This window comes from Xenopus laevis, chromosome 2L (genome assembly GCF_017654675.1).
Source record: "Xenopus laevis strain J_2021 chromosome 2L, Xenopus_laevis_v10.1, whole genome shotgun sequence".
Taxonomy (NCBI): Eukaryota; Metazoa; Chordata; class Amphibia; order Anura; family Pipidae; genus Xenopus; species Xenopus laevis.
In genome coordinates, this window is record NC_054373.1 from 36,671,736 (window position 1) to 36,743,824 (window position 72,089).

At 37.2% G+C, this 72,089-nt stretch overlaps 1 protein-coding gene across 3 annotated transcripts; it reads left to right on the top strand.

Moving 5' to 3' along the window:
• The first annotated feature begins 22,514 nt into the window (after positions 1 to 22,514).
• Positions 22,515 to 34,498, top strand: pnpla4.L (patatin like phospholipase domain containing 4 L homeolog). Of its 3 annotated transcripts, none has more exons than XM_018245283.2 (7): positions 22,515 to 22,671; positions 25,492 to 25,640; positions 28,095 to 28,189; positions 29,559 to 29,694; positions 31,756 to 31,821; positions 31,922 to 32,074; positions 34,057 to 34,498. In XM_018245283.2, the coding sequence occupies exons 2-7, from the start codon at positions 25,554 to 25,556 to the stop codon at positions 34,192 to 34,194; spliced, it is 675 nt and encodes a 224-aa protein (XP_018100772.1). In that variant the 5' UTR covers positions 22,515 to 22,671; positions 25,492 to 25,553; the 3' UTR covers positions 34,195 to 34,498.
• The last annotated feature ends 37,591 nt before the right edge of the window (positions 34,499 to 72,089 follow it).

The window sequence follows — 72,089 nt, forward strand, 5'->3', positions numbered from 1 at the left end:
CATCATTGATGTACTAGAGCTTGCATCACTGCTACTATCAAAACGCTGTTTGTTTATTTTTGTACTGTACACTAGGGGGCCGATTCACTAACTTCGAGTGAAGGATTCAAAGGTAAAAAACTTCGAATTTCTAAGTTTTTTTTGGGCTACATCGACCATCGAATGGGCTACCTTCGACTACGTCTTCGAATTGAAGGATTCGTAGTAAAAATCGTTCGACTATTCGACCATTCGATAGTCGAAGTACTGTCTCTTTAAAAAAAACTTCGACCCCCTAGTTCGCCATCTAAAAGCTACCGAAGTCAATGTTAGCCTATGGGGAAGGTCCCCATAGGCTTGGCTAACTTTTTTTGATCGAAGGATATTCCTTCGATCGTTGGATTAAAATCCTTTGAATCGTTCGATCAAAGTAATTATCCCACGATCGTTCGATCGAACTATCTGCACTAAATCCTTCGACATCGATATACGAAGTCGAAGGATTTTAATTCCTAGTCGAATATCTCGATACCTCGATATTCAACCCTTAGTGAATCGGCCCCTAGATCTCAATAAAGACTATATATATATATATATATATATATATATATATATATATATATATATATATATATATATATATATATATATATATATATATATATATATATATATATATATATATATATATATATATATATATAATCTGTATACATGAATATGATACTAATTGAATCAAAGATAGCTGCTCCTGATTCTCCCAAACAAAAGGGACAATTAATCCAAATTCTGCAATAACTACAACAAAAATATATAAAATATCCATATTATACTATACACAAGCTATGCATGCAGCCCCAAAGAACCAATACATTGCTTTTCTACATGAAGATGCACATTGGATTAAATTTTTGGGTTTCAAGATTGCATTATTGCCTCTACAGTCTGGAGGACTGGAGACCACTACTAGCAAGTCTAGGAACCCATAGGGTTAACAGTCCCTATAGTTTTATATCCTGCACAAGTGCTAATCCCCTAGTTACTAGGGATAAGCCTGTGTATCTAAATTAATTTGTTTACATCTATATATTGTTGGCTCGTAGAGATAGTGACTTTAATATACATCCTCTTTTCACATGGATGTGCATGGGGAGTCTGGTGTCAAGAAGGCCTAGTAAAGAGTTCTTCCCTAGAGAGTCAACCCTTTTTAGCAAAAGCTGGGAAACAGGGACCCTGTGAATCAGGTAAAATCAGTTATAGGTTTAGCTTTTTTCTAGGAACACAAGTTAAGGCAAGCTAATAAGCTTGTGCTCCAACAAGGATTAATAGCTGGAGGTAGCTCTCCCTTAGACATTACTGGCCTAAAGTGAAGGGACTGCAGTACTGAAGAGTAATTCAGGCTATATTCTACAACCTGAACCATCTGTGCTGTAGGGGATACAGACAACTATTGCTGGTATCTTAAAGGTGCTTCTTAAAACGCCAATCACCACAGTGCTGTCACAAGTCTTTTGGTCTGCATAATCGACCTCAATTGGATTTGTTAGTGTTAACTCTGTGGAGCATCTGTAACAATAAAGCTAGTTCTGTTTTGTTTGCAAGAACCTCTGGTATCCTATTTTCATTTCTACGCAGCAGTTGATGGTGTAATGACAAAATATCCTCAGCCTTCCTCCTCCACTAACGAGGTTTCTGCTGGGTAAGACAGTCCAGTTTCGCCTGTGCTTTACTTCCACTCATTGGAAAGGCACTTATTAGTCAAGATAGAGTTACACAACCCCCACACACACAACTTACCTACAGACTTCGTTTCGACTCCACATGCCAGCAAATCCATTGGCTCCCGACTGCAGCTGCTATATTCAGATCTATTAAAATATTATCATGGGATCAAAAGCTTTTCTATGGACTTGAACTACAAAACATCAGCATAGCTTTAACATTCAGAAATCATGAATCTTCTCTACATTTCAAGGGATCTTCACAACTGTAACTCAAAGGATTTTTTCCCTTCTCCCATGTCTGATGTCTAGTGCAGCTTTAATCCAACTCTGCTTGATTTACTAACCTTGGCTTTTCAAATGTTAATTTAAAAGAAAGGAAAATGTTTATTGTCACTCAGACCAGCCAGTGCTGAAATTAATATTGAACCATCAATAATTCCAATCCTAAAACCCCTGGAGGATTTTAAAAAGACTCAAAGGGGATGCAGAGGAGGACATAAGAACACAGACATTCAAGTACGCCAGACTCAACACACACTCCACCTGGGCCTCTTTTGAATGAACTAGAGAACTCCATTACAGCCAACTCTGGTTCAAAGGACAAAAAAGGAACAACAAAACAGAAAAAATCCCCAGCCAATGTACATTGCAACAAAAGAAACAAGCAACAGAACTCTCTCAGAATGGTCCTCTGTAATGTAACAGAATATTATGTTCTTCATTACAGAAACTTGGCTTGATGAAAATGCAGTCCGCATTCCTGAAACAGCAGTGCCCAATAACTTCCCAATAAGAGAGTATGTGTAGCAATATCTTTTAAATTCCAAATGAACACCAGTCACCAATCCATTAGCTACTCCTACACAACTGAATATGTAGATATGGAAATCTAGAGAAACCAGTTTTAAGATACTTCTCTTCTATAGACCACCTGACAATGGAAAATAATTTATCTAAGAAATAACTGGCATTGTGATTCTAGACCACCTAGATGACTTATCTTTGGAGACTTCAGGGGTTCAGAAGGAAACATAGTATGAAACATACTAAATGACTTGTTGATGACTAGAGACAAGGGAGAGTCCTCCATCCATCTAATCCTTCTTGACCTCTCTTCTGCATCTGATACTGTAGAATATAACATGTTAATAGAAGGTTTAAATGTTCTGTGGTGTAGAAGGTACAGTATCCATAATTAATAGGTGCTTAGTTGATCTGCACAGCAAGTGGATTTAAAATATGGGGGGTGTATGGGGGGGTCTAGATTTGTCAGACCAGGTGCATAGCCTGGGCTTGATTCAAGATAATGATCTCTCCCTCAAATATCAGATGTCAATTACCATCAGATCATCTCAGAAACACTGCAGGATCAAAACATCTGAATTCATGTTTTTGTATTCTCAAGAATAGATTACTACAATGACTTGTATTATGGTCTCCCAGAAAAAGAACTACATCATTTGCAGCTGGTACAAAATACAACAGCGAAGCTACTCACCTATGAACCGTCAATGCCACATACCAATTCTAAGTCCGCATTTTTGGCTTCCAATTAAATGGAGGATTTTGAAAAACAGTTTTTGCCTTTAAATCTGTAAATATTCAATGACCTGTTTATGTGGAAGAACTTCTGATTCTTCATAGTTACTTCCACCCCCTCTTTAGTCTCAGGAAAACACACGGTACCCAGAGTTGCACTAAAGTCCTTTGGATCTGGTGCTTTCTATAACACTGCACCCATAATATGAAATGCCATACACAGTTCAAGAGGCTTCCTCCCTGGGTGTTTTTAAAAGTAGACTTAAGATATATCTGTGTACCCAGGTTTTCTGAGCACAATAAGAAGCATGTGTTCAATTAATGTATTAAATGCTTTGACATCACATGCTTCTGACGTCACGTGCATGCACATAATGAGCAATTCATGGCATTCATTCATTATGCACATGTGTGTCCCCAACATGGCCGCTACTAGCGGGAACTGCCTCCTGATGTGGGTTGTCTAGTTCTGTAACCCCTAACTACTGTTACCCCTAATGGGTTGGGGATAACATTTTTGCCCAACAGGTGTCCTTTAAAACAGTACCCTTTTAGTCTTACACGGGAACTACACATAAGGATAAGGGGGTATCAGTGAATAGAAAATATATCAAATAATTGCATTTTTGTCCCTTGTTTGGTACCTAATATGGGCAACCAATAGGCTTAAAAATCTTGTAAAACACAATAGTAGTAAATGTGCAGGGTTACTCTGAATTGGCAGTACAGGTATGGGACCTAGGATTTTCTGGATAAGGGGTCTTTCTGTAATTTGGATCTCCAAACCTTAAGTCTACTAAAAAAAAATCTTAGTTGGGATCCAGTTCAAGGTACTGTATTATTTTTACAGAGAAAACTGAAATAATGTTTAAATATTTGAATTATTTCATTAAAATGGAGTCTATGGGAGATGTCTTCCCATAGTTTGGAGTTTTTCTAGATAACAGGTTTCCATATAACGGATTAAATACCAATACAAGGATTGATAGAGAAATGTAGGTATTAACATAAACTTCTTGAGGGTTTATAAAACAAAATATACAGTTCTAACACTGATGAAAGAGGATTGTTGAATAACCATCCTGCGTGGAATGTCTGCTTCTTTAATGGTATTGATGTTCATGGCAGAGAAGTAAGCTTTGAATCCCAAGATAAATAAAAATGCTGATCACAAGTGAAAAGAAGCCTTTAGTTATATATCACATATAAATATTAATAGGAATAAAACTCACTACCCTGCCATCTTCAATACTTGGATGATGTTATCCAAAGAGCAAATTAATGCTTTTGATCACAGAGCTTGCAACAGCCACGAGTCTATTTTCTTGCACATGCATCCGATTTCATTCTAAATGTGTGTTTCTGTGTTGCTTGCACTTGTGAACTTTACCAACTGGATCTGGGAATAATACTCGCTTTAAAGTAAAATAGCTGTCAATGGGGCCTTGAATCAGCCATGGAGCTGAAGAGATCCTTAACAAATGAAGATTGATGTGTTTGATGTTTTGCACATTATTGCACCAGCACCGAGTCAATGAATCAATTCACTATCATTAACTACTCTGAGAGAGACAGCTTTTATCCTGGAATTGACAATAAAAATTATCCTGAGGAAAACATTCAACAAGAGAATGAATAGTCGGCAACAGAATGTGTTCATCATGTATCAAGAAGAAAACTGGAAGTTTCAGCATTAAAAACTGTGTGTGTGTTGTGGGGAATATGCTAGCTCATCTAATGGAAGAAATGGAAGTCATCTTTGGAAGAAAGTGCCATGTAAATATTGCTGTTTAGTGTAATAGGGTATACATAGTAACATAGTAAGTTAGGTTGGAAAAAGACACATGTCCATCAAGTTCAACCTTTTAACTTTTTTAACCTGCCTAACTGCCAGATGACCCATAGGAAGGCAAAATACCCCATCTGAACCTCTCCAAATGGTACTAGTCCCTGGATCAACTTGTACTATGAGCTATCCATAACCCTGTATTCCCTCACTTGCTTAAAAGCCATCAAACCCCTTCTTAAAGCTATCTAATGTATCAGCCAGTACAACTGATTCAGGAAGAGAATTCCACATCTTCACAACTCTCACTGTAAAAAAAAACCTTCCGAATATTTAGGCGGAACCTCTTTTCCTCTAATCGGAATGGGTGACTTGGGGGCAATGACACCTAAGCTTAGCTTCTCAGCAGCTGACAAGCAAACTGCACATGTGTCAACGACTCTCCAAATAAAATCCAAGATGGTGATCTCCCCCGGCACACTTTGAAAGATCTGAATCATTACTGTCATAGATATTCTGAAAATGTAGGCTGGTGCAGTAAGTTTAATACCTGTTATTCAGAGTGCTCAGGACCTGGGGTTTTCCGGATATTGTATCTTTCTGTAATTTGGATCTTTGTTCCTTAAGAACTAATAGAAAATCATTTAAACATTAAATAAACCCAATAGGATTGTTTTGCCTCCAATAAGTATTAATTATATATTAGCTGGGATCAAGTACAATACATTGTATTATTATAACAGAGGACAATATTTGGATAAAATGAAATCTATGGGAGATGGCCTGTAATTAAGAACTTTCTGGATATATATATATATATATATATATATATATATATATATATATATAAGGGTAAGAAATAAATGTTGAACACACAGTATAAAACATAATTGTTTTGGTTCTAAGACTTTATTATTGTCCTGATTTGTGTAATTTGCTATGTTGATTGTATATTGGTTGTGTAACATTTGCAGCAAAGTGTCTTTTTTATTTGACACCAATGGTCATGTGTTTGTAAGTGGATATAATTGTATTTTTTGCCACACAAGCCACAACAAAATACATCCTGTTGTAAGGATTTTTTTATTTTTATTAATAAAAATGGTGGCAAAGATTTGTTGTTTTTTTATAGATCAATTAAGGGCCAACATTTATTAGATGAAAGTTTCATCTAATACAGAAGGGCAAAAGCTACAGTCTCACTGGTACTCCAAACTTTGCAGGGGCATAATTATAGAGGAAGCAGACCCTGCGGCTGCAGGGGGGCCCAGGAGGTACAGGGGCCCCATGAGGCTCTAATTCATATACAGTTTCAATAAATATTTTTTAAACAAGTCAACCTCTAAATATTTTGGGTGCCTGGAAATTAGCTGTGGGGCCCAGTAATATCTAGTTACGCTATTGAAACCTAGCTTTAGGGGCAGATTTAACAAGGGTCGAAGTGAATTCGAGGGCATTTTCGAAGTAAAAAGTAAAAAAGTAATTTTTTGGATACTTCAACCATCGAATAGGATACTACAACTTTAAGTTCGAATATTCGACCATTCTATAATCGAAGTACTGTCTCTTTAAAAAAACTTTGACTTCAATACTTCGCCAAATTCAACCTGCCAAATTGCTGTTTAGCCTATGGGGGACCTCCTGTGTGTTTTGTTAAGTTGTTTTAATTCAAAGGATTTTTTGGGAAAATCGTATGATCATACGATTAAATCGTACAAATCGTTCTATACGAAGTGCGATCGGAGTATTGGAATACGATCATATGATGTATAAAATCCTCCGACTTCGAATGCTGGAGGATTCTATTCGATGGTCGAATTTTGACGTTTTTTCTACTTCGAAATTTGACCCTTGATATAACTGCCCCTTAATGTTAAAAATAATGTTTACTTACATGTAGTCAGCAAGGTTTACTTCCAATTCTATAGAAATGTATAGACTGAGGGAAAATGTCATTCACACACAGACACACACACATGTAGAAAATATTGGTTTATAACTGAACATAAAACATATAGCTTTGGTTGTAACACCTACACTATTTATATCTTACTGAATGTCTGGTTGCTAGAGTACATTTTAGTATAGCAACCAGCCTGTTTAAATGGAGAGAGTGTAATGTGAATTGTAGAGGGTGTTATAGAAGGAAGATATCGATAATGTTTCAGTAAACAGCAAAGAGTACCCTCACATAAAAAGCTATTTTGTGCGGTGAGGAAATGTTTAGAAGCAAGGAATGTGCAAATTACACTTATATAGACAGGGCCAAACAACCACATTACAATGATCCTGCTTGAAAAAAGGAAGAGTGTACAGTGTGATATAAACTATATCAAATGAAAATTTTATTTGCATTCATAAATGAGGTAGCAGACACATGGCATTTCTAAACTAAGCAATCACAATTAGTGATGGGCGAATCTCTCCAGTTTCACTTCTCCAAAAAAATGTGTGGGAAATTCAATTTTGACACCATCGTGAAAGTCAATAGTCGTCCGAATAGTGTTGCGCTACGGCTTTGACACAAGCGACTTTTCCGATGCGGCCTGTGAAAATTCGCGCCTGGTGAATTTATTCACTAATCACAATATCATGTGATAGCAAATGAATTTACAAGTGGACACAAATGATTTGCTACTGGACCTGGTTCCCAGCATGGCCTGCATCTGTGGGATGAACAAGAGGATTTGATCACTTTCAATATCTTCAATTAATTGAAGATCCCCCAATAGATGATTTTCCACTGCAATATTATGTAAAATCCAGGCTGATAAAATGATATTGCACACTTTACTAGGGGAATACTGCAGAACATCCCCTGAATGGTCCAAACGAAAGTAAAGCATGCTAGATGCCTTGTCTGGCCCTTTGTTTTGCTGCGTTGTACCGGTGTTCACCAGGTGTTAGTGATTGGAGTAAGCTGCCAGGGTCGACAACCATAACCAACATCTCCTGAAAAAGATTTTATATATGCTTCATTCAATATAGTGAGTTTTATCATTCTACATAGATTAACCTTTATACAAATGCAACACTTTTGACATCTTTAATTCTGTCTAAAATTGCATTTTAGTTTTTGCTTGTGGGGGTCAAGTAGAGTGAAAAGAAAAAGCCTTTACTTTACTTTAACAAACAAAGGTTAGCGTGTCAACAAATTTTTAATGATCCTTTAGGGTAGAACTACACAGACGTTTTCGACATGATCCGAAAAGCTGCGACAAAACGCCGGCGTCAAATTGCATGTGACGGAAATAAGGTAAGTGAATGCATTGTCGGATGGTGTTGCAGCGTTGATCCAATGCAACATGACTGTCGGATGCAGATGCAGCACCTGCATCCCACAGTCGTGTTGAATCAACTCTGCAACATCATACGACAATGCATTCACTTACCTTATTTCTGTTGCATGCAATTTGACGCCGGCGTTTTGTCGCGTCGGATCGTGCCTGAAAACGTCCTTGTAGTTCTACCCTTTGAAAGATAAATCTTTCATACAATTTGCAATCAGGGCTGGTATGAGTGTTAAGTAGTAACACATCTCACACATACCTCCCAATATTTTGTAAATAGAAAGAAGGACAAATGGATTTGCCACGCTCTGCTAATTACCATGTTCTTTTACAAAATTTGGCAGGTTATGACAAATCTTTAATAGTTAGAACTTTTGAAGGCAATCCTGCTTTAAAATAGGAAAAAAACGCCAGCGTTCTTTAGAACTTTTATGACTTTTCACCATACAGTATATAATGTCACTGACATAAGAGTGTGGAGGATGTAGCTTCATCTTATCAGTTCGCCAGGTCTAAGCTGGTAAGGAAACTTTGGCGAAAGATAACCTTCTGTAAAATTCGCACTTAAGTGAATTTGCGGAGTAGCGATCGTTCGCCTGAGTGAAAATGTGTCTGGTGATAGGACTCGAAACTACAGTAGCGATGGTTTATTTTGCTAGTGAATTGTCCTCTTCGGCTGTTAGTTAATTGGCGATGTGCCTGCAGATGGGATTTCTGCCGAATTTTCACTAACGACTGGAACTTCACCCTTTAGTAAATCTGCCTCTTAGTTTCTGGGGGAAAACCGTGAAAATCTTTGGAGGGTAAATACCAAGTGAAGATGAATTTGTATTTCTCTATTATGTGCTTTGCACTAAAATCCGTTTGTTTTTAATTACCATGTTCAATTCACATCAGCCCAGGAGAATAGATTCTGTTTTTTGTTATTCTTTTTATTTTCTTTTACAAAATTGTAAAAACTGTTAAGGAGCACTAGAGAGTATGTAATATAAATTTAAATTGTATCTTATGAGATTGATGCACTCTGCTAGTGGCCTCATGCTTTGATATCATAATTTATTCTATCATTGCAGCAAACAGCATGGATTACCAAGTTCTCTTCCGCACTGAGAACCCCATTTAGCTTGTTATATGTTTCTGTACACATTTAATGCCAAATGCAAAGAGTTTTAAGAGAAATTTTTCTAAAGAGCAATGCTTTATTTCCTCCAGGTATTTAAGGAACAGCATGTAAGACATTCAGATAATTTAAAAGATAGATGGGGTTATGTAATTATAGGCACTAAGTTTGCCTAGGAGCAATAAACCATAGCAACTAATCAGCAGAAAGAATTTAATGGCTACCTGATTAAAAGCAGACATCTCATTGGTTGCTATGGGTTACTCCTACTGGGCAAACTTAGTGACTTTTATTAAATATGGGGGATAATGCCTTATGCTTAAAATAGAGTAAGTATATTTTAAAAGTATAGAGTAAACCTGATTCCCCTTAAAAAATTGTCAAATAGGAAACACATACTTCAAAAATGTGATCACTTGTAAATTATAAAACTGGACCTTACAGCAAATAGAAATATAAGAAAAGTAAAATGGCCTTAATGCAAATGTTAATTTTTTATTTGCAGTTTAAAAGTGCAATGAGGATTATTGCAGGCCTTTTTACCTGAATGTTCTGTACTTCTCTCAGTATTATGTGACCTGAAAAAATGATTTGCTTAAATAATGTGACCTGCTAATACTGATAATAATACCTATTTACTAACATCCAGATTCCCTTTTTTTTTTCAACTAATCATATTTTCACCTAAAAAAAAGAGGTTTTAGAGGTATTCATTTTTTTTATTTCGGATCTTTTAGCAAGTTCATGGCATTTGTGGATTTAGAGAAATAAAGTTTAATTAAGATTTCAAAAAAAGAAAACAGCAAGACCCAGCTGTAGTTAGTTGCCATCAATTATTAAAATGTATTTGTAGTGTGGCCAAATTCTGTCCATAATACAAAACGTTCCCCCATGCAGGAGGGCAGTGCACAGGCCCAAAGCTGTTTGCCTGTATACACCATGAAAGGCTTCATATAATACTCCAACTAAGCCCCAGCAGTATATACCTGTATGTTATGTATTCAAAATAGTAAAATGTTCATTTTATTATTTGAAACATTTCATTCACTTTTTCAGTAACCTAGTGGTATGGTATGTTCTAGTACTATCATTGTAACTGTTACTTAAAGGCCTATTTATCACTGGTCTCATTTTAGTGGTTTAGAGGTTTGTGAAACTATGAATAAACACACTTTCAAACACTAATTCCATGGAATTTATTGAAAGATCCGAATATAAAATGTATGAATGACAAAAAAAGCTGAACGATGTGCTAAAATTACGTATACCTTGAACAACTTTAAAACTGTGAGTTTTTTGTGAAAAGTTAGAATTGATTAAAAATGGTCAATAGGATTAGCGCAGCTACCATTGACTTCTATGTGACCTTGACAGCTTTTACCTGGTGCATTTTGGTATTAGAGTTTTTCATGGTTTTTACACTTAGAGGCAGATTCATCAAAGGTCGAATTTTGAGCTATTTTTTTGTGTACTTCAAATACGGAATCGTCCAATTTCGATTTGAATTTGAAAAAAATTAGAAAATTCAAAATGTATCATCTACTGTCTCTTTAAAAATTTGACTTCAACTATTCGACCATGTAAAACCTGCCGAATTGATGTTTTAGCCTATGAGGGACCTCCTAGAACCTATTTGGAGTCAATTGGCGGACTTTGAAAAATCCAAGTTTTTTTGGGAAAAACTTTGAATCTAATTCGATCGAATGCGCTATTCCTTCGATTGTATGATTCGAATTCGGTCGATTACGGACTTATTTTATCGAAAACTGACCTATTCAACCAAAAAAACGTAATTTTGGTTGGTCTTTTTGAATTCGAATTTCGAAGTTTTAGAAATTAGACTCTTGATAAATATGCCCCCTAATAAATCTTGCATTTTTTGAGTTTTAACGAAATTTAGAAAAACCACAGTAGCGAATATACAGAAAAAAAAATTAAATAGGATCTGCATGAACAAATTGCATTTAAAATGGTGCTTTACCCGTTTATCTGCCCACAAAGTGTGAACTTTGTGGGCAGACAAAATGGTATTTTCTGTTTTAATACCAAACTAACAAAAAAACATTTTTAATTTTTTTTGGTCAAAACTCACAAATTTGATTTTCAAATTACAATCTCTAATTTGAATTTGAATGTGAGATTTATCACCCCTCGACTCTGGAAACAGTTCTAATTTGAATGTTCCCCTAAAAACCTGCTGATTCCATTTACAGTCAATAGCAGAGGTCAGTTGAACCATTTGAAGATGCTAATTGCCTTCTTGACATTCAAGTTTTTTTTCAGAGGAAAACTCAATTTGATTTTGATTCGAATTTTTGGATTGTTCGTATTTGATCGAATATTAAACGTTCGAGTTATTTTCATAAATAACCTCCCATTCCAGTTGTGAGTAAATTCAAATTTATTAGAGTTAAAGAAACTTGATATAACTTCGAAATTCAACCTTTAATAAATCTGCCCCTTTGTAACTGCAATCAACAAAACTGATGGCACATAATGTACAAATAAACAGAAAATGTTACTTATATTTTAAACAAGAATTAATGCAATTTTGCAGTGTATTATTATAATTTAAAATACATTTGGGATATAAATCCTGAGAATGCTTGGAGAGAAACATTGGGCATTTAGGCATGCAATGTATATCAAAGCAATTTGCAAATCATACTAAAGCCCATGGAAATAGAAGAGGTTATAAATCAAACTGACTGGTGTATATTGTTGTGTATTATCTACTGTTCAAAGCACATTTTCAAGATATCAGTTTTTGAAAAGTAAATATAAATAATGTTTTACAGTTATAACAGTGAGTAATTTATTATAAGGCATGTAATTAATTTTCCTCTCAGTTACTCCACTTTATCTGATGGTTAATACTGTTGTTTATGCAACATCTATCTTCGTTTAAAGAATTTGAAAGCAAACATCAAAGCAAGGTTACCTTCTCTTTTGCTTTCCAGTATTCTGAAATAAAGGGGCACATTTACTAAAGAGCGAATTGTTGTGAAGAATTTTCGCTAAAAAGACAATTTCACCCATAACCAAAAGACGAGCAACACACTACGCTAGCAAATTATTTTGTTGCTGGAGAACTTTCGCTGCGTTTCACCAGGCAGACTTTTTCTCAGACGAACAATCGTAAATCCGCTAATTTATCAAAATGTGAAAATCTTAATTCTCTTTTCACCAAAATCTATTTTGCCAGGTTCTGACTGGTGAATTAATACAATGAAGCTACATCCTCAACATAATTATGTCAGTGACATCATCTCCTGCATTCCAAAAAAAATCAAAAGACAGAATGCAGAAAGTGGGATTATATTTACAATTTGTAACTGTTAAAAATATTTTATTTAAAAAAAATAGAGGATCTCTTGTCTTAATTTTGCTTCCTTAGACATTTTTAATAAAAAGTGGCCACTTCAAGCAATTTCACCAACACCACTAATAAATACATACATGTATGTATATACAAAAATCTAGGGGGGTGGTGGAAGCACTCTTAAGGCTAATACAAAATATATTTAAGTATAAGGGAAGTGCTACTTACAATGCACTTCCCTGGGCCCCTGTCTCATAAGTAATTCAATATAAATGCAAATGCATATGTTTACAAAACAGGGGTTTTTAGTTACAAAGTTATGATCATAAAGTTGAAAAGCCACCATACCACGTCAAGGTAAACCCCATATGGCGGTCCCTAACTTACTTAACTCAGGTCACAATATAAAAAGATACTTCTCTGCATAATAGCATTACCTGTACACAATGTGTGTTGTGCATTGGTTTCAATCTGAAAGCTAAATCCTCCCCCGCCAGCAAGGGCTTTTAAGAGAGAGAGATTGCTTAAACCAACGCCCATAGGGGGGCGTGGCCTGGACATGCTGGGGTGAAGATGTGTGTTCCTGAGCTCCGTTCCGTAAGCCATTTAAAAGCAGCAATTTTAGCTCGACTACCTAATATTTCGCTATGGGGAAACAAAAGAAAGGCAAGAAAAGCCCGGAGAAACCTGATCAACAGCAGAAGACGCAGCTCGCAAAATATTTTCAGCGCCGTTCGGTTTCCTGCTCAGATGTGCCACGAGACGCGCAGCATCAGGCGCCATCTTGCAGCCACCCTCCTCCTACGCACCTTGCCAAAAGCCACTCTCCTGATGGTCGCGGGACGCCTATAGATGTGTCGCAGCAGCAACAACATGCTTCGAGAGTGCGTAAGCATCTATTCTCGCAACCAGAGCCCTTACCTCACGAATCCTCACCGAGCTGGGACAGTGGTGACGACTGGCAATCGATGGCTCCGTCACTCCAACTGCCAGTTAGGCCCGAAGATGACGGTGGTGCAGAGACCCTCCATCCAATCGCAAGTATACCTTCACTTACTGTCTCTCCCTTAGATGGTATTGTGAGTGGCCCTGTTCTTGACTTGCCTGGAGTACAAAGCACTCTGTCCCCTGAACATACTGCCCAGTCTCAGGCCGGGGGGCCGCACCCTTTAGTGGATATGGAATTGAGATCCCATATACTTTCATTACCTTCTAGGCAGGACATTGTGGCTCTCATCTCCCATACGGAATTGACTCTGAAATCTGAAATTTCGGCTGTTCATGAAGAATTACTCCAACTGGGCGAAAGATATGGAGCGTTGGAGAAATCGGTCTCAGCCAATACAATTGGCATTAAACATGTGGCAAAAGATGTTCCTTATTTTGAAACACGGCTTACTTATTTACAAAACATGCTGGACGATCAAGAAAATCGTTCCAGGAGGAATAATGTCAGGATCAAGGGTTTGCCTGAAACGGTCTTGCCCCAAGACCTGTCCAGATCTGCTACTGTTTTGTTTAACTCATTGTTGGGTGTGCCACATGACACTCCTATTGAAATTGACAGGATACATAGGGAACTGAGACCCAGAGATGCAACTTCTGAATCTCCCAGAGATGTAATTTGCAGAATTCATTTTTACAAGGTGAAGGAGACGATTATGATCAAAGCCAGGGATCATGGGGATATGGAGTACGAAGGTTCCATGGTCAGATTTTATCAGGATCTCTCCAGAAATACCCTCCGTCAACGTCGACTTTTGAAACCTATTCTGGATTTACTCAAAGAACGCTCTATACGCTATAAATGGGGGTATCCTTTTGCTCTGATCGTTGTTAGTAATGGTAAATCTTTCTCAGTGAGATCCCCTAAAGATATCCCTCAATTTCTGAAGGGATTGGGTTTACCCCACATCGATGTTGCGGACTGTGATTCTTGGGACTGGTTTCCATCTGCAAGGGCCCCTCAACAAAATCAGAATTCTTCGCAAAGGTCCACGAAAAGCAATATCCCGAGAAGTGGTCAGTCCACCCCAACGAAAAAGCGTATCCTGAATACCTGACCAGCTCCTGGACATTAAGCCATAACATTTAGTTGGTTTGCTCTATTTTTGGTATCGTGTGTCATTTGTTCTACTTTTTTGTAGTCGAACTTCAAAGTTATGTTTCCCATACTTATACGGCTTAGTTTAAGGTTACGGAGTAACGGAAACTCCATTTTTTCTTTTTTCTTCTCCCCCCTTTTTATCTTTTTTCTCTTCGTATTTTTTTTCTATTGCATCTGATTTTCACAAAATGCACCCCATATTGAACCAGCTACGACCCCCCCATAGGCCACAGAATCTGACTCAGGAATGCTTAGACCATTGTTGTTCTATTGTGTGTTTCTGCGCAGATTTCTCGACTGCTTGCAGTTGTACTCTCAACCAGTTTTGTTCTATTTTAGAAACATTGTTGTTAATGTTTTTTGCTCTTTTCTCTTTCTTTCTGCTCAGTCGTTCCCATTTGATTATGCTGATACTAGGAGACAATCATGGCTGAAATGAAGTTATGCTCCTACAACGTCCGTGGTTTCAACTCTCCGATGAAAAGGTCACAAATCCTTACAGGTTTACATAAACAACATGCTATGGTGGTATTTTTGCAGGAAACACATTTTAAGCTTGGTCACAGACCTAATTTTAGACATAGATATTATCACGATTGGTATTTTGGCGACAATCCTGAAGCTAAATGTAAGGGTGTTGCGATAGCCTTTCATAAAAACTTTCAATATACTTTAATTGATTCTTTTATTGATCCCCATGGCCGATATCTACTGTTAAAGATTAACACTGGAGGGCATGTGTTTACGTTGGCTAATTGCTATGCGCCAAATCAAAATCAATGTACTTTTCTTGAAAAGGTTGTGTCCAAGCTTGAAAATTTCTCCCAGGGAATACTTATTTTAGGGGGTGATCTGAACCTTGCTTTGGATCCGAAACTGGATTCATCCTCGGGTAAAACTAATCTATCTTATAAGGTTTTAAAGCGTATTAAACTGTTGTTTCACAATAATCAATTAATGGACAGCTGGAGAGTTTGCCACCCTTCTGATAGGGATTATTCATATTTTTCCCAAGTACACCAGTCCTACAGCCGTATTGATTATTTATTTCTTTCTCATTTTGCTTTGCCATGGATGACGGCCTGCTCTATTGGTTTGCAAATTCTATCTGACCATGCCCCTTTATTCTTAACGTTAGCTATTCCATCTGCTGAACGTAAATCATGGACTTGGCGACTTAATGAATCACTTTTGAGGGATAGTGAGTGTCTGACGGAAATTATACGGGAAACGCAATTTTTTGTCAAAACCCACCAATTGGATCCATCTCACCCGGTCATAAAATGGGAGGCCCTCAAATCGGTTCTTAGGGGTGTTTTTATTAAACATGGGTCTAGACTTAAAAAAGCCTTCTCTCAGCGCCTCACAGACCTTTTCAATAAGGCATCTTTCTTAGAACAAAAGCATAAAAATACGTTGGATGGTGAGACGCTGACGGAACTCACAGCTACGCGGGAATTGATAAAAGGAGAGCTAAATAAAAAATCTATTTCAGCTTTACAGAACTGTAAGTGCCTATATTATGAACATAGCAATAAGGCTGGTAAACTCTTGGCCAAAACAATTAAACAAAAACAAGGGCTCTCGTTTATCTCTGCTATAAAAACTCAAAAAGATTTTGTAGTCCATAAAACCCAAGAAATTGCTAAGGCAATGCATGCCTATTATACCGGTCTATACAATATTAATTCCCATACATCTAATTCAGATGGGGCTTTTGTAGAAAAGCTTAGGGACTACATATCTCGGACAGCCCTGCCTGGTCTTTTCCCAGACGATATAGATTTTTTAGAGACTCCACTGACTAAGGAGGAATTGAGTTTTTCCATTGGAACTACTCCTCCAGGGAAAGCACCCGGCCCTGATGGGTTTCCGGCATCCTTTTACAAAGCCTTACACTTGGAATTATCAGATACACTTCTGCTAGCATTTAACAATTTGGATACAAATCCTTGCTCCCCTTCGGCAATGTTAGAAGCACATATTTCTTTGATCCCTAAACAGGGTAAAGACCCTTTATCTTGTGCCAGCTACAGACCCATATCTTTGCTAAATGTTGATATTAAATTGTATGCAAAAATCTTAGCGGAAAGACTCAAAAAATTTTTACCACACTTAATTGATGCTGATCAGGTAGGCTTTGTTCCATTTAGGGAGGCGAAAGATAATACCCTTAAGGCTATTTCGATTCTTGATTATGCTGGACGCTCTCATCTTCCCATGTTGGCCCTGTCGACGGATGCTGAAAAAGCGTTCGTCAGGGTCAACTGGACCTTTCTCAGGGAGTCTCTACTTCAAATAGGAATGGGCCCTAAGGCTATTCTCCGTATTATGGCTCTTTATAACAAACCTCAGGCTCGGATTAGAGTTAATGGGCAACTTTCGGACCCCTTCTCTATAAGTAATGGGACTAGGCAGGGCTGCCCTCTTTCCCCTCTCTTATATGCTATAGTGATGGAACATCTAGCTATTGCTATTCGTAATGACCCAAATATTACAGGTGTATGCATTAAGGGAATTGATCATAAACTTGCATTGTATGCGGATGATCTCTTAGTATTTGTCACTCAACCTATCACCTCTCTTCCCTCTTTGATGCAAAAATTTCAAGAATATGGGCGATTCAGTAACTATAAAATCAATTTTGATAAATCTGAGGCTCTTAATGTCTCCCTTCCTGTTCACTTGCAACAGGTTTTGCAAACTACTTACCCTTTTAAGTGGAATCGCACTTCCTTGCGTTACCTGGGTATTCATATTCCGTCAGACCTCACTGTTCTTTCATCTATAAATTATTCGCCTTTATTGTCTCAAATTTTGATGGATTTGAAGCGTTGGCGATCTCTCCCACTGTCCTGGTTTGGCCGCATTAACTTACTTAAAATGAATGTTTTGCCCAGAATTTTGTATTATTTTCAAACTATACCTGAAGCACCCCCCAAACGTTTTCTAGACACTCTCCAGGCCGCATTTGGTTCTTTTATTTGGAAAGATACTAAACCTAGGATCCCTAGATCTACATTAATTAAACCTAAATCACAGGGGGGTGTAGCTCTTCCACATCTTGATAGTTATCTGAGAGCGGTTATGTTGAGTAGAATAGTGGAATGGTTTTACTACCCTCTGCATAAACGATGGATACAATCAGGGCCGATCCTGCGCATTTCGCCGCCTGAGGCGGGCTTTGTTTTGCCGCCCCCCCCCCTTCCCCATGGTACTCACTTTTCCTGACTGGGTAGGGGAGGGTCCACGTCGCTAATGCGCGCTCTGCACTAGAAGAGCCGAATTTCCGGGTTGAAAACCGGAAATTCGGCTCTTAGTTACCAGGAGCGGCATTTTTGCCGCCCCTGGTAACCAGGGGGGCGCTGCCGCCTGAGGCGAGTGCCTCAACTCGCCTCATTGGCGGAGCGCCCCTGGATACAATTTGAGCAACTCATAACTAATAGACCATTGCAAGCACTATGGTGGCTCCATCCTTCTCGTAGACCCTCTTCCACTACCTTACCCAAAGTCTGTAGGGAGACTTTGATTCGAACCGATAAATACCTCCTTAAATCTCCTTCTCTGATCTCACGTGAGGGTCTTCTTACCCCTATTATTGGCAACCCAAATTTTGCTCCCGGCATGCTGAGTGCAGGCTTTCTTGGGAGAAGGTATAATGAAAGCTTTACTTGCGCACAGGTCTTGGATAAGGAGGTTTTGTTACCATTACCACACATTTGTCCTGGAGAACCAGACTCTTTTTTGCTCCGGTTTAGATATAATCAGCTACGTCATTGGCTTATGGCTTCTCAAAGGAGAGTGCTGCGACAATCATCGCTTACTCCTTTCGAAGCTCTTTGTACGCTTAAATCCCCAGCTAGACATTTGATTTCTAGATTATATCATCTCACAGACCAGATGGGAGTACCTCCCTTGCCCACATATACATCTAAATGGGAGAAAGAATTACGAACTGAATATACACTAGAGCAATGGAATACATGTTTCTCTTTAACACATAAGTTTTCCATAGCGTGCAAATCGCAAGAAACGAATTATAAGATTTTATCCAGATGGTATAAATGTCCTGAAATTTTGCATAAAATTTACCCTTCTGTGTCAAACGTATGCTGGAGATGTGGCGTTGAGCTTGGTTCTCCATCCCATATCTGGTGGTTCTGTTCAGCCCTCCAGCCTTTTTGGACGACTATTTTTCAAACGATTAATAACCTTACTGGTGCAGACCTGGGTGCCGACCCCGCTATAGGCCTTCTATCCATGCTGCCTGGATCTCCTTCCAAATATAAAAAATCACTTATGGGTTTTTGTCTCAGTGCAGCTAGAACGGTGATCCCTCGCCATTGGCGTTCTACTTCTCCTCCTACAGTTGCAGAATGGTGGGCTGAAGTGGGGTCTATCATGCGCATGGAGGAGTTACTAAGCTTTGCACATGGTTCACAGGATCATTTTGTTAAGACCTGGGCCCCTTGGGTACTGTTTATGGAACAAGAGGCTCAGCCGCATTGATTGACGGACGTGGAGCTTTTCTCTTACCTTTCATTGTTGCCCTTATATTTGTTTGTCATATAGATTGGGAACGTCTGAGCATACCTGCCTCTTTTTCTTCTTTTTCTTTTCTGTTTCTTTGGCTTTTGTGCTACTCTACCTCTTTCGATTTTTCTTCTTTACGATTTCTTTCTTATTTTTCATCAAGTTAAACCTTTTTATTTGAAGGGAAAGGTGTTTATCTACAAGGTTATGTGTTCATTGCCTTGGTTACTATGCTGCAACTGGATTGTTTATCTCTCTGTTATCGGAATTTTTATTTTGTATTACATTACTCATTTGCTGAGATGATCTTTTCAGGATTGTGTTTTTGCTACTTTGACTTTTGTGAAAATTAACCTGTTCTAAATGTGAATTTTTGTGTAACTTCCTTGTGGTCTTTGTCTCCATAATTGTCATGTTTGATTTATATTGCCTTTCTCTTGCAATAAAAACAGATTATACAAAAAAAAAACCAACGCCCATATTTAAAAGCATAGGACCACCATTAGTATAAAGGGGTGGGTGGGTATATACATGTATGTATATACCCACTGAATTTAAATTGATATAAGCGTAAGTTAACAAAGATTATGCTGTAGAAGCCCAACTACAGGCATCCTAAAACAAAGAAAAACAATGTTTTAATGCCGCACCCATTAAAATCATCAATTATCAACTCATCATAGGTGAGTTATATATCCTGTTTATGGCATGTGGATACCTATTTATCAAAGGTCGGATTTTAGAGGTTTTTGAAACCACGGCTAAACTCACTTTCTCTAAAACCACAAATGTCATGACATTTATTACAAGAACTGAATAAGAAGTATGAACAGAAAATAACACTGAATGATGCACTGAATAATATGAATACCTCTAAAACCTCTACAAATTCTAGTTTTTCGGATAATTCCTAGCAGAAATTTTTTTTGAAAACCTTTAAAAGTCGGAAATGATTTAAAATGGTCCAATCGGATATGCACAGCTCCCTTGATTTCTATAGGACCTTGACAACTTTTACCTGGCTAAGTTTTATATGAGAGGTTTTCATGGTTTTTACGCTAAATAAATAAAAAAAATAGGAAAAATGAAAAAAAATTAAATCCAATTGTTAGTAAATGGGCCCCATAAACTGTTATGCCTAAATGGAAGACTATGTAGTTGTGCTAGTTTTGCTAAACAAAATCATTATTTAGAATTCTAAAAAATTGGTCCACTTTTTACAGCCTGTATTTTAATATCTGTAAAAGATGCAGTTACTTTATATAACATCTCATAAACACACGCAAAGAAAAACTCAGGTTGACTAGTGGGTTATATAACCTGAATAAGTGATATTAGTTTCTATGTTGCAAAATTGTAACAGTTTAGAGTCTGCACCTGAATTAATAAACTGCCAGACTCAAACACGAGAGACAGGGATATTACATTTTAAACTTAGATTTTGGAAAAACGGTAAAAAATAAAAAATGGAAAGAAATTGAAAAAAGATCTTTATTTCTGGGGAACAATCTGAAAACAATTTAACTGAAAAAAGTGTTTGGCAGGTGAATAACCCCTTAAATTATCGTATATTTTCATGTATTCATAATTAAGACTGTTTTGATTGGACAAAGGTAAATCAGCTTGGCAAACTTTGGTTTAGTACCAGACCATGTAGAAGTTTTTATAGTCTCAACCCTAAGCCAAGATGGCTCAATACATTTACAGCCAAAGATATCTTCAGTGTAATACAACATTTAAATATACCTTTCTTTTAAGCAGGGTTCATATTATTTTACCATTAAAGGTGCAATATCAAACTAAATAACAAATAAATAGGGCTGGTATTGGAAATATATTACTTTATTGTAGCAGAAGCACTGATAGTGATTGTGCGTGGGCCATGTGATCCAAATTATTTAAAGACCCCTTCTACGGAAAACTCCAGATCCTGACCGATATGGGCTCAAAAGCCTGTTTTGACAAATCCAAAAATGTCAACTCACCTGTATTTTTTGGTTGTCATCCTGATATGAACCTCCCTCACCTGGTCACCCACAATAATAGGCCCATCACCTGCTGTCAGTAATTTTATACCTGAACTTACCCATCTCACTTAAATGCATATAGTCACCGCCCAAAGTCCTCCAATATCCATCCAAAGTAGTGAAGTAGTGAAGCAGTGTGTATGGCAAGGGGCATGGTAGTGGTGGAATGGAGCATGGCCAGGGTAGAACAGGGTGAAGTCAGGACAGAGCAGGGAGGGTCAAGATGCACTCCATCCTTTTTTCGATCGGAGTTGGCAACTCTGAAAATCAAATGCATATTACAGTGCATGATCTTCTTACCGGGCTTGTGTGCAAATGATGTCACTACTAGTGCCTGTGGTCATTAAAGGCATTAACTTCTGATTCACTTGGCAAACAAGTCAACTGTGGCTTTTGATTCAAAGTGTAAGGGGAACTCTGGAACAGGGTCATGTAGGCAACTGACTAAGATGCATCAACATGAGGGGTGCAACTTCCCCAATGTATGGGATAATTGAGCAGTTGGTGGGGAAGGGTGCGTTGCAAACAAACATCGGAGGCAGAGCAGGAGGGAAGGTGGGTCTGCAAGCAACCGGCAAAAGGCATAGCTTACAAGGGATTGGCAGAAGGGGGTGGGAATCTTTCGAGAAGGATTTGGGGGTTCAGCCAAATCCAGAATTGTGTATTCAGTGCATCCCTACAAAGAACACACAAATGAATAGACTCGCCTGCAGTCTATAAATGAGAGCACGGAATAAGCCAGAATTTCACATTGTGCTTGAATGAATTAGCTGGACATGTCAGCAGGCAAGTAACATAGATGTCTGTAAATAATGTATGGATTTGGAAAGGGAGGCTTTATGCCGTGTAGTGTAGTGTGAGCCTATTGAAATTGCTACAGTGGATAGTGTACATGTTACAGCCGAGCTTGTCACGCTGCACTGCTATACATTATATATCAAAGAGACAAGCTGTAGAATTCAGACTCTCTTTTGTACTGTGTGTGTGAGGGCTGAGGAGTCTATAGAATTGAGATAAAGAAAGAAGCTATTGTTATAGGTGAGTTCCAGGTCACAGTAAACTAAATAAGCAGCTTTAGTGAAGAAAATCCCACAACAACAACAACGGCTGCTGCTTATGGAAGCTGAATTTCAATTGGCTGTTAGTAGTTTATCTGTTATTGGCTGGAGACTGCAAGGAAGGAGGTTCCAAAGAGAAGGGAGGGGTGGGGAAATGTTCTTGGTTTCTATGGCAGAAAGGAAAAGGTCAGAATTGTGGATTCAGTGAATATTTACTGTGCAGCCCTTCTGGCAGTGTCAGCTTTGGGCCAGTGCTCCTGCTGTGTGTGTGTGAATGTGTGTGTGAATGTGTGTGTGAATGTGTGTGTTGTAGCAAAGCTAGAAGAGAAAGCTTTCATTTTTAAACTGCTACGTCTGACCAGGAAATGCCAGATTTGCATGTAGTGCCTCACAGCTGTGTGTCTGTAACTCATGTGGGAAATGAACGTGTCTCTTGCTCAGTGCAGTTATGGGACCTGTTATCCAGAATACTCAGGACCTGGGGTTTTCTGAATACATGACCTTTCAGTAATTTGGATCTTTAGTCTACTAGAAAATCATGTAAACATTTAATAAACCCAATTGACTTCTTTTGCTTGCAATAAGGATTAATTATATCTTAGTTGGGATCAAGTACAAATTACTATTTTATTATTACAGAATTGCATTAAAATTTGGATTATTTACATAAAATGGGGTCTACGGGAGACGGCCTTTCCATAATTCGGAGCTTTCAAGGTTTCTGGATAAAACATCCCATACCTGTACTTTATAAAATACAGTTCCCCCATTATCATTTATATTTCATAGAACGTCACAGGGAAATCAATCCTCTCCAGCTGACTGCGAATGAAGAGCTGGGAGCAGTTTCTCAGAAAAAATAGGATTTTACAATAGGGTTGCGACCTCTCCGGTTTTGACCAGGACAGCCCGGTAATTTGAAGGAAAACCGGGCAGGATTCCTCATCATGATACAGCGATCGGGCAGTCGCCGATTGGCGTGTCATAGCCACGCCCCTGATGTCACAGTCCACCCCCTGCCACATCATGGCCCTGCCCCTCCGCATCACAGCCTCGCCCCCTGCCCAGTCTCCACTGGCAGAAAAGGTGGCAACTAGGGATGGGCGAATTTTTCCCGTTTCGTTTCGCCAAAAATTTGCCGCCGGCGAAATGTCGCCGACACCCATTAAAGTCTATGGGTACCTTGTATTTACATTCAGCTTAGATGTGTGGAACCCCTGTTTTAAGAACTCCCATTGGACATTTTGCCGAATATGACCTATTTTCTTTGAGGTCCAGTGTACGGAAGTCACATTTGTTCCTTCCCGCGTATTATGATTTCCTGAATTTCCGTGGATTTTTGGCGGGTCCTGTGGAAAATGTAAAAACGGGATTCCTCTATAGTTAATCCTTATTAGAGGCAAAGAAATACTATTAGTTTTATTTTTTAGTAGACTTGAAGTATGGAGAGTCCATACGTATAAAACCTAGAATGCCTTAAAATAAAGTACAGGCTGCAACACTTTCATTTGCAAAAGATTTGTGGTAGACACAATATGGTTCAATGCACAGATATGTAAACTGATGTAAATGAGGCCCAAAGTAGTATTAGTACATGAGGTCCAAAATCTCTGTCTTTGGTGTCAATATATTTTGGCCATTTTCAATCTTCTTGTCTTGGGGTGGATGTCATCAACTGTAAGGGGTGATGTGAAAAAGGGGTCTTATGTTTACCCACATCTAGTAATCCATAGTAACCAATCAGAGGTTTGTATTCAAACAGCTGAAAAGTAAATGCTACCTGTTCATTGGTTGCTATAGGTTATCAGACAAGTAGTAAACTTAAATCCATTTATTACATTACCGCTGTAGTCTGGAAATGACCTTTCTCTGCACTTTAATTGGGCATTAGAATTGGGTCATTGAAGGAGTGCCTAACGTGCTCAGGTCCACATGGATGTCCGAGATGCTTATCCATGAGTAATTGCTATTGTCAACAGCAATAGTGGTGCAGTTTAGGACCTATTTTAGTAAAATAGCCCTGTTATCTTTTATTTTTAAAGGAGAACTAAACCCTTAAACTGCTACAAATGCCATATTTTATTGAACTTATTGCACCAGCCTAAAGTTTCAGCTTCTCAGCAGCAGCAATGATCCAGGACTTCAAACTTATCACAAGGGGGTCACCATCTTGGAAAGTGTCTGTGACACTCACATGCTCAGTGGACTCTGAGCAGCTGTTGAGAAGCTAAACTTAGGGGTCATCGCAAATTATCAAACAGAAAAATGAGGTTGGTCTGCAATATAAGCTGATGCTACAAGGCTGATTATTAAATTCTGATGCTAGTTGCACTGCTTTCTGAGCTGACGTAGTAATTATCTGTATTAATTACTAATCAGCCTTTTATACTTGACATTTATATTCTATGTGTACTGTATATTGTGAGTGGGTCCCTAAGCTCAGTAAGTGACAGCAGCACAGAGCATGTGCAGTGAATCAGCAGAAAAGAAGATGGGGAGCTACTGGGGCATCTTTGGAGACACAGAACTTTACTGCTAAAGGACCGTGGTTGCCTTGGGCTGGTAAAGAAGCCCAAAACATAATGTACAACATTTCAAGCCTACTTTTTTAGTTAAGCGTTAGTTCTCCTTTAAAGGGGAATGCTGGAATGTATACAAAGGGGATCACTTATCAACACTGAGCAAATTTGCCCATGGGCGGTAACCCATGGCAACCAATCAAATTGCTGCATTCATTGTTCTTGAAGCAGGCTTTATAAAGCTAATCAATGATTGGTTGCTATGGGTAACTGCCCATGTGGGCAAATTTGCCCAGTGTTAATAAATGAGCCCCACTGTGTTTTGCTGCTATATCAAAGGGATTACATTGCTTTTGTATGACTTTTAATTGCAAAGTTTAATTGCAAACACTGTAATTGTGATTATTATGTATATTGTTTTGTACAGACATTGAATTTTATGTGTTGTAGGAAAGAATGAAGCATTTCAACCTATCCTTTTCTGCAGCTGGATTTCTTGGCATATACCACTTGGGGGCAGCATCTGCTCTTTTAAAACATGGCCCAAAAATGGTGAAGCGTGTCAAATGCTTTGCGGGGGCTTCTGCGGGTTCCCTGGTTGCCACTGTCCTTTTAACAGCTCCGGACAAAATAAAGGTAATTATAGGTGGAGCTTGTAGTTTGATTTTTATAGGGCATTATTTGTAATGTTAGCTTACTGCTCAGATGTTCCTTATATATTCTACAATAAACAGTTCCACTTTTTCAATTTTTCTTCCCGAAGAAGCATAAATCGTGAAACAGCCAAATAAGCTCTCCTCTATGATTTTTATTATCAGTAGATTTGACGCAGCAGTGTCTGCTTAATGCAGTGTGTGATAAAGATGTAACCATCCTTTATTGCAGCTTAGGAATTTTGTGCTTACTGGCTTTTCTCAGATGATAAGTAATGCTGATTTACCATAAACCTGCATGTGTAAATTGCCTTTTTTACAACATATTTGTTCCGATGGGAGCAATCACGCTGGCTACATCTGCACAAAAATATTGCCTTAATAAGTTTGAAATTAGTATTATTTAACTGTTGTGGCTACCACCGGAGTCATCCAGCACAAACGCTCTATCCTAGGCTCTTCATCTGTGCTTATGTCAAGTGTTTCGTTTAAAATAGGGTGGGCAAACAGTAACCCTTTATTTGGGAAAAAAAAAATGAGTCCTTTAAAGGAACAGTTCAGTGTTAAAATAAAAACTTGGGTAAATAGATAGCCTGTGCAAAATAAAAATGTTTCTAATATAGTTAGTTAGGCAAAAATGTAATGTATAAAGACTGGAGTGACTGGATGTCTAACCTAATAGCCAAAACCCAACTTTCTGCTTTTCAGCTTTCTAACGCTGAGTTTGTCAGAAACTTTAATGAGGCCACATGGGACATAACTGTACCATACCTTCCAACATTTTGGAAATAAAAAGAGAGACACAATTTTTTGACCGCACCCATTTTTGTGGCCACACCCCCTAATTACCGTGTTCATTTTACAAAATTTGGCAGGTTATGAAAGTTTGAACATATTTCTGTCGTTTTTTTTCCAGTTGTTATTACAGTTTTGCTAATGAAGGTGAAAAAGGGCCAGTAACATGTTTTTTAAATGTCCTGCCTGTGGAGCTACTATACCTTATAACCTTAGATAATTTCTGCTAGATTCCAAAGGTGGGTGGATGAATAAACCATTTGCTATTTTTTCCAGCAGTCCTAGGTATTATGCCCATATTCAGTCAACCTACATTCCATCCTAGTCTGCGTGCACCTTCCCGCACTGCACTTCCGGTCCTAGCATATGTGTGTCTAGACTGGTAAAGAAGGATAAAGTCTGCAGACACTTTTCTTTTTCAGACCTACAAAGACTCCATTCTGAAATCACACACCTCTGGGAGATCGCATTAACTTCAATGGACATCAGAAACTCCCGGAGAGATGTATTGTGACATGCTGGCAGAATGGAGCTTTAAGTAAGCACTCCCATGCTTAGTTTATTCAGCACAGAGCTGTACATTACTAAAGACCCTTCCCTACAGTGTTATGGCTCACTGATCTGGCAGCTGCTCTGAGACGGAAGTTAAGAGAGAGGGAGTGCGCACGGCAAAAGTATATCTGTCAGTGCAGAGAAAGTCGGGATTTTTCAGTAGAAGCGTAAACAGTTGGGAGGTATGCTGTTCAGTGAGTTTGCAATTGATCCTTAGCAGGCAGATCAGATTTAAAAAGGAAAAGGTTATGACCCATTTGCTCCCCTTCAAGTCACTGATTTGTTACTGCCTGGTAACCAATCAATGGAAATCAAGAGAGCTGCAAAGCAGGAAGTAGTGTTCTCGCTATTATGTTAGTCATCCAGTGACTCCAGCCTTTATACATTATATTTTCTGGCTAAATAACTATTATAAACATTTTTTTATTTTGCACAGCCTATTTACCCAGTTTTATTATACTGAAAAATTCCTTTAAGCAGAATGATATGAATGTCTTCGAAGTGTGTCATTTATCCAGATCATTAAAGACAGTATCTGTAAATGCAAATGCAAGTGGATTTGGATAATCTTTAATCTTGCACCGTTCATCCAAGCAGATTTTTCTGAGGAAGCCTCTCAGATGAGTGGTGGTTGTGTGCTGTGATGTTATTCTGGTTTTCAAAACACAGAAACAACTAAAAGGCTATAATGTAAGCCACTCATGATGTGTGAGTCGGACCGATGTTGGTGAGTTGGGAGGGTTCTGGGCAACTTCCACAGCAGCATCACCATACCTGTATATTGCAGCTTGTGCACTCTAATAAATGCATAAAAATAAGAGACTGTCCTATTTAGCTGCATAAGCTATGCCACAGAAACATTTGGGATAGCTAGTGCTCCATAAAAATTCATCAAACCCAGCTAAGACCCATAGGAATGAATGTTCTAGAGCACTGTACAAAAGCTTTAAACTGCTGTATAAAATTATCTATCTTCTATTGCATTTTACTGAGCTAAACTAGGAGGTTTTTTTCCTTATTTAACTAAATCTGACTCTTAGCTTGAACTCATCATATATTTATATAGTAAATATCTATTATTTTATTCCAGGAAAGCAAGGAATTTCTCTATGCATTTTCTGAAGATGTTAGAAAACAGAAAGTGGGCGCCATGACACCAACATATGACTTTATGAAAAATTTAAGGTATATAAAACAAGTGGAATAAATAAATTGTGTATGTTCCCCTGAGACAGTGGCCTTGGTGGCCTTGCAGTGGCAGCATGATCCATCTTACATGCTAATGTAAGAGCTGACTTCATTCTTTAGATTTAAGAATTCAACTGTTTGAGAGCTCCAGAGTCAATTCGGGGGCAGAGGAAGGTGTTATGCAAAGTGCAAAATAATGCCTTTCTTTTTTGCTATATACTGTATTTCCCAGTGTAAAATTATTGGTAGACTTGAGATTGCAATTATTGGAGACGTGGCCAACACAGGATGCAGAAGTCATCCGGATCTGTGCCACTTACATCTTGTTTACATTATTAATTCATTTGAATTCATTTAAATATATTATATAGTTCTATATTAATAAATGTACTATATCAGAATTGTAGCATATACAGTACATACAGTGAAACCTCAAGTGTGACTGGAGGGGTAACATAATAGTCAGAACACTACTTCCTGCTTTTCAGCTCTCTTGGTTTACACTGACTGGTTACCCTGGTTACCAGACAGTAACCAATCAGAGACTTGAGGGGGGCCACATGGGTCATATCTGTTGCTTTTGAATCTGAGCTGAATGCTGAGAATCAATCGCAAACTCACTGAACAGTTATGTCCCACGTGGCCCCCCTTCAAGTCACTGACTAACTCAGAACTATAGAGCTGAAAATCAGGAAGTTGTGTTCTGGCTATTATGCTGGACATCCAATCACTCCAGCCTTTATACATTACATTTTTGGCTAACTAACTATATTAGAAATATTTTTTATTTTGCACAGCCTATCTATTTACATAGTTTTTATTTTCACACTGAACTGTTCTTTTAAGGTTTTCCCACATTTTACACTGTTTGTTTTGTGGTCCCACCAATTTATAATGCAATGCTGAACTTGATGTACGTGTGTATTTTGTCATTCTAACTTACTGGGGCTCATTTAGAAACACTCTTCAAATTTGCACCTGGGCAGTAACACATAGCAACCAATCAGTGATTAACTTTTTCTATGGGTTACTGCCCAGGTGCAATATTGGCCACTTTTCATAAATGAGCCCCAATATGTTACTATGTTTAGTAGACCAAAGGTGTGGGGATCCATATTACGGAAAGATCCCTTATCCTGAAAATCCCAGCTCCTGAGTATTCTGGATAACAGGTCCCATACCTATATAGATAAATGCTTACCAAATAGGTACAAATGGATCTACATGGGTTACTTGAATGTTTTTGGAAGCATGGAGAATATACTTGTGTTTACACTATAGTTTCAGATACGTGACATAACAATCATTATTAAATATGTATATTTGCATTAAACATGTTATTTTATTATATGATTACTTATTACAGGGGAGGTATTGAATCTATTCTTCCTGCCAATGCTCATGAAATAGCGGAACATCGTCTCTATGTATCAATCACAAATGCTAAAAGCAGAAAAAATTGTTTGGTTTCACATTTTGCATCCAGAGAGGAGCTCATTAAGGTAACAACACTGCTCTTCAATTTTCAAAATAGAAACGTTCTGTGCTCTTTTAACATGGCAGTTTTGTGTATTATTTCATTTGAGAATCATTTTTATTTATGATTTTAATCAACAGATCGTTTTAAAAGTTTTTTGTGGTCTCCATGCCTTAAGCCAACTAAAAAATGTAAACATTCAATAGACACAAAAGGATTGTTTTGCCTCTAATATAAGTTGAATGCTATCTTAGTTGGAATCTAGTACAAGGTATTATTTTATTTTTACAGAGAAACAAAAAACAATTCTACAACAATTTAATTATTTTCTTAAAATGCTTCAAATGCATTCAACTGGAACTTTACATGTATATGGTATAAACAACAACACTGCACATTGGCTTTCAAGTCGGAGGTGAATGCTATTTTGTGGGTGCAAGAGATGTTGCTTGGATGCTGGGAAAATGCTGCATTGTTGGGGAAAAAATATACAATTTGTACAATGAGCCCTCCTGTTTTGTTAAGATTCTGAAACCAGTTCACAAACACTAAATGAAAATGAAATCTATAAAGAATTTTCAGTATAAGATTAAAAGTAAATAAAAAAAAAGTGTTTGCTTTACAGTTACATTATTTTGCCTAGCCTTAAAAATTGATTGCGGAGCCCTGCGTAATGACACAGTAGACCACTTTAATGGCATATGGAGTAATTGGGATGTCACCCAGGAAGTGATTTCTAGTTGACACGTTTAGCTTCCCATACTACTTTCTTTATGTCTTGCCAACCAGTTCTAGATTACTATGTGAACCACCTTGCTCTATCTAACCAGGGTATTCTGTATTATATATGTTATTTCTTGTACTCAGAAACTCATTTGTACGTGTAGACGTGTTGAGTTTTATGTTATTTGTTCTTATACTGCTTCCAGATTCTTGTGTAAACAGCACTATAAGATCTCCAGCTACAAGATAACACATTATGAGTGATTGTTAACAGGGGATAACTTTCATCTGTGTTTTATACAGTAACATACTCTTATGCACACTAAGATATATTATGTCAAAAGGGAAAATGCTGTACACTTCTATGAAAATATTTTATTTTTGTTTAATAAAAATATTTTGAAAAAAAAATAAAAAATGATTGCGCTATAAAGGAGAACTGAAAGGCAAGGCTAGGCTAGGCTAGAAGACCTGTACTTTATGCACTGGACCAATAAACTCTAAATTGCATCAATCTTATGACAGTAATTCCTCTTTCTTTCCATATCTATGTGTCTAAACTCTGTCCACCCTTTCTTCATTTGCCCACTTACTGATATTTGAGGCTGTTGTACTGTGTTAGCCGAGTACCAGGACCAGAACTAGGGGTAGGCAGAAGAGGCAGCTGCCTAGGGCGCAATGATAGGGGGAGCTGGGCAGCTACCTCTAAAATTGTCTTCTGCCTACTTGTGCTCCCACCCCTCAGCCTTAAGCTGGCCATAGACGCAAAGATCCGATCGTACGAATCATGGATTCGTACGATTTTCGGACCATGTGTGGAGAGTCCCGACATTTTTCGTCCGTCAGAGATCGGTCGTATGGTCGATCGGACAGGTTAGAAAATTTCTGTCGCCTGCCGATAATATCTCTGCATGTATTGCCGATCGTACGATTTTCAGTGGGAGACTGTCACTAGTGTTGTCAGACATAAGTATCGTACGATTACTGTCAGGGGCAGAACATTGGGTGATCTGTTCTTATTTGATCGGAATGGTAAAGACTTTGGTCTGAATGGTTAGTGGAGGGTCGGGAGATGGGAAAGTCCGATCGTACGTTGATTCGTACGATCCGATCTTTGCGTCTATGGCCAGCTTTACTCACCCACCCAATCCCCCCCTCCCACCTGGCCCGGCTAAGTATGCCACTTATATCTGACCTTTCTGTGCTTTTGCCTGCAGCTTGTCTATTTGAAAATAAATATTGTAAAACCCCATTGATATATAGAGGCCACAAAATTCATAAAAAATAATTAGTCTTGGCATAATTAATTTAAGAGCAAAATTAATTTAAATAATTTATTCTCTCTCTTTTTTTTTTTTTACAGGTACTTTTGGCAAGTAGCTATGTGCCACTATATGCAGGTATCAAAGCTATAGATTATAAAGGAGAGGTAATAAAAATATTCTTTTTGTTTGTATGTTTATTTATTATTTGTTTGCTTTGTGGGGGTGGAACCTTATTAAAATCTGTGTGTCCTCTTTTTCCAACAGAAATGGTTTGATGGAGGCTTCACTGATAGCTTGCCTCTTTTACCCACTGGCCGAACCATAACTGTGTCACCTTTTTCTGGTCGAATAGACATATGCCCACAAGATAAAACACACTGGGATTTATATGTTACGTTTGCAAAGCACAGTTTATTGGTAAGATGATCCTGCTTTGTTTGGATGTATTTGTAATATTGTATTGGTAAGATGATCCTGCTTTGTTTGGATATATATGTAATATATACTTTCAGATTATTAGGAATATACCACACAGTGTGTGTTTCCTTATAGATATAGCATCCAAAAAAAAAACATAATATACTAAATCCACTAAACCTGCCATAGTAGATATGAGTTACTTTTATAAAAACATTTTATAGCACTGTAGGCATAAGTTAACACGTAAAACCATAATATCATGTATGGATTCCAAAAAACTCATGTTATGAATAATAATTATTACATTAATCGAAAACCCTTGAGCACTCACATGCTAATCACAAGTTTACCTTGTCATAAACCTAGTTATCTGGTTTTGACACAAATATTTCTAAAGCATTATAGAAATATAATAAGTATAAAAAGATATATTTTGTAATATTGTGTCTCCTAGATTTTAGTGTTGCTTTGTTTAAAAGCAAATTATGTTTTATTGTTGATTTTAAAAGCATAGCTAATGAAGCAGTGATAGAACACATCTGGCAGAGCATATTGACACATCTGGCTCTTGTGTCGCACTATTAGCAGTATATTGAATATTATTTAAAAATATATTTTTTTTTTATTATAAATGAAGGTTCATATGGATAAAGTTACAATATTATGTCTGAGTAATGAAAAGCTCATTATGAGGAACATAACACCTGTGGCTAAAATGTATAATGATAGGGTGTCTGTAATTCAGCTGCATCCAAGTCCCTGTTCCAGATCTAAGACCCTAAATCCTGTAGTCTGAATGAAAGCAAGAAGGTGGCATAACTTTTAACAGAAATACAAACTCAATCACCGGTGCAGTAACATTTACTATGACTGCAGACGCCCCTTAGTGCTAGAGTCTGGGTACTGACGGCCCTCTTGGCGGCAGGGAGATGGGGTTTTCGCCTTCTTCTGGACTGACGGCCCTCTTGGCGGCAGGGAGATGGGGTTTTCGCCTTCCTCTGAAACAGCAGTTAGGCAGGTCTCATTGAAACAAAAAAACGGCTGAAATCAAAAAACGTGTGCCTTTTTCAAACTGAATTGAAGTATGCACCTAGTGGTAGATTGGAAATCTATCACTAGGTGCAGGTCTCTGCACTCAATTTCTGAGCACAGAGACTTCTGAACAATTCACAGAAGTGCAGTGCCAAGGCAAAGCTCAAGAAACATGGCTGATTGCACCCGATATGCCCCACACTTAGCACCACAGAATGGAGCATTGTGTTCATGAGTGGCAGGTTTTGAATGTGGAGATCCCTTTAGACTCCCCCTAACTTGTGCATCAGCTAGGAAGTGCCAATGGGTTTAACATGCAGTGATAGTTAAGTAAAGGGCTGCATTTAGCACAAAGTGCAAGGTACAGGCTACATTGACATCCCTGGACCTAAATTCTCTACAACTGAGCACTGAGGGGTGTGATTTTTGCATTTGCTGCATCTGATAATTTGATGAAGCCCTATCATAAATTATAAGATATAATAAATAGATGTAATTTGGAGTACATTAGAAATAATCATAGAGATTCATTATCTATAAGAAAGCACTCGGCCTACTTTCTTCTGCCTCATATATTAACAGAACCCCTTGGTGCCTTTTCATATACCTGTACTTAATTATTTTACAGTTTTGTAGTCTGATCACTTTTCTTCTTCAGAATATGATACTGCACCTGTTTTACCATTGTAAGTCTATTTTAGAGCAAAGAAAATGCTCGGAGGAATCGTAATATAAAGTTTCATCAGTGGAAAGGTAAAAGGAAAATCTCTTCCCAAGGCAGATCAGTTTCAGATATTTTAAGTCTTTCCCCATTTACTAAGGTATATACAGTTGCTGCAGGTCTCCTTAAATTTCTTTAATTAGAAATCTAAATTATAGTATATTGCATTGGACTTTCATCTGGTAGGTAAAACCCGCATTCATCATCAATTTACCTTCTGTCATAGCTATCAGCAGCCAATGTTAGAAGACTCAATCAAGCATTGTTCCCTCCAAGGCAAGAGAAAATGGAAACAATTTTCCAAGATGGATATAAAGATGCAGTGAACTTTCTGCAATTAAAGAACTGGTACGAGCACTGCTAGCAGCTAAATGATTGTTGGTAAACTGAGCTATATGGTTTATGCATATGCATGAAAGTGCATGTTTGCTGATATAAATGTTCATTAATCAACTGCAAATACAGTAACTGCAGTAACTTTGTATTATTGCTGCACATGCCTGTGGTTGACACTGAAGTAATGTTAAAGAAAATAGGAGACGATATTCGAGATGAACCTGCTATAATAAACACTTCTGTAGTGCAGTTAGAATAATGGAATCAATATATGATTGCTGTGTTCTTTCTTCCTATGTTGAGATTCAGTGCAACTATATATCAATAATAGGGATGCACCGAATCCAGGATTCGGTTCGGGATTCGGCCTTTTTCAGCAGGATTAGGATTCGGCCGAATCCTTCTGTCCGGCCGAACCGAATCCGAATTTGCATATGCAAATTAGGGGCGGGGAGGGAAATTGCATGACTTTTTGTCAGAAAACAAGGAAGTAAAAAATGTTTTCCCCTTCCCACCCCTAATTGCATATGCAAATTAGGGTTCGGATTCGGTTCGGTATTTGGCCGAATCCTTCGTGAAGGATTCGGGGGTTCGGCCGAATCCAAAAAAGTAGATTCGGTGCATCCCTAATAAATATATATATATATATATATATATATATATATATATATATATATATATATATAAAGAAAACAGAGCATAGCACTCTTCAGGTCTTTAAAAAGTGCAAAATTGTTTTATTTCAAGCCCAACGTTTCGGGAATACAAACAGAAAAGAGTGTGACATGCTTACAATTAAAATATTTAAAAAACAATAAAAAATAAATAAATATCGAATACCAACTGAAAAGTTGCTTCTAATTGTCCATTCTATAATATACTAAACGTTACTTTAAAGGTGAACCTCCTCTTTAAAGGAACAGTAACACCATGAAAGTGTTTAAAATTAATAAAAATATAATGCAGTGTTGCCCTGCACTGGTAACCAAAACTGCTAATTATATAAATAAAACTATTTATATAAATAAGCTACTGTGTAGCAATGGGGGAGCCATTCAAAGGAGAAAAAGCTCAGGTTACAGCAGATAGCAGGTAAGCTCTGTAGAACATAAGGGTGTTATCTGTTACCCACTATTTAACCTGTGCCTTATTGCCTTTTTTTTTTTTAAAGTTTTTATTTTTCCAGTTTTACAACAAAAAAAATACAATGATAGAGAAGGGAAGAAAGAAATAGAAAAGAAGAGAAAGAAAGAAAGAGAGAGAGAGTAGTCCCAAGGGCCAACCTGTACTTTACAGGACACGTTCAACACTCGTTTAACACCTGAAACATCCCACGGGGCTAATTACTTTCCCTGGGTCATCACCCAGGTCCCCCATACCGCATCAAACTTTCGGGGACACCCTCTAGCAAGATAGGTAAGTTTTTGCTTAGGAAGGGAGTCGTTGACCAGTTGTTTCCAGAAGCCAAGAGTAGGAGCAGTTATTGACTTCCATTGCAGTAAAATCGCTTTTTTAGCATAGTACAGAAGCTGTAAGTAACAGAGTTTCAAGTGGGAGCCTAATGTGTGATCCGTGACTATACCAAGGAGGCAAGTAAGGGGAGAACGGATATTGGGCAGATCAAGTTCTGTAGCCATATATTGCAATACCTCTGTCCAAAACCGTTGCACTTCAGCGCAGTCCCAAAACACATGCATATAAGTACCAACAGAGGTTTCACATTTTGGGCAAACATCAGAGACTGTAGGATACAATTTGGCTAATCTATATGGGGTGTAATATACCCTATTGAGGAATTTAAGTTGTATAAATCTATCTCGCATTGAGATCGTTATCCCAGGTACCTGTTGTAGTGCATCACTCCACATTTCATCATCTAGTTCAGGAATATCTCTACACCATTTCTGTTTAACTTTTTCCAACTGGTTGGGGCATGCCTGCAGCAAGATTGTGTAGCACCAGGAGAGTGGTTTTCGCAGGTCTGCCCTAAGAAGATATTTTTCTAGAGTAGATTCTTTTAGTTGTATTGGACGTGTAGGGAATTGCACCAAAAAAGCATGTTTAAGTTGAAGGTAGCGAAAAATCATGTTAGACGGGAGATTAAACTCTTGCCTAAGACTTGGAAACCGTTTAAGATTCCCCTTGTCCACTACGTCCTTCAGTACCTTAACACCATGTAGTGCCCAACAGCTGACCTCAGGGATAAGCTGAAATTGGGGCAGATTATTATTACCCCATAATGGTGTCCATACCGACCACACAGAGGAGGTTCGCAGCACCATGGAGAGGGCCTTCTGAAAGGCTCGTATTACTGTTACCATAGGGATTATTGTGGTTTGGGATCGAGACGGACCTCTATACAAGGACCGGGCTAGAGCTTCGAAGGAACCGACCGTTGCGGCCTCCAGTACCACCGCCTGATTATCTAGTTTAGGATTTATCCACCAATGAGCATATACCAGCTGGCTAGCCAAGAAGTAGAGTCTGAGGTCAGGCAGAGCTAGTCCCCCCCCCCCCCCGTTGCTGGAGCACATAGGGTTTTCAAGGCAATACGCGGGTGTCCCCCTGCCCATAAAAGATTCCTTAAGAGACTGTCTATCCGTTTGAACCAACTCAACTGCGGGGTTACCGGAGAGTTCTGAAAAGCATACAGAAACTTTGGTAGATAGACCATTTTAAACAAATTCACCCTACCAGGGAGCGAGAGCGGAAGGGCCTGCCACGTTTCCAATTTTACACTAAATGACCTCACTATGGGATCCAAGTTGAGAGTAATATATTTGGACAGGTCCTTGTGTATCATGACTCCAAGATACCGAAATGAGTCAACCACTTGCAGATTACCTATAGTCAGTGGACAGTCAGGGGAGGGATCAATTGGAAATATCACTGATTTACTTTCATTTACCTTCAGCCCAGAAAACTCACCAAAAGCAGCTACTGTTTGGAGGAGTGCATTCAATGCACAGTTGGAATTTGCTAGATATAGTAGCATGTCATCTGCATATAATGACACTTTTTCAGTGACAGCCCCAAATTTAAGCCCCTCTATCTGCTGGTTTGCCCGAATTTGTATAGCCAGTGGTTCAATCGCCAGTGGTTCAATCGCCACTCTCACCACAGTAGTGGTGAGAGTGGGCAGCCCTGACGTGTCCCTCTTTCCAAGTTTATGGCAGTGGAGAGTGCTCCGTTTACCAAAACTCTAGCCTGCGGATGTGCATATAAAGCTCTGATCCAGACCCTAAATCTCGGGCCTATATTGTAGCGGGCCAGCACCTCCCATAAATATTCCCAGCTAAAGGTATCAAATGCCTTGGCGGTGTCAAGTGATACTGCCACTCTTTGTCCCACATTGTCATGCACAAGTGAGAGATTAGTAAATAGGCGGCGCAGGTTGATATTAGTGGATTTATTTGGCATAAAGCCTGTTTGATCTGGGTGTACTAGCTCTTCTATAATTCCTGTAAGCCTATTAGAAAGGATTTTTGCAAAAATGTTTAAATCACAATTTAAAAGCGAAATGGGCCTGTATGAGTCACACCGGTCAGGCGGCTTACCAGGTTTGGGGATTAGAATAATGTACGCCTGGTAGCAAGAGTCAGGGAGTATCTTATCTTGAGAGATGTCATTAAACCAATCGCCTAGTTTAGAGGTGAGAACAGTTCTATGGGCTTTGTACCACTCACTGGGGATACCGTCAGGGCCCGGGGTTTTACCCGATGGAAGATCGGAAATTGCTCTATCTATCTCCTCCTGACTAATATCTACCTCCAGCTGGGCTCTCTGATCAACAGTGAGATGAGGGAACACAATACCATTCAGATAATCTGCCTTATTGCCTTTTTTAATTGTCCTCCACTGCTACATAGCACCTTGTTTATATGAACTATAGTAGTGTTTCTGAAGCAAACACATCAGTTTTACCAAGGCAGGGCAATAGTACATGATATTTTCATTACTTTAATACACTTTCATTTTTTTGGTGTTACTGTTCCTTTAAAGACAAGTTAAAAATTCTCATTGATCGCAAAAGTGCTCCATGATCAGGATGTCACTTTAACAAGTTGAAATAGGAAGGCAGCAAACTTGCAACTATTCCTGATTTCTCACTAGAAATAAAAAGGCAATGCCAAGAAGTAAAGAATAGGCTGCACAGTGGAGGACTGGCATATTCTATCATTTATCCCTCTAAACTGCAAGTGGTGGCAGGCAGTAAGGTAATTATTTACAAATCCGTAATTACCATATGAATGGAAGATAAGAATGTGGTAAGTTAAGGGAATGTAAAATGAGTATAAACTGAATGATCACTGGTCTAATGTCATTGAGTAAGCTCTTTCAAAATTTAGATCAGTGAGCTCACGCGTCTAATTATGTATAAGATGTATGTAGCAGAGTGAATCTGCCACTGAAAGGCTCATTAATGAACAAAACCACAAATGAAAGTTACTGAAGCCAATGGGTGTTCATTCTCTGTGGTTTTCTTTTGTTTCTCACAAACTTGTTGAAGTCAGTGGGCATTTTTTTTTGCAGCGTTTTTTCTGTACTCTGCTTTTCTTTAACTAAGGGGCGTTATTTATTAAAGGTCGAGTTGAGTTTTTCCCCAAAAATTTGAGTTTTCGAAGGGTAGTTTCACTTGTGTTGAGTTTTTTTTCTAGTAAAATATGAGAATAAAACGAGTTATAGTAAATAACCCCCTTAAAGTAAAGCTTGAAAAAAAGTTTTAAAAACCATTAAAATGAGGCCTCAGGGTATGCAATTGAAAGTGACTTTTAGGGGGTTATTTATTAAGGTTTGAGTTGTGTTTTCCATGAAAATTCAAGTATTCAAGGTGTTTTTTGGTCAAAACTCACATTCTTGGGTTAAAAAAAAATATCTTGAATCCGAAAATATACCATCTAAAACCTGTCGAGGTCATAAAGGTGTCAATGGCAGTGGTTCCTTGAACCATTTGAAGATCTTAATAGCTTTCATGATGTTCGAGTTTTTTTTTCTGAGGGGTTTGCCCGAAAACTCGATCAATTCGAGTTTTTTGGTTTCGCAACTCAAACTTGCTGTATTGAGTTTTTTCCATTCCAGTTTTTTCTTAAATAAGAAACTCTTCGAGTTGTGAGTTCATTCGAGGTATAAAAGATTTATTCCCAACATACAGGACATAACACTGTTAGAATATATCAATCTTAAATGGCATAAAGTAATTGCAACATAAGAATCCAGAGACACCCACAATTAAAATTATATGCAATAGCACAATGAAATAAAAGCAGGCATTTTAAAATGTTCCCATAAATTACAAGGGGGGTGTGAGGCAGAGACAAAGTGGCAAATTCAGTAAATCGCAAAGTGGCTAACGCTAGCGCAAATTCACCAGCGTGACGTAATTTCGTTACTTCATCGTTTTATCAACGGGTGCTGGCATTAATTCGCTAGTGAAGTGGACCTACTCTATCGCTACTTCGCACCCTTACGCCAGTCGAAGTTGCGCTATGGCGAAGGGACGTAACTACGCTAATTTACTAACTTGCACATTTCACTGAACGTTACCTCTTGCGCCAGACTTGCCTTCGCCCCATCAGACCAGTTGAAGTGCAATAGAGTAGATAGAGCTTGCTTCAAAAAAAGTTGAAAGTTCCAAAAAACTCTGACGTCTTTTACTTTTTTAAGGGTGATAGGTTGAAAAAGACTGTAAATTGTTTTGGGGTACCCTCCTTCCCCCCTACATTTCCTAACATATGGCACCTAAACTATACAGTGAGCTCATGTATAGGGCAAAGTAACAACTCTATTTTATTTTATGAAGCTTTCCCAGGCTTGTGTAGTGTAATGTATTTGCTGCTACATAAACGTCCATTGTACTTTAACTTGGCGCCGTACGCAAATTAGGCATCGCTAGCGTAACTTTGCTTTGCTTGACGAAGTAACGATAGTGCAACTTCGCTACCTTTCGCCTCCCTGAGCGCAACTTCGGATTTTAGTGAATTAGCAGCACCCTGGCGAAGTGCGGCGAAGCCAACGCTGGCGCAACTTCGAAGGTAAGTAAACAGAGAGAGACAATTTTGAAGTTACATCTTTGAGACAGTCAGCACTTGATACAACTAATCCATAAAAGTTAAAAAGATAAACCAATATAATAAAAGATAATTATTTGTAAAGTCCTGTTTTGTACCCTTAGTAAGTCTACACAATACCCATAATATTCAACGTTCTTTTAACTGCTTTTTATTTCATTTTAGATCCCACAATTTCTTCCATCAGTGTACATTTCCTAAATCATTAATAATTTGTTCCTTTCCTACCAGAGAATTTCATCTGCATATTTTGCCTTCTAGACAAGTTGTAATATCACTAATGGATAATTTATTCATTAAAACTGCTGATGAAGCATAGAATGTGCTTAATTCAAAATGTTTTTCTGTCTCTTGGAGAAATTCAAATTGTTACAGATTTTTACGTCTCAAGAAAAAGTAGAGATACGTAATAGGCTGCAAAACTTCTCCCCTTCTTATTATGTCCCAAAGCATCTTTATCTCCAATGTAAAAAAATTACGTTTTTGAACACTTATAGAAAATAACAGTTAACTAAAAAACACTTTTTTTTTATAAAATGTATTTCCCTATAAATGTTAAGAAAATGTACTTTAAGGCAATACATGTTTCTTTTACCGGGTGCCTTAATACTATACATATTTGAATCAATGTTTCGCATCTGCCAAAATAAAAGGAACTACAGGTATGAGATCTGTTATCCAGAATGCTCGGGTCCTGGATAACAGATCTCTCCTTATTTGGATCTTCATACCTTACGTCTACTAGAAAATCATGAAAGTATTAAATAAACCCAATAGGCTGGTTTTGCTTGCAATTTGGATTATTTATATATGAATTTGGATCAAGTGCAAGGTTCTGTTTTATTATTACAGAGAAAATTTTACAAAATTTTAATTATTTGAATAAAATGAAGTCTATGGAAGCCAGCTATGCTTTAATATGGAGCTTTCTGTATAACTGGTTTATGGATCCCATACTTTTGCTGCTATGCTAGAATTTTCCTAAAAACCTACCAACATTAAAAACATTAAATGCCATGTAAAATACTGTATATGTTTCTCTATGCCAAGATGAAATTGTCAATAAATATTAGTTTAAAGTATATATTTGGTCAGTGGAATTTCTTCAAATTTCCCAAAAATGTGTTTAACACTGTATTTTTTATTTCAACACAAAGGATGGATTTTCTGGGATATTATTAACATTTCTTTTGTTCCAGTGTACATGTTACGTATAGGTATGGGCCCTGTTCTCCAGAATGCCTGGGAACTGGGTTTTTCCGGATAATGGATCCTTCTGTCATTTGGATCTTCATACCTTAAGTCTACTAGAAAATCATTTAAAAATTAAATAAACCCTATAGTCTGGTTTTACTTATAATGAGGATTAATAATGTAGCAGTTTGGATCAAGTACAAGGTACTGTTTTTTTTTTATTATAGGGAAAAAGGAAATAGGAAAAAGGAGCCCTAGACTAGGAGAACAGAAGAGTTGCATGCCTAGCACCCCCCTTTCTTGTGTCCTATTCATGTGCCTCTTATGCCTACCCCTAGTTCTAGCCTTGCTGCGATACTACTGTAGGTTGCAGATTTATCAAAATGTGAGTTTAGAGTTTAATAAATAAAACTCATCCAGGTTCTATTCATTCCTATGGGATATTTAGAAGCGTATTTGCTAAATGGTAAATTCTAACTTCCACCCATTGATAAAAAAAAATCTAAAAATCCCATAGAAATGATAGAATGTGAGTTTTTAGTTCTAAACTCACATTTTGATCAATCTGCCCCCATGTTTTATTTTGATTCAGATGGCTATAAGCAATATGAACGCTTTTACAATTCATATTCCCAAAGAGTCTAGCATTTTTTTAATTATTCAATGAAATGAACATCAATCTGTGATATAATGAGAAATGATTTGAGATAACTATTCTCCCGGTGGACAAAGTGCAAATTGCTTTAGGCTGATGCAGATCGTTAACGCATTTACTTTAAGGGCCAGATTTATCAAGAGTCGAATTTCGAATTCATGGGAGTTTCTAAAAACTCCCATAAACTCAAAATTCCAAAAAAACAACAAATCGAAACTTCATTTTTTATATTTGAGTGAATAAGATCGACCTGCAAACACTAATCGAATTTTTATCGAACGTGATCTAATTTTAAAAAAAATAATTGATTGTAGGAGGTCCCCCATAGGCTGAAACACCAGTTCGGAAGGTTTTAGATGGCGAATGGTTGACTTAGAATTATTAAAGGGACAGTACATGATAAATTTCGAAATTCTAAAAACTCAAATCGAATTTGGACTATTCCCTATTCGAATTACACTAAAATAAACTCGAAATTCTAATTTAAAAATTTGAATTTTCAATTCGACCCTTGATAAATCTGCCCCTAAGTATCCACAGCCTCTAGAGTTATTACAGATTTCTTTTTTCCAGAGAAAACAACCCCAACCTTGACGGTCTACCTTCATAATTTAAGTCTTCCATCCCTCTAACCAATTTAGTTGCACGTCTCTGCACTCTCTCCAGCTCATTTATATCCCTCTTAAGGACTGGAGTCCAAAACTGCACTGCCTACTCCAGATGAGGCCTTACCAGGGACCTATAAAGAGGCATAATTATGTTTTCATCCCTTGAGTTAATGCCCTTTATTTGCTTTAGTAGCCACAGAATGACACTGTCCAGAATTAGACAACTTATCTACAAAAACCCCAGATCCTTCTCATTTAAGGAAAGCCCCAACACACTGCCATTTAGTGTATAACTTGCATTTATATTATTTTTGCCAAAGTGCATAACCTTGCATTTATCAACATCGAACCTCATTTTCCAGTTTGCTGCCCAGTCTCCCAACTTAGACAAATCACTCTGCAAAGTGGCAGCATCCTGCATGGAACCTATAGTTCTGCACAATTTAGTAACATCTGCAAAAATAGAAACAGTACTTTCAATGAGACAATAGAACACTCTGGGATCTAAGAATTGGTTACCTCTAGATGTATAAAGATGTCCTCTGCTTTTCCTTTATTGGTATTGGCAACATGACTCCATCTTCATACGCTGCATTTTTATTACAGCAACAAAATTAAAAAAAATAAAACCTAACTTTATACAGCCTTAATTCTGTCACTTGTACTTTATGTACTCTTAAAAGCATGCCTAAAATAGTATATTGCTGTATTTAGCAGATTGTAAGGTTTTCTGGTCACGATTTAACATTAAGCTTTTCATTCTTCTGACTCTGCCATTGGTGAAATCTGTGCTATTCTATTTTTTTTTTCTCTTACTTGTTTATCAGCTCACTTCTGCAGCAGATTTCTTTATGTATATAAATCATGATGACCCATTCAAGGTTGCCTAATCTATTCAGTGTATGATCTCATGTCTAGGTTATTTTGTTTGTGCCATCTTTATTCTATCATTCCGGTTTGGCACGTTTTACCTTTTTGTAAAGCAATAGAACAAAAAAATAAACCACATGACAAATAACTGTTTGGATGGAAAGGAGACGGCAGAAAAGACCTTGGCGACTAAACTGAGGTATAAACAGTTATATATTAGTTTAAATAAAAAGGTTTTAAAAATGGCTATTCAAATAACCAATTGTTATGACTAGCCAATAGAATGACTGTGGTTTTAAAACTGGCATGAGTTTATCTCCTTCTCCTTTTGACATCTTTGTCTGAGCACCCCAAATTTTGACATGCCAAGCATTTTATACCTATATACAGGAATTAGTAAGCAAAGCTGTAGTACAATGGTTTGGATATATGACAGATACCCAAGGTAAAATAGTTCTTAGAAAATGTATTCAGATGTAAATATTCTGAGGCTCCTTTATGCATAGAATATATTGAATAACAAACAGCAAGGAACCGCAAGTCAGTCCAACACATTCTATACAGATTATGGCATGTTGAATGTTGTTGTAATAACCAAACATGCAAAAATAAAACTGTATTATACTGTATATAGCCCATATTTTATAGACTGTGGAATATGTTAAAGGAAAAGGAAAGGTCTTCTATCTTGGGGGTGCCAAAAGTTAGGCAAGTGTACTTACCTGAAACCCCCGGGCCGCTGCTCCTATTAGAAGAAACCTGCACCGGGCTGGTATTCTTCCAATAAGCAACACGGAGCAAACGTCTTCCGGCTTCTTCTTTCCTGGTGCAGAAGCATGCGCAGTAAAACAAAGAGCCGACTTTTTCGTTAACATTTTTAAAGCTTTTTGCACTACTGTGCATGCGCAGCCGCGAGAAAATCGCTCTGTGGTGCTCTCTGGAAGAATCCCGGGCCAGTGCAGTTTTATTCTGAAAGGAGCACCGGCACGGGGTTTCAGGTAAGTGCATGTGATCACCCCAAGTTAGAAGACATTTCCTTCTCCTTTAAGGTTATATCAATATATTGTTTTCTATTTGGTCCAAGGAGAGGAAGGAGCATGGCAGACATATGAATTCAGGCTTGGAAAGGGAGATAATGTAGCCCGAGCTACATAATTTAAAAAGCTGCAGTAGCTAATGTACTATAGGAGGTTGTCCAAGGAAGGTGCAGTTTAGTAATCACTGAATTCCACAAAGAAGGAGAAATCATGACTGTGCACTGGGGGTGATTTATAAAGTTCGTGCAGCGCATATTTATTCTCAAACGGTTGTTTTGTCCATGCTTTTTCCTGAACGCTAAAATATTGCACTGCTGTGCCCGTCTTTCCAGTTTTTGCAAATTTGCATTGTGAATAAATCTTTGCAAATGACTCGCAAATGAGACGGTCTGTGCGTAAGTGCAGGCACTTTGCGAGGTTGTTGTGCGCAAAATTAGCGTTGACAGTGGGGGTCATATATAAAGTTTCGCGCATCTCATATTTTTCACAAATGGTTGTATTGCGCATGTTTTATCCTGAACGCTAATATATTGCACTGCTCTGCCCATCTTTCCGTTTTTTGCGAATTCGCAGTGTGAATAAATTTTCGCAAATGGCGCACAAATGAGACAGGAGTTTGCCGCGAGCACACCCAATGTGCGAGGTTATTGTGCGCTAAACTAGCGTTGACAGTAAATTCGCAGTTTGCTAAACTGTTTTGTGAATATTTTCTCCACCACCAAAGTTGTAGCGTAATTCAGTCGCAGAGTGTGCACATTAATATTAGCAATTTGTGATTTTTGACATATTTAAAAAGCTCTTATAGACATTCGCTTTGTAAAAAAAATTTGCAATTCTGTTTGCACCACACTTATTCAGCTTTATAAATATAACCATGCACAGGGCAAGTATATTCACTTTGCGAATCAATCTGCCTTGCGCAAAGTTTATAAATGAGCCCCACTGTGTTTAGTGCATATTTGTAGCATATTTCTGTGCCAGAGTGGGGATGGGGATCCCAGACCGTGGGGTCTGCTGTACTGTAGTCCTCCCTCCCCAGCCTCCCTCCTACTTCAAACTTTGCACAAGCAGTCGGTGGGGATATCTTCAGGAGGCACCTTGCTCTGGGGCCCCTCTGAAGACTTTTTCCAAGGATGTGGCACACCCAGGGCTGGAACTAGGGGTAGGCAGAAAAGGCACCTGCCTAGAGTGCAACAATGGGGGAGCACTGGGCAGGTATCTCTTGAAGAGACTTCTGCCTACCCCTGCTGCTGCTCATCCCCACTTTTCGCTCCCCCCACATGGTTCGGTTCTAAGATTCATTGGAAATTTAGATTATGGGGTTAGAGGGTCTGACCTAGAGATGCTGATCATAAAATCCAAACAGTTGTATCAATATATTTACAGATAATTCAGAAAGTTTCAAAAACATATATATTTTACCAATATTTTGCAGTAAGAAATGTTGGCATTTGGTGAAATATTCTTAGGAACATTTTAGTAGCTACTCCTACTCTTTGCACTGGGGAGATTTGCGACATGAGGTTCTGATATTTATTGATTATAATGAAATAACGAAAAATAATAGGTGGTATGATTTGAATTAGTGCAGGGTCGGACTGGTGTGTGAGGTCCACTGGGGCTCCTTCACCCCCTCTGTGACGGTGAAGTACAGGTGAGGGAGCAAAAACGGAGGACAGGTGGGGATCGGGTCTTGGTTGGTGGGGCCCAGGCCACTTGATTTTTTTTCACATGCAAAGAAAGAACATTTTCAACCTCAGCTATATAGGGCCTTATACAAATAAAAGCATTTACAATTAATTCAATTGAATGACTTGCCCCAGAAACACAAAAGAAAATCTGATCTCAGTGTTTTGATTATGGCAATGAGCTTTCTGGTTTTTGACACAATATCATTGTTTGTTTGGGTAAACAGAAAGATAATTATTAATATTGCTTTGTACATTGCAGAGATTTTCTGAACTTTACTTTAGGCTCAACCCTTGCTCAGCTAATATTTAGTGCACATTCTATAAAGCTTTTCCCAGATGTGTGCTTGGTGGGGATATTCCAGTCTTTTTAATTTCTACACTACCTTATAAAAGTAGATAAGCATACATACAAGACAAGTTTGTGTATTATTTACTTTTCATTTAAATAATAACTAAAATTACTCTGTCCAGAAACTTAATATACCAGGCTGTTGTTGGTCTTGCTTAAGCTAACAAATTCATACACTCTGTTTTTGTAAAGACAAAAAAAGCTGGTAAAAAATAATCATGCAAAACAAAGTACTAGGTGCAAGGTACTATTTTGTAATAGTTACTTTTGTTGCCATTTTTTTTCTAAATAAATCTTATTTATAATAAAACCTGGCATAGAGAGTACCAGACTGCTATTAGCCATGTCAGGCAGTTAGTAAAACTAAGACAGGAAGTACTTCATGGATAGTATTACCTACATATGAATGGGACCAATCGCTAATAAAAAAAAAATATATTTTTGAGCCGGGTAGGCACATTTATCCAAGGTCGAATTTTTTAAAAACTCCCCATAACTCCTATAAATTAGAAATTCAACTAATCGAAGTTTATTAAAAATTTCCAAACTCGGATTAATTAAATCGACCTGAAAACTCGAATCAAATTTGAATCTAGTTTGATTTGAATTTAAAAAACTTGATTCGAGTTTTTTCTCCGAAAAAAACTTGAATGTCAGGAAGGCTGCAAACAACTCCAAATTCATTCCTGGCCCTCTCCCATTGACTTAAACAACAATTCGGCAGGTTTTAGGTGGCGAATAAGAGTTCTTAAAGTACCAGAGAATGATAAATCTCAAAAATCAAATTACATTTGCTCTATTTATCACTGTATCTGATCGCATTTATTATTACCTCTGATCTGTGGTGTGGTTCAGTCATTTTGTTTGTATGCAAGAGAAATCCTATTTTACTTCTACATTGCAGTAAAGAGGTATAGTTGCACAACACCCTCTGCCTTCCTACTCCATTAACGAGGGCCCATCTGGTTAAGAGCATTGTACCCCATGATTTACTTGCACTACTGTAGTTGGAAAGGTACTATGGTAGGGTTACTGCAATGGGTTTAGCTACTTTATAATATATCTAGATGAAGGAAAAAAGCAATGCTTGGAATAAGATCATTTTAATGCTATTGGTTAGTTCTGAGATATACTCAGTATTAAGGAATAGGAAACATTGGTCCAAAACATCAGAGAAAGATTACATTTTTATTAAGTGCACTGAGAAGTCTACAAAGCCTACTTTTGAAAATCTCCAGTCTTACAGTGTGACATACAGTAGACCTTCATCGTTATTTGAATGAGACATAATTGGTTATCATATAGCATTAATTATTAAACAATATTTGACTGGATCATACAAATTTACATTGGTAATTAACTCATGGACTTCACCTCGTAAGCACAGCATATATCAATCAACCCCCTTTTTCTCTGAATCTAGTTAATCCTTTTTTATTCACACTAAGTTTCTCCGTTTATTTTTATTCTTGCTGCTTATAAGAAAAATACTTTCTGTAGCAGCAAGTGAGTTTTTAACACGGAGGAAACTGCTAGGCCCAGATACAAGTTTGACCTAACATCTCCCTCCTTTGGTGCTCCCAGTTGGGACCACCACCGTAAAGGAGGTATAATCACTGGGGGGGGCAAATTTTTAGCAACTGATACCCCAGGCCAGTGGTCTTGTTTTTTAAAAACTGCACTGCAAAATTTTTTTGTAGAGGCTCATAGACACCATGTTCTTTGGCTCTTTCTATGTTAGTTTTGGAATTTTTGTAGATCATAGTTCATAGTCACCATGCTCTTCAGTTGATCTGTCTTCGTTTTGGTCCAGTCAGGAGCATGTGCAGTAGAGTGAAAGACGAAGAAGTCAGAAGAGGAAGAAGAACACATCAAATGAGCTTTTACAGAAATACCCCAGACTGGTGCAGTTTATTTTGATTATATCAATCACTTACATTTTGGCAGTGTTTATACATTTAGGGGGTTATTTATCAAAGGTCGAGTTTGTGAGGTCTGTGAGGTTTTTTTCTACCTTAAATAAACTCACAACTTGAATCTTTGCTTATATATGAAAAACCCAACTGTAAAATACTTGATTGAATGCAATTGGGGGAAAAATCTTAAATTAATCAAGTTATAAACTAAAATTGAGCATTTTTTCGATTGAAAACCATCATAAAAATGGAAAATCATGAAGGAAAAACATCTTCAAATGATTCAAGGGACCTCTGCCATTGACGTCTACATGACCTTTACAGGTTTTAGCTGGAGTATTTTTGGATTCAGAACTAGGAGTAGGCAGGTGCCTAGGGAGCAAGGCCAGGGGGTGGTGCCAGGCATGTACCTTCTCTGCCTCCTACCCCCAGTCTGGTCTCCTCTCTCAGCTCTGGCCGGCGTCTATTCGCCATTGAGAGCTGCCACCGGCCAAGTTACCTAGGGTGCCTGGCTGGCCTGGGCCCCTGATGAGTAAGCTTAAGAGTGCCCTTAATTTTCTAACTCCCATTTCTACCTTTTTTCCTGAATATTTTATGTACAATTTTGTAAATGTTAGAAGCTTTCCTTCTGCAAATGCAAAGATGCTACCAAGCTGCTCGTTCACTGTTCTATTATTTATCTGGGGGAAAGTGAACAAAGAGTGATTGGATTAGAAAGTTTTGGCTTTCTGGTACTGCATCTGGATGAACATGCAAGCATGAATCCCAACTGATCTTGCAGTGTAATTAGTTCACTCAAAAAGAGTAAGACAAATGGTCTAATAACATTTTAACAAGGGTACAAACGATTAGTGGTCCAAATCATTCTGTTGCATGGGCATAACTAATGGACTAACCTGTTTTTCCTCTCCACCTACTCCAACATGGTCCCCCTACAGCCGAGGGAACTGCTGTAGGTTGCATGGGTTAAATTAAGGTCAACATTTATTCATTACCACTTAATGAAAGTGCATTATTTTGTGTAGCTTATTGTTCTATTTGTTGTTATGAATAATTAATTATTCGCTGAGCGTAAATTAATTTCAGTTGCAGCTCAGCTATTACGACTTTTAATTATATTCACTGTTGATGATTTATGTTTCTCATGCTCATTTCCTCAATAACATTGGAGTGTTTCTGGATGTCATTTTACTTTGCTGTCTTCCATTAGAGTTACATTATTATCCTTTTTTGTACTCCATTTACTCCATCATTCCATGCACAGCTTGTTATTGTGATAGCATTCCTTCTGTCACAAAAATAGGCTGTCTGTACCGGTGCTGAGGAAAAACAGAGGGCATGTAGGAAATTAAATGAGATTTTTCTGGCAATGAATCCTTCCTTGGTGATTACACTGTAGCCTCCTAAAACACAGTTTCTGATATCCTTTTTGTCAAGCATGACCCTGAAGGGGCTAATATATCACTCCACGTTTCCTCAGCCACTGAAGTAAGACTTGGTAATTCTATTTCTACTTGTGTTTGTACATCGAATAATGCGGCTGATGCTATTTTCATTTTCTGTAACTGCTAGTTTGTAAAGCCCAGATGCTTTCTATATCTCTCTAAATTATTTTGGGCATCTGTAGCATTCAGTAATTTTAACTATACCATGTATGGGCTGCAAACAGCATATTTTATTTTATCCTTTATTGTCCTGTTCTCTGGGGTTTGCAACTGTGTGATATTACCTACACATACTTTTTGGCCCCCTATCCCCTGTCTTCCAAGCTACCAACAAATAACCTTTGATCTAGAATTCTACTCTATAGCCTCTACTTTTCTTTGAAACCCAAAAGCAAATATGAGCATATTTACATTCCTCTTTGAGTCTAGTTAAAAGGCACTTTGCCTTGGGTTTAATATTATAATTTTCTAAATAATATTATACACTATAAGGGGCATAGTTATTAAAAAATATTTTTCAGTTTTCTCTCGATTCTAGAAAAAAAACTTGAGCACAAATATACAGTACATGAGAAAACTAGGAAAGCAAAAGCTGTTGATTTATAGAAGTCATTGGGGATTGTCTCAGGCAACCTCTGCAGCACCTCTCTACAAATTCATGCACTGCCTACCAATACATACAGTACAGTATTAACATTAAATGCAGACTCCTGACACTTACCTACATAGTTCTCTTTAAAAATGTCCCACCTTACATTTCAAGCCTTATCTCCAGACACTGTCCAAATTGACCACTTTGTTCCTCCAATGACCTGCAAGCCTGCAGACTTCTCCCAAGATGCTCTCTAGCTGTGGAATGCATTATCAGACATTTCCATGCCCTGCAGATTTTTAAATGTTGCCTTACAAAAATTCCAGTTCCCACAATAACACGTAGGCCTTCATACATCACATCTCACTAATCCCCTATCTCCCCACTAACGCTAACATTAATTCTATATAAACACAATTTCTCCATAATAAACTTACCCATACAGCTACAAAATGTATACCTTGTGTCTCACTTATCCTAACCCCTATAGATTGTATGTCCTTGTGGGCAGGGTCGGCATTACCTACTCTATCAAAATTTTAATTATCTACCCCCTATGTACAGCGATGTAGAATGTATTATGCTATAGTACAGGTATGGTATTCGTGGAAACCCATTATCCAGAAAGCTCCAAATTACGGAAAAGCTGTCTACCATAGACTCCATTGGGTTTATTTAATGTTTAGATGATTTTCTAATAATGTTTGTCAATTTATTTTCTGACAATAAAGTTTACTTTGACTTAATAGACTTAAGGCATGAAAATCCAAATTAAAGAAAGATTCGTTATCTGGATATTCCTAGGTCCCTGGCATTCTGGATAGCAGGTCCAATACCTGTATTTAAAAAATAGCAGAAACACAATAAATATTGTTAGCACACCCTTGTTTAGTACCAAATTATTTTTATATACATTTATATGTTTTTCATATCTCCATATCTTCATAATCCATACTTCCAGTTTAGAGGTTCCTGGTAAAATATGTATTGTATAGGAAGAACCTTTCAATAAAGTACAGTATGTTATATGCTATACAAGCCCACCTCTGTAAAATACATTTTTATAACATATACAGTTACTGTAGCTCTTCCTGCTGCAGCATTTTTTAAGAAACATTAGTATTATGGAGAAGTATTTATATACCATAAAAGGGAAGGCCCAAATTTCATGTGATAGAGTCACTTATGAGTATTTTCTAGTGCAGAAGGAGATATTGCTGTAATAATGGTGATATCAGATATACCACAGGTGCAGGACTGGTAGGTAGGAGCCTACTGTGTAACCTAGTGTAAACATGTTGTATGATGACAACAAATGATAAAATTATGAAGCAAATAATGATTAATAAGACATCCTCACAAAGAGGAATAACATCTACGGGTCTATATATTAAACCTCATTTTTTTCTGGTGGAGTTATTAAAGAAGGAAAACTGCTAAAAATCCAAAGTTGAAGTTAATGGCAGATGTCCCTTTTACAATTTGAAGATATCATGGTCTGCACTGGGTTTCATACGATAATCTGAAAAATTCTGGGTTTTCGAGCAACAACTCCAAAAACAATTCAAGCAATTCAGCCGTCAAATCTGAAAAAGTTGTATGATTCGAAATTCCGTTCGATTTTGTTGAGACTTTTTTTGCACAACATTTTCAAGCTGATTATTTGATAAATTAGTTAAAATCATGGATGGGAGTTAGGTCGACTTTATTTTAATAAAAAAAAATAGATAAATTTGAGTTATAGTAAATACACCCCTAAGTGTTATGGCAGAGAGCAAGTTCATATACAGGAGTGGGCTGGCGGGACGCCAGGAAAAAATCCAATGGGCCCCCGGGTCTAGTGGGCCCCGCCAGCCCATATCCATACCAAGATCGTGGACTTGCAATCTTTTTCCTGTCGTGACCTCCTTTTTTGGCGGAGCCAGAGGGGGGCCCTGGGAGAACAGCCCCAGTGGGCCCTGGGCCCCCCAGAATGACCCTGTTCATATACAGTAAATAACCAATAATCATGGCCTGCACTGGCTCAGAAACTTGTTAGAAGTCAAGGCACTTTGCAAAGGCAGAGTTCAATTTGGGGAGAAGTGTAAAGCGCTGCTGGGATTTGAGTCAGGGACCTTTGAGTTTCTGGCTCTATGCCTATGATCATTTAGTACAACCAGGAACTTATTAGAACATTTATACCTAGGCAATGAATCTCGGTCCTTACCCTTTTAAATTTCAAGCTGATGCTTGAGCTCCAGGGTTCCCACAGTTGGCAGCATCAATAGGCTCAGTGTCGATTTGGACAACAGAAATGATGCAGTTACCGCTCTGAAATGTTTTAGCATATATTTCCTATTTGCACAGAAGCACAATTGTGCACATTTTGTCATAGAAGCAATTCCTCCTCACAGGAAATATATGGGAAAATGCTGCATAAGTGCATTTTGCACACCACACTTGAAGTCCTATATTGTTGGAATATCTCTTGGCTCTTTCCCATTCTCCCATCCTCCCTTTGTCATTATATTTAATTTTGTAGTAGTATAGATCTGATACAGACAGCAATTCCCTCATCTTGCCACTCAATTAATGATAATTAACAAAGTAGTAGAGAAAGGAAAATCTTTTGGAATATGAAGCCATGACAAGAATCCTTGGATTTTATTGTTGGTTGAAACACAAAACACTTGCAAAACCTTGTTTTCAGAAGCGAGTCACACAAACATTTTTTTGCCATCAGCGTCCCACTAAAATCAATAGATTTCAAAACTTCTCCATTTCTGTTTTTTATCTAGAAATACAGGTTTTTAACATTATAAAGTTAAAAATCATGTAACTGTCTGACTTTGTGCAGAGTAAACTGTCATTGTGATGGAACATTTCAAGGGCACAATGTTATATTAACGCTTTTTATTTATAGGAATTTCTTTTAATGTAACATATCTTGAAAACTGGGGATTAATGAGATTGTTCAGCTTTCAGGGCTAACTTGTATTGAAGCAGCATAGCCACTCTCCTAGAATAAGAATTCTTGAGAGATAATCAATAATCTATTATGTCCAATGGAAATATGTGCAAAACAAAATCCCACTGGCAGATTACACAGTTTTGCTGATATTTTTCTGTCAGTTTTGAAGCTGACAAATTACACTAAATATTCCAAGACACAATTCACAAAGATACTGTATATGCTGCTAATGGTGAACCACAACCATATAGAATGCATGTATATACTTTATTTACTGTACTGTATGTATGTATATAGGCTTTGTACTGAAAATATGCTCTGCATTATTTTTTATATTTCGCCGTTCTTGAAAATCTACAAACACAATACCCATCTCAGAAATAATTAATATGACATTTATTTTTTAAAGGTGACTAAACCATTTGACAGTCATTCTATCTTTTTTAATAGATAATACCTACTGCCTTCCACTTGTGAGAATAAGGATTTTATATAAAAAAAATATATATATATATATATATATATATACATACAGTATATATATATATATATATATATATATATATATATATATATATATATATATATATATATATATATATATATATATATATATATATATATATATATATATATCTTTGAGAGCCCACTGATAACTTCAATACTTATCCTAACGCCTTAGAATGAATATACTCCCCCAACTGCTGTGTTTTTCTGACAAGGCTTGTTTCTAAAACTCTCTTGTTTCTAAAAAAGATTCTGTGCTTTCACCAGAAAAGATACACTCAGAGGACACTATCACCAAATATAGTTATCAATCCTATTTTGTTATATACTAAAGCTGGGGTACCTACAATGCATATCATGAGCTACCAGTAAATCTTGTAAAGTATGGACTTTATTTAAACTATAAATAAAATAACTTACAATATTTGTGTTGTTCATTCAAATACAGGTAGGCGATCTATTATCTGAAATGCTTTGGGTGTTTTGAATTATCTGTGTATGTGGACTATGAAAGTTGTCCTTTCCATGTTTTAAAACATGGGTTACTGCATAGATCCCATACCTGTACAACAATATGTGTTACTTACGTTTGGACAAAAATGTTGCTCATACAAAATTGTTGGCTAGACAAAAAAGTCGCCACAAGAAACACGCCCATTGACTTTAATGCATTTGGAAAAATTTTGACACTTAGGGGCCAATTCATTAACTTCGAGTGAAGGAATAGAAGAAAAAAAACTTTGAATTTCTTGAGTTTTTTTGGCTACTTCGACCATCGAATGTGCTACTTCGACCTTCGACTACGACTTTGAATCTAATGATTCCAACTAAAAATCATTCGACTATTCGACCATTCGATAGTCGAAGTACTGTCTCTTTAAGAAAAAACTTCGACCCCAAGTTCGCCACCTAAAAGCTACCAAACCCAATTTTAGCCTATGGGGAAGGTCCCCATAGGCTTGCCTAACTTTTTTTGGTCAAAGAATAATCCTTCGATCGTTGGATTAAAATCCTTCTAATCGTTCGATTCGAAGGATTTAATCGTTTGATCGAATGATTATTCCTTCGATCGTTCGATCGAACTATTTGCGCAAAATCCTTCGACTTCGATATTCGAAGTCGAAGGATTTTCGTTCACCAGTCGAATATCGAGGGTTAATTAACCTTCGATATTCGATCCTTGATGAATTTGCCCCTAATTGACTTCAATGCTTTTTTTTGCAGTTTCGCAAATATTTTGGCGAACCGAAATGGGACAGATTCACCCATCACTATTGATGGGAGGGAATTAAAATCAAACCTTATATATACACATAAAGTAAAAAATGCATCTTATTAGAAATAAAATATTATGCAAAACATTTAAAATGTTTGTTGGAAAAATAAGACATCTGTGGTTTACTTATTTTTGTCATATGTTTAATCATGTTTAATATCTACATTCTATTCTACCATACGTGTTGTTAGAGATGTAAATCACCAGTCGTCCCTTAATCTTATTATAATATTTTCTACCATTTTGCCTATCTGGTTTGTGCACTCCCTAGAGTTTAAGGAATGCATTGTGATATTATATATCTTTTCATTTTTTGCATGAATTACTCTACGAAGAAAAGCTTGCGGTTGGATAACTTTAGCAAAAGTTTTCTGATATTTCACTGGTTCACTTCAGTACAAAAAAAAAAAGAATCAAGATCAAATTAATTAAGCAATTTCACAGGAAGAAAATATTCATATCATCTTTTTTAATTATTCTTAATTGAAGGTATTAATTGCAAGTGTATGATTTGTGGATTCTGGTTGCTTACCTATTAGAAGAGCAAGACAGTCTTTATGCATGCTGACTGACTACAAATACGATTCACTCTTCTTCTATCTATTATGCCTCAAGTATTTGCACCTCAGGGGGATTATGCTGCCATATGGTTATGAGAACAGACACCACTCTGTAATCAAGGTTTCTAACTTCTGGGTTGCTTATCTAATGAATTCATTTGTTAGTAATTTTAGCTTGAAGGAACAGAAATGCATAAAAAGTTTTTTTTTTTTTAAAAGAATACATTACCAACTAAAATCTATCAGTGTTAAAAGAAATTCATTTACCATATTATAATGTATCGAAGGCTGCCGGCTCAGTGATTCTGGGGATGGATCCAGCATACGTTATTTATGAAATCAACGTTTGCATGACTTTACCTCTGAAGCATGCTGATTTTTTCTCAGCAGTAGGTAGGAAGGTCTGACACTGAAAATCTCATACTACATACTCAACACAAATGCACGCAGTTCTACCTATTGCTATTCATATTAGGCCCATGACTGCAGCCAGGGCTGGATTTAAAGCTGGTGCAGGCCATTCCCCTGCTCCCACTACTTTCATGCAAGGGTTGCCACCTTTCCTCTTGTTGCACTCCGGACAGGGGATTTGGTGCAGTGATGTCAAGGGGGGTTGGTGCATTGATGTCACAGGGAAGAACTGCTAACATCATTGGCCTGGTTGGGGATAGTGACATCAGGGGTGGGGCTATCATATACGTGATCAGCGATTGGTCGATTGTCACATGCATCCTTCTTTGGAAAACCATGCAGGCAGTTTTGCACCAGACAGTCCATCCAAAAATCGAGTGGTCTGGGTCAAAACTGGATATGTGGCAACCCAACCCACCACCCCCTCAGTTGCACTCCCTGCTCACACACACCCTCACTCACATCTCCTTCACTTACTCTCCGCAGCTCCCTTGGTGCTATTACCCCATTTGCTGGCTCAGTGGACTGGTCAGGCAGAAGATGTAAACAACTGTAAATATCTCCAGTCCCCATTTCAGATGTAGCCAGCAGGCAGCATGCTGCCCCCCTAGGCCTGGCCTTTATGGTCTACCCACAAATTTTAAAGTAAGTATGTATATAAAAACACACATGCTTACAAACCAGTCCTGTAAAAAAAAAGGTCAGGGAATTCTGCACTTGGGTAAAATCATGTTAACAAACCAGTTCATTATATGGCTGCCTTAAAGGGATTGGAACTAAAGGTAACTGTGAGACAGCACACAGAAGAGAGCACATTATGCATATAATGGTTAAATGCATTATGTATGAATTCAGAATTATTCAATTGCATAATTTTTGTACTTAAATCACTTTTCATTCATAGTTGAATCCTGCTCGGGTTTCCCATCTTCTACCAGGGGCAATATATGGAGAAACGTTTAGATTTTAAATGAATGTAGACATGTTAAGCTAAACTATATCGGTAAGACTTCTATATATGTGAATATAGACTGTAACTACAAAGTTATTTTTCCATTACATTAGCTCAACTTGGTATTTTCCTGTTGTTATGCTTCTAGACATTTATGGAAATTCTTTCTTTAAACTTAAAAACAAGCCAAAATCTTTCAGTCAAGATGGCCACACACAGACAAGAGCTTGAATTTAAAGGTTCTAGTTCTGGAGGAACCACTCTGTGTGAAAATACTGACTTGCAAGTGCTAACCTGCTACCATACAGCTGCAGACAATAGCCCAATTAAAGGGTTATTTAAGCCTGCCTTCTCCAACAACCTGTGCTGGATTATTTTGCTATGCATAACTAAGCCTCCCAAATATCCTGTCTGAGTATCCTGCCCGAATAGGTTCCTGCTCTGCCCTTGTTTCTGAATTGTCTGACTCCCTAGTTTTGACCCTTGTCCTGTTATATGGACTTATTGTTTGCTGTCGGCTCTGAGCCTGTACTTGTTTGCAGACTTTGTTTTGATTGCTGCCTGCCCAGACCAAATGCCTGTTCTTTCAAATTTTCAGACTGTTGTTGTTTTTTAAGTTCTCCTTATTAAATATTTTGTTTAAACAAACAGTTCTTGTTAAGCAGTGTGTTTTCTTTAGCACATTGGCTCCATTCAGCTGATTCAGTGTTTAATTTTGCCAAAAAAAGAATGTAGAGAGGCATATACTGAGAGGGTTACTAAAGTGTAACTTGATTATTTTAGAAAGAGTACAGACGATTTAAACTATTGTTTTTAGAATGTTCCTTATTTCAGTGTGATTAAGCTTATATAAAATGGTCATTTCTGTGACAGTTTACCTTTAAAGGAGAAACAAACCCTTACTAAAAAAACTTCTACCCCCTACCCTACATAGACCCCACTCCCCCCCCCAGCCTAGCTTCCCCCCCCCAGGCAAATGCCCCTAACTCTTTACTTACCCCTCCATGCAGATTCTGTCCAGTGGCGTTCACAGCAGCCATCTTCTTCTCTTCTGTAATCTTCGGAATGAGACCGGCGAAGCGGCGCAGGCACAGTTGGAGCACGAAAAGATTACCAAAGCGGCTGAAGATGGCTGCTGTGAACTCCGCTGGATAGAATCTGCACGGAGGGGTAAGTAAAGAGTTAGGGGCATTTGCCCAGGGGGGGCAAGTAGGCTGGGGGGGAGAGGGAGGGGGTCTATGTAGGGTAGAGGGGAAGGGTTTTTTTATTAAGGGGTTGTTTCTCCTTTAAGGAGCCAACCCCTATACAGCAACACTCTATTACCAGGCAGCTACCTGTTTAGGAAACCAGTTCAACTGGAGTGGCCGACTGGAATGGTGGACTTCCCCATTCTCCTTCATTAACTTCAGGGACTCTGTAAACCTTTTTTGCTTTTCTCATTGCAAAACTGACATTGGTTGAACTTACCACACATATCACGGGAATCTGGGGAAACAGAAACCACAACAGACTGCTTACCAGTGTTTTTCTTACAATGTTTACAGATACGATATGCTTTACAAACAGAACATTTAAAAACATAAATCTAGCACTCTGTATTTTACAATAAGTACTGCCTCGATTATAACAAGAGTGTGAATACGTAGATCAATAAAACTTCATTATTATTTAACAACTTGATGCGGCTTGTTACGAGAATGCAACCAGGCCTTCAAAATTGGAATGTGTGATTTAATTGACATAAAGTTAAGCCTAACAATTACCACACAAACATCATTATTTACTACCAATTTCAAATAAAATTAGAAAAAAAATGTATATTTGATAAAACTTTTTGTACAGTATGGAATCTATTATGTATACAGAGCCGCTGGTTTATAGGTTTATAGCACAGATACAGCCTAATGGTTCAGAGCCATATACTGTATCCAAACTTGCAGACAGCCTGTTTCAATCTTTTTAGATCTAATCAGTGCAAGATATTGGAACATGGCTTCTGAGGAGTAGAACTTGGAGAGTAGTGAAATGGGAAACCAAACCTGGTTAGGGAGAGAATGGATGAAAGGAGCCAAAAAGCCCTTCACTAGCAATTACATGCAAAGTGAAGCCTTCTGAAATCAGAAGGTATTTACTTGTCTCATCAGAAAGAATCCCAAGGCACACAGGATAATTGCAAGCTGGACTGTTTGTGAGGCGGCCGATCCTCTACCTTCGTGCACCAGGTGTCGTTACTTTAATTTACTAAGGGTGTGCGAGAGCCATAGTTGAACATTTACTTGTCTCATGCCATACATACAGCACTGCCTAGATACCAAAAATGAGAGTTTTGATTCTCCCATAAGGCATCATGGGCGGAGATAAAGGAGTGATTTGCATGTATGATAAATCTTGAAAATCAAATTCAAATTTTTTTAAAAAACTTGAATCGAGTTTGGATAGTTCCCTAGTCGAATTTAACAGTTTTCACCATAAAAATTTTAATTTGATTTAATAAATCTGCCCCTTAATTTTAAATGAAATGAAGTTATTTTGCTCAAAAATTCTTATTTTGTTATGTTATACATGTACTGTAATTCCTGACTTAGATCACATGGATAACTTTCTTTCTTCGGTTTGCGAGTGAAAGGGAATCAAAGGGAGACACTCAAATTAGTCACTGTTGGGGGTTAAACATACTTGCTTTAATGGCCCCCTTTAATGAACATGAAAAAGGCGATGACTACATGGTATAAGTAACATGAAGAACATTAAGGCTCTGCTGTATTATATACAGAATAATTCAACTCCTGCTTTCAGATACTGTATAAGAATACTTAAGCTTACCAAGCTTACCTTTTGACCCTGGAAAAGCAGAAGGCCACAAGGTAAAAGCTTTTGTATATGTAAAGATTCTAGAAATGTGTTTCTTATATCCTTATACCCTTATACATGGATAGGATCAATTATCTAGCATGCTACAATGGGTCACCATACCTTTAGTCTAGTAAAACACATTTAAACATTAAATAAACTCAAATAGGATTGTTTTTACCACCAATATTGATTTAAGCATCTTAGTTACCATCAAGTAAAAAGTAAAAAAAAAAGTAAAAAGTTTTTTTATAGAATTAATAGAATTTAAAAGAATTACTTGTTAAATTCTATTAATTCTATAAAAAACTTTATTAAATTAAATTAAATTCTCTAATAGAATTACTTGTTAGAAATCAACATTATGGGAGATGGCTTTAATGACTGTAAGACCTTTGGGAAATTGTAAAAAAGTTTTATTTATGAATCTATTATTATATATTTAAAAATAATACACTTCTTTTCTTAGTCTAACATCCACGCAAAGGCAATGAATTGTATGCATTTGTTAGCTAGGGTGTGTGTGGGGGGGGTAGCAACAAATTACTCAACATTTCCCCACATTCCCTATTAGTTCAAACTCTTGTTATGGGATTGTCATTTGTAAATGTGGTCAGTGTTAGTGGGGTGATTTTGGATTAGCCAATGAGCTAAGAAAAATACTGTGGCTACAGTTAGTTGTCTTAAATTCATCATATCATAATAGATAAGGCAACTCACACCCCTTGTAAAAGGTGGCATAAGATCCTGTGGGTCTGTTTTACCAATGTAGGTGCTAAATTGCATGAGTGCAGTTACCAATAGCAACTTATCGGCAATTAGTTTAAAAAAATTCCAGCACCCGTTTTGAAATACAGGTATTGGATCCTTTATCTGGAAACCCATTATTCAGAAAGCTCTGAATATGAAGGCCATCTTCCTTTTATCCAAATAATCAAATTATGTCTAGTGTTTTCTTTTTCTCTGTAATAATTAAACAGCATCTTGTACTTGATCCAAACTGAGATATTATTAAATTATCAATATTAAATGAATCCTTATTGGGGGCAAAAATAAGCCTATTGGGTTTATTTAATGTTTAAATGATTTTCTAATAGACTTAGGGGGTTATTTATCAAAATCCAATTTTTTCAGATTTTATAAGAAAAAAAAAAGTCAGACCAAACCAGAATACATGATTTGACCTTATTTAACATTGAAAAAACATGATAAAATCAGTTCAGAAAAAAACTCCAAAAATTGGGGTTTTTATTAAAAAATTAATTTTGGGTTTATGCCTGAAAATCTCTAATTTTTTTTGTGAAATCTCTCAAAACCCCCATTTTTTTTGGATTTTTGGCCAAAACTCAGCACAGACCATGATATCTTTGAATTTGAAATGGGACCTTTGCCATTGACTTCTACAGGACCTGACAGATTGGAGTATTTTTGGATTCTGACTTTTAGCATCCTTGGGGTATAATAAATCACAAAAATTCAAGGTTTTTTTCCACTAAAAATTTGTTTTTTTAATAAAAAAATACGCAAATTTTTCAAGTTTTTGCCATTTGGACTTTAATAAATAACCCCCTAAACGTATGTAGATCCATATTATGGAAAGATCCATTATCCCAAAAACCCCAGATCCTGAGTATTCTGGATAACAGGTCTCATACCTATATAAGCTTAAAACCAGATTGGTTGCTATTGACTACTGCACCTATGTTATTAAATGAGCCATTGTATCTAAATACCATGAAAAAAAGAATCACAGCACTGCACAATGTTTCAGAAGGCTCTAGAATCCTATCTTTGGGTATAAATTACAAATAATTACAGATTACAGGAATGAATGGCCACTAAAATTGAATACAATTTCAATTAAATTAAAGCCTAATTGAACTGTGTGTGACACACTAAAGTAGAACTGACAATTTTACATGATGACCAATAAAAAGTACAACATTCAATGACATGACATCTAGGGGGTTATTTATCAAAGTCTGATTTTATCACAAAATTTTCTGCTACATACTCTGATCAAATTCGCTCGGGTTTTTTACGCTTATTTTTTATTACATTTTCCCGAAAATTTGCTTTGCGGGAAAAAATCTTATTTTCACAATTTTTTCGAATTCTTCACCCAAAAACTCAGAATTCTTATGCTTTTTTGCCCGAAAACTTCGGGGTATTGCACGAAACCCAGCACACATCAAAAAATCATTAGGACTTCTCCCATTGACTTATATACAACTTTGACAGGTCTGAGATGCCGGATTTTCTGATTTGGACTTTTACATCCTCTGGGTTTAATAAATTCCGAAAAATTTGTGAATTTTTAAAAGTCCAATTTTATAAAAAAAAAAAAAATCAAATTTTTTTCTGGATTTTTGCATTCGGAGCTTAGTCAATAACCCCCTAAATAAATGACATGCTTAGCATTTTGTGACATATGCTACATACATATGTACAATTGTATATGTACAATTCAAAAACATGTACTGTGTGACTGAATAATACTTTCTCGTTTTTGCTCTCAAAACATCTTTACTTTCTTTCTTCCTCATTACTATTCTAACAGTGAATGTCAAATCATTTCTAAATGAATTTATGAGTCCTCGCTGCTCATACGTTCTGAAGGAAGTTAAGCCATATGAACATTGATATTCAAATGCTTCAAGAAAGAAAAAATGATATTCTGCAAGTGTTATCAATGTGCTGCATTTTTTTGTGAGGAAGCTGACTGCTGAGCACTAGTTTTCATAAGGCAGATTCTGTTCATTTGTCTTCTGCGTGCCATCGGCTTTATATTCTGTGCATGATTTTGTTCAGAGGGTGCTGCACTCAAAGTTTGGATTTTTCTTTTATCTCAGAAATTACACTGTGATAGAACAACACGTTAACACAGGCTTAATTTTATATATATATATATATATATATATATATATATATATATATATATATATATATATATATATATATATATATATATATATACTGTATAATGTAAAATATTTATATATACAGTATAAAGCAAAAGGTAAAGCCTAGCACACTCAGGGTTTGTGTATTATGCAAAAAAGAATGTTTATTTGATGTTTCGGTCCTAAACCAGGACTTTTGTCAGAAACAGCTGGTTCTGGTTAAAGACTAATGATGGGCGAATTTGAGGCGGTGTCAAAACGGCGCCGGCGTTTCGCAAACGCCCCAAATTCGCCCCAAAAATGGACGCCACGATTTGCCGCCAGCCAATAAATTCACGAAACCGACTCAAAAAATCGACATCGGCAAATCGCTGGAATTCGTCCCAAATTATATAATAAATTCGCCCATTAAGATCAAAGACCAAAACGCTGAGTAAACTCTTTTGCTTTTCTCTGTATGTTGAGTGCAACTATATACTCTATGTATTGGTACGCAAGCAGGCTTTTATGCAGAGAAGAGTCAGGGACACCGAAAATGTCATAAAACAGGACTTTTCCTTTATTCTGCACACCAATCTCCAAGATATGGCCATGGTGGTTTTTTTTTTTTTACAAGGCTGAGATTTTAGTCTTTCTGACTGCCCCAGGGCCTGCTCACAGATTCAGGAACACTGTAAGGTTAGCAGCCCATTACAGATATCAGATTTTCTTCTTTCTCTTGTTCATTGAAACAGCCGACATGTCAGTCATCCTCAGGTGCAGCCTATATCTGGCCACAGCATTCTCCTCCATAAACAGAGACCACACCTGGTACTAAGCTTCGATCCATTTACTCCAATAACAATAATTTGATCTAGGCATTGCAGGGAGTGCACTTGAAGTTGTCCACAGCTTGGTATGCATGACACCTTCACATACACCAAATCCTTTTTTTAATCTTGTTTAATCCACGCTGCCATTGGTTTGTTGCAAATTCCGCTGAAGCCTTTGACATTTCCACTACTCTGTAAACTAGTTTGGACTTTCCCTGCTCACAGATTATGATAGTAGTTGCCTGACCCCTTGATACACTCTCTAATATTGATTTTGTCTTCTGCTCTTTCTCATTTGTTCCGATTTGACCTTCATATGTGTTGACAGATAGGCCAGAGTCCAAAAAGGTCACCTGTGAACATGGATTGCGGAACTTTGATATCTTTGTAAAATGTCAGACTACAAAGATGATATCTGTCCTGGTTCCAAACCAGTTGTTGAGTTATTTGCCTTCTTCTTCTGACTCTTTCCAGCTCTCAAATGACCCCATCTAAAGACAAATGCTCTGTAAGGCTACAAATTTATCGTCATTGCTACTTTTTACTACTCATCTTTCTATTCAGGCCTCTCCTATTCATATTCAAGTCTCTTGTTCAAAGCAATACATGGTTGCTAGGGTAATTGGGAGCCTAGTAATCAGTTTGCTGAAATCACAGCTGCTGAAATCACAGCTGCTGAATAAAAAAATAACTCAAAAACCACAAATAATATAATAGCTAACTGGCGGCTCCAGTTAGATAAAAAAAGGGTGGATTATTCCAACAGGTCACTGACCCACATCACCTGACGTGTTTTTGGAGTTGCTCCCTTTATCATAATATAAAATGGCAACTAATTGCAAATTTTCTCAGAATATCACTCTCTACGTCATACTAGAAGTTAATTTCAAGGGGGAACAACCCCTTCAAAATGTTAAATTCTTTAGTTTGTATGGTATTTCTATGTGAAGGATTACAAGACATAATACTTATTTTTACTACCCCCCCCATAAACTAATATTTTATCATTAATCTACTATAAAAAAAAAAAACAATACTGTAACCTGTTTAACACCCCATTTCAGGGATTACACCATCATTTTCAATCACCCAAACCTCAGAAAACAAAGGGTTTTTATTGCTCATGCTGGAAATGTCAGAGCAGGTGAAATCTGTCAGCAACTCACAGCATCAGCCATAGGACAATGTTAGGTTGTAGCATGTAAATTAATTATAAACATATTTGCAGCAATGTAAACAAGAAACAATAAAGATTATATTTATACATGTATTAATCATTCACTACACTTTAGTGGAAAACCACTAATCCCCTTTAAATATTACAGGGGCATTTACTGTCATTGTTCTTTTATAAATAACAGGTTTTCTTGTATTGGATTTGAATATGGGATTATTAAGCATACTTGCTAGAAATTCTGTCAGATAGCATGATTGTCATTTCAGTAAACTAAACAAATATTTAACATATTCACAGTAATATAATCTGGATATTGTGTAAACAGTGGCATAACCAGGCCCGGATTTCCATGTATGGTGCCCCTAGGCTGCCAGGTCCTAGAGTCTGCCGGCTTTGCTGCGCACTGCCCCCCAACCACGCACGTGTGCAGGCACACATGCGCCAGATCGCTGGGGAGCTGCGGCTCCCTGGTGATGAGGCTCCCCGGTGCTGATTACAATGCGGCTGGGTGGGACGCAGGGAGATTCGGGAAGGCGTTTGGAGATTGCCATGGCTATACCTCTCTGAAGAGAGGGGGGCCAGAGAACTCTAGTTAAGCCACTGTACATGAATGTCTTCACATTTGTGTCATGTTTATCTAAAATGAAAACTTTAAATCTGAGGTATTCCCTTTATATTAAAAATCCCTAAAAATCCTAAAACAGGTTAAAACCAAGTTTAACATACAAACTTAATGTTAAGAAAATTTTTAGGGATGTACCAAATCCACTATTTTGGATTCGGCTGAACCCCGAATCCTTTCGCAAAAGATTCGGCCAAATACCAATCCGAATCCTCATTTGCATATGCAAATTATGGGTGGGAAGGGGAAACATGTTTTACTTCCCTGTTTTGTGACAAAAAGTCACACAATTTCCCTCTCCACCCCTAATTTGCATATGCAAATTAGGATTCAAATTTGGTATTGCCGAGCAAAAGGATTCGCCTGAATCCGAATCCTGCTAAAAAAAGGCCAAATCCCGAACCGAATCCTGGATTCGGTGCATCCCTGGAAATTTTTTTACAGCTTTCGGGTATTCCAGAGATTTTTTGTTATGAGTATTTCTCACATCTAAATCTATAAACAAAAACCTGAACAGAAATAAGCAACATATTTAAATTCCTTTCTGCAACGAATGTTACCGGCATAGCCCAGAGAATGGGCTTGTCATCCACTACGCTAGTATATGATAACTATCGGCCACTAGATGGCAATACGTTAATTCTGATTAGTAGCAAAACATGACCGATATCTACTGTATATGCTCTAAATGTTTACATGCAAAATAAAGATGTGCCCTGATGTTCAAGTGACAGCTTCTTTCCAGAGGGGACAGCATTTAACTTACATATATAGGGAAATAGACATGTAAACTGCTATAAGGTGCTGTAACCTGGAAAAGCACAATTAGTCAGAGTATCAGTTTAATTGAATTATTTTAACAAATGCTCTTTCTCACTTATATATATATATATGGTTTCTTTAATTCCCTCCCCTGGGATTTGCACTACATTAGTATCTCTATTTATAATATTGCAGGTGGCATCTCTATTAATATTCCCTTGGCTTTCTGTTACTTACTGCAGTAGCATAAAAAGCAATATTAATTATACTGAGCATGGAAAATCCATTCTTGCCGGCCTTATGCAAATCTAATCATCATACGTTTCAAGCTGTGGCTCATGCTGATAAAACATTGACTGACAAAAAAAATATAATGCATTTCTGAGGAAACAACCTGCATATTCATACCATTTTCCCCTCTAAATAAATGTATTTAGCTTTGGGTTTGTACATAGGACAGCTATTACATGATAAAGAACACAGATTCCTTTGGAGCCCAGATCAACTACAGCATGAAAAAAAAAAAACTGATTTATTTGTAGGTTCTGTAAATTTGCTGGAATGACTGATTTCACTTGAGTGCTAACCTACTGTACATGAAATGATAATAGACCTACCTACTGAATAGGCATATTGCTCTTCCTTATAATACATGTATGGGATTCCTTATCTGGAAACCTGTTATCCAGCAAGCTCCGAATTAAGGATTCTCCCAAAGACTCCATTTTATCCAAATAATCCAAATATTTACAAATTGTTTCCTTTTATGCTTTAATAATACAATAGCACCTTGTACTTTATCCAAACTAATACAGTATGAATCCTTATTGGAAGCAAAACCAGCCTATTGAGTTTATTTAATGTTTACGTGATTTTCTAGACTTACGGTATGAAGATCCAAATTAGAGAAATATCCCTTATCTGCAAAACCCAAGGTCCCGCATTCTGGATAACAGGTCCCATACCTGCACTACTCAATCTTTCTTGACAGTTTACAGTTTCATTATTTAGGAATTTATGTTTGATCTGAGAAAGCTATATATTATATACATTTGCCTCAGCATTATATTAAACAAACCAATATTGGTGAGTCATACAATTTCATCACAACACAGGAAATAGATAATTATCATGTGAAGTATACAGCCCACACACTCTCTGCATGTAAAGGTGGGTGCATGATAAATGATCATTGGAGATTTATAGACTGGTGTGTCTTTAAAGGGGTACTGACATGGGAATCTGTTTTTTCAAAAAGCATCAGTTAATAGTGCTATAGATTTAGTTTATGTGTGCTTCAAAAGCGGAAAACAGGCTCTTTGCAGCCCCAGGTGCAAGCTGTACCCTCTGCCAGGGCAAAATTATATAGATCAATAATAGCAGCAGCACTCCAGTTTTATTGAAAAAAGTGAAACACTTAAAGGCTTGACAAAGGGCCAGAGTAGCCCGAAACGTTCTGTTAAGGCACTTTAAGTAAAGTTTTTCAGCAGAATTCTGCACTGAATCGGTTTCTCAAAAGAGCAAACAGATATTTTTATATTTCATTTTGAAATCTGACATGGGGCTAGACATATTGTCAGTTTCCCAACTACCCCCAGTCATGTGGCTATGATAAACTTCAGTCACGCTTTACTGCTGTACTGCAAGTTGGAGTGATATCACCCCCTCCCTTCCCCCCCAGCAGCCTAACAACAGAACAATGGGAAGGTAACCAGATAACACAATATAACAGCTGCCTAGTAGATCTAAGAACAACACTCAATAGTAAAATCCAGGTCCCACTGCTACACATTCAGTTACATTGAGTAGGAGAAACAACAGCCTGCCAGAAAGCAGTTTCATCCTAAAGTGCCGGCTCTTTCTGAAAGCACATGTTGTGGCAAAATGACCTGACATGGCTGCCTACACACCAATATTATAAATTAAATTAAAAAAAATACACTTGCTGGTTCAGGAATTAAATTTTATATGGTAGAGTGAATTATTTGCAGTGTAAACAGAATAATTTAGAAATAAAAAACTACATCATAAAAATCATGACAGAATCCTTTTAATCTGAAAAATACATTATACATGCAGTAAATGGTAAAAATAGATGAACCAGTAATTTCTTCATAGACAGTTTATTGAAACACTCAAGTGTATACTTTATATTGGTATACAAAACATAATAACTATACTGGTATACAAAAAAAACAACTTGCGCTTTGGTGAGTTGCTTCATTAGGCTGGCTCCTTGTTCATACCAGGGCTTTGGGGGTAGGGTTAACTGTAGGGACGGGCGAATAAATTCGGCTGTCACGAATTCTCAGCAAATTTTTGCATTTCCCCGGCCCGCAAATACATTTGCGAACTTAGACGCAAAATTGGACGTGTGCATCAATTTCGATTTTCATGTTTTTTTTGCAAATTTTTCACTCATTTCGCGAATTTGGCAGGAAATTTGCAAATTTTTCGGCGAAATGGGAGATATCCGCCCATCACTTGTTAACTGGAACAGGATTTTGTCTATATCGCTCCCTTTGTCATTTTAGTGACAGCACCCCAATTCTCACTGGGTGTCCCTTTCACAGGCTGATAGCCTCCCTAACCTTTGTTCTGCTCAGAGACCAGAGGACAACTATTTAAGGGAGAACCTTCCTATGGAACATCAATATTTGAGCAGGACATGTTGAATGGGTCACCTGTTCCTTCCAAAACACTCCAACTGACATACTCTAGACTAGGTGTCCTTAACATTTTTTATTTGTGAGTCACATTCAAATGTAAAAAGAGCTGGGGAGCAATAGAAGCATGAAAAGGGTACATGTGGGTTGAACTGGCAACCTACCGGAGTACTATTTGGCAGTACACCTAAAACGAAAACTTGCCTCCAAGCCAGGAATTAAAAAAAAATAATCACCTGTTTTGAGGCCACCTAGAGCAACATCCAAGGGATTGGTGAGTAACATGTTACTAGAAGCCACTGGTTGGGGATCACTGCTCTAGACATAGAAAACCTATACACAGTTTAGCAACAAACTCCCTGGTACTTAAATCTCCCAAAAACTAATTTTTTAACCAATCTTTATAGCTTTCAATAAAAGTCTATGGACATTATGTAATAAAGAATCAGATCTATGAACCATGGGTCATTTTTTATTTTTTTTAGATAAATTTACCCCTCATTTTTATGAATACTCGATAAAACTCAGATTAAAACTAGCATTTCTTTTCCCCTAGATGTCAAAGCATGCACATTAATTACAAGACCACAATGCTGCCTAACATCAGCATTATATAACTGAAAGGCTTGATGAGGGGAAATGCCAACTCAGTCCTTTGAAATTGATTTACATTGACATAAATCAATGCACATGCCTTATGACTTTTTTACCTCTTACGTTACCTTTGCTCTTTCACTTTGATCCTTGTGAAGATATGTCTTGACCTTATGTTGATTAACTCTGAATTAATATAAAAAGCATGGATTGTATGTGTCTATCTCCCCTCGCTCCATTGCCATTTCACTGATATTTTGATTGATATTGTAAATACATTAGTATGTTTAAAAGAAATCTCAAGCTCAAAGTAACATGTTTGGATATTGTTTAGATCTTTTTACACTTAGACAATATTTAAGGGCCATGGCAAGATGCAACCATAACACTTATACTATTTCAGACACATAGAGACATTCTCTAAATGTTGATAAACTTTGTAGTGGAAATTTGCTGTTATTAAATGTATATATTTATATTATATTTATGGGTTTATATAATATATCCTTATGGTTGCTGTCCTTATTTCTTTACTCACTTGGTATGTAATAAAGGATGTCATGAAACTGTGATTCAAAATAAAGTAACATTCTATATAATTAAAGCAGATATAATTCTAAGCAACTTTCCAATATACTGTAATTACAAAATGTTGATGATCTGGCTGTCCATTTCTATTCCCAGCACTGCTAGTTCTGATTGCATCCACTACTGCTGCAATAATGAACTCCTCACCTGCCGAGACTCAGTGTCCCACAATGCCCTTCATGTTCTATCATTAAAAACCTGTAAAAAATTAAATCACAGAAGTGTAAAAAGGCACACTAGACCAACTAGAGAGAGAGTATAACAAATGGCAAACAGATACTGGTTTTCAGAAAATTAGATTTACAAATATGGACACGGAAAAATAATTAAAATTAATTCACACTGCAAAAGTGCTTAGAGATAATTTTGTTAAATTAATATTATACATTTTGGCCCAGATCAATCCAGAGAGAAAAAGTTATCTCATGGTTTATCACATGAAAACTAATGGATGAGATTCAATGCGTGGAGAAAAAACTTTTCTCCTAATTCAGATCAATTTTTCCCCCATAGATTTTCAAGTGATAAAACATGAGATATGTTTTTCTGAATTGAATTGCATCTTAAATTAAATCTCGTCCGTGATAAACCTTCTTCATTAATTTAATCCGACCCATTATGAGCAATATTTTTGGCAAATGCAGATTTGCAGCAAAATTCACATTTTTGCAAGTGACCACATTTTTCACAAATCTGCGCTAGAATTTCACCATGTGTTTTGTTTTATGTGGGTGAAAAACATGAAAAAACACCTATTGACTTCAAGGTATTTGGTGCAAGAAAAAACATAGAGGAAAATTTAACTCCAATGCATTTGGTTCAAGAAAAAAATATAAGAGAAAACAACCATTGCCTCCAATGCATTTGGCATGAACAAAATACAGCAAAAAATAGCTATTGACTCCAATTATCTAAAATTTGTGAAACAGCGAAAAAAATCCGCCATTTTTGCAAATTGCTCCACAAAACAGGGCATTTTGCTCATCATATTTGTCACTGACTAAGTTGGGGAGGCCTATTAATTGACATTCAAAATCAAGATTAAATACATGTGTGGAAAATACCCATGAAAAAACAAGTGACTTTTGTGTTTTTTCCCTTGAATGCTAACTTATTTATGAAAAACACAAACTAAATAATTGACTGCTCAATTAGAGAATCACATTGTTCCATTAACTTTCAATGAAGCTGAAAATCTCAAATGTTTTAATGAACTGGGAAAATAAATAAAATTGCTTGAAAATATACCCATGGACTTTGATAAAAACCTTGCCAGCATTTTCTTGTGGACTTTTCTCTTAATAAATCAAGTCTATATGAGGTTTCTGAAAATTCTTGCATGAGTATTCACACTTGCATTCTTTGGCCACATTTTTTTCTCATATTGAGAAAAGGTAAACTTTGTTTCTTATTTAAACAAAAACCTAAAATAGTTAATTTAACTCTACAAAGAGTTTTTATACTTCATACATTTTATTATTATTCACTTTATATAGTTAAGATTTGTTTGCTTAACTATTTAATTATACAATAAGGGGGTTATTTATCAAAGGCTGAGTTTATGAGGTTTGTGAGTCTTTAGACTATGAAGATTTTCTTTCATCCAGGTCATGGTATATCTAATATAAGTAATTCTAAAACAACTAAACTTGCTGAGTAATTATTGAGTCCATGGACAAGGATCATAAACATCTCACAGGACATTTTGACTGGGCCTTTGTCAAAACAACAGCAACCAAGCCCAACAAGAATGCCAAAAGAAATAACTGCCCGGAGACACATAGGGGCAAATTCATCAAGGGTCGAATATCGAGGGTTAATTAACCCTCGATATTCAACTGGGTATGAAAATCCTTCGACTTCGAAAA

Coding starts and splice junctions, on each gene's coding strand:
- pnpla4.L (XM_018245282.2), top strand. CDS start 25,461: ATGAAGCATTTCAACCTATCCTTTTCTGCAGCTGGATTTCTTGGCATA. Junction 25,641..28,094: donor CAGCTCCGGACAAAATAAAG/GTAATTATAGGT, acceptor ATTTTATTCCAG/GAAAGCAAGGAATTTCTCTA. Junction 29,695..31,755: donor CCAGAGAGGAGCTCATTAAG/GTAACAACACTG, acceptor TTTTTTTTACAG/GTACTTTTGGCAAGTAGCTA.